At 36.4% G+C, this 72089-nt stretch overlaps 1 protein-coding gene across 1 annotated transcript; it reads left to right on the top strand.

The window, feature by feature from the left end:
• The first annotated feature begins 15301 nt into the window (after nucleotides 1-15301).
• On the top strand, nucleotides 15302-55669 carry LOC136330945 (guanylate-binding protein 6-like). Its single transcript, XM_066268593.1, is given in 13 exon segments — nucleotides 15302-15491; nucleotides 21116-21194; nucleotides 21196-21240; nucleotides 22247-22357; nucleotides 22545-22741; nucleotides 41334-41396; nucleotides 41399-41578; nucleotides 42282-42562; nucleotides 51891-52103; nucleotides 52516-52522; nucleotides 53383-53478; nucleotides 54261-54454; nucleotides 55448-55669. Coding segments are annotated over 13 exon segments (1878 nt in total).
• The last annotated feature ends 16420 nt before the right edge of the window (nucleotides 55670-72089 follow it).

Below are 72089 nucleotides of genomic sequence, written 5' to 3'. Positions count from 1 at the left end.
TCCTGCTCCCAGGCCTTAGGCACAGAAACTGCTGAACTGGGGGCAGACTTTCTTTCTAGACACGCTCAGTATCAATTCCTTCTTCCTTCTTTATAATTATCTTTATGCCTAGTCGTATCCAAAGTATTCATTCTGTTGTTTATGAACTTTATGTCACAGTAACTCTTGTCTCTTTTTACTGTTCATCAGTTCAAAGCCCATGAATCTTGATTCTGAAAAGCATTTGTTCCTCTTTCTCCAGATTTACGTCAGCTGAGGAATTTCACTAAAAATATTTCTGACAGGAATGTGCTTAAAGCGTGGTTCAGGAACCCCATGCAGATCTGGCTATCATCAGGTTTGCGCTTGTTCTGCTTATGTTGCAGGGTGTTAAAATGGGACTTGTCCCGTCTGGGAATATTTACTAAGTACCCAAAGCTGAGCACACAAGGTGCCAAATAACTTAGTCCTGAGCAAAGTGCTCAATCACCTTGTTCAGGGTGAGAAATTTATTAAAGTTGTGGGGCATGAAAGACTGTTATTCCTATTCAAAGAAATGCATTACTTACTAACTTCCATCAGTTTAGGGAAACCTTCTCTGATTGTAATCCTTCCCTTACCAATATACCAATGCAGTTCTCTGTAATTAGACTTATTGCCTATCGTATTTAAAAATGAGAAAGGAGTTTGATTCATAAATTGAGTTGGGGGCCGAGTGAACACACACATGGGCGCAATAAAAACCTAGTGAGATGACCAACCATTCCAATTTGAGTTCATTTTTACTCTTATTAATAGGAAAAAAAAATTATTAATTACTGCATGTTCAGTACTGGAAAGATGTTACTTATTTGTTCTCATAACAGGGCTGCAAGGTTGGTCATATGATTACCATTTTATAGATGAGAAAACTAAGAAGGAAGATAGATAAATGCCTCAGGATCACAAGGTCAGGAAGTGTAGAAACACAATTTAAAAACATAAATTTGGTTCCAAATTAATGCTATTATGGAGTATAATTGCATTGTTTCTTTATGGTCATTATATCCTACACAGTATTTTAGTATACTATGATTCTATTTCAAAAGGTGTAGCAATCTCTGGTTGCCTCCCTCATTAAAAAAATAAAAAAAGTTTGCTCTGCCTTTTTTTTTCTTAGCTCATGGTTACAAATATGAAGTATTTATTTCTTATATTGCATCCAGGTATGTCCTTGTGTATAAATTTTCACAATGAAATATGAGCACACATTGGTTATCCATCATAAAACATTGAATAAGTATTGTATCATAAAATATTGAATAAGTATTGTGGCATTCTCTCTTTTCCCATGTCATGGTCTGGACTCCAGATACATGTCTTTAGAAGCCTAGAAAATTTGGTCTTTAATGTTAAATAATAATTCATATTTTAAAGCATTATATTTTTGAGTCCTTTATAAAGCAATAGAGATATAACTGTTACTGGTATAAAAGAAGCAAAATGAATTGGAATCTTTAAATTTCCTGCAGGAAATGTCAGGGAGGGGAGAAGGTGTGAGAAAGAAAGAGGAGAGAGAGAGAGAGAGAGAGAGAGAGAGAGAGAGAAGAGACTCTGAATTGAAATTTTAAAGGTATCGGCCTGACCTGTGGTGGCGCAGTGGATAAAGCGTCGACCTGGAATGCTGAGGTCGCAGGTTCAAAACCCTGGGCTTGCCTGTTCAAGGCACATATGAGAGTTGATGCTTCCTGCTCCTCCCCCTGTTCTCTCTCTATCTCTCCCTCTTTTTCTCTCCCCTTCTCTCTAATAAAAATGAATAAATAAAATCTAAAAAAAAAAAGAAATTTTAAAGGAATCAGGAAGAATTTATTTTAGGGAGGGAATAAAAACTGGTAGTTTAATAAAAAGTTATAATAATGAATAAAGATTTTAAGTGAGTATAAATTCTAGCAATAATGCTCATGTTTACTCACTCCAACTATAGGAGTCACATAAACTCATGAGGATGATTCCACCTATGTCAACACTAGTGACATTTGATATTTATCTGGTGTGAACTCTGCACTATGGACCTGCTTACCTTTCTGTTCAAGGTAATGTGAAGGCAATTTATGCTTATTCCCACAATTACTGAAATTTGGAGAAAGAAAAGACTTCAAATCCCAATTCCCACTGTACACCTATCTTAGGATACACTTCCCTCAAAGAGAAATTGATAACTAAATCCACATTTGCAACCAGAAACTATAAACTCTCCCTAGTGTGTTCATCATTCCTTACTTCACATAGTGAACCAGCTTATTTCCATGTGTTCTTAACTGACATATCACCTCCACAGAAAAATCCTGTCCAACCATGCTTCTCGAGTTTCCCCAGTTGTTCTCCAAAAGGTTAGTCTTATTTGAATGTGAATGTATCCTACCAAGTGCAGAAGCAGATGGAGGTATGTGAGCAGTGGAGGAGAAAAAAGTGTGCTATAACAGTTCACACATTAACCAGCAAATTATGACTGTTCTCAACATCAGAAATTTTTAACTTCGTAAAATCTACTAGCTGTGTGGTGATAATTCGTTGGGACATAGATGTGTGTTTTCTTTACCAGAAATATGATTGAGTGCCTTTTCATATGTTTGTTTGCTATTTTGTTTCCCTGTGAAATCCCTGCAGCTGTCTTTTTTCTATTGTGTTGTTAGCCTTTTTCATCTTGATTTGTAGGAGTTTTTTTTTTAAATATGTATTTTGGAGTCTTTTGGTGGTTAGGTGATTTACAAATGTTATGTTTTCTATGATTGCCTTTTTATCCTTTCAATGGTGTTTTCCATGAAAGATGTACTTAGTTTTGATGTAGTCAAACTTACGAAATTTTTAGTTTAGGGATGTGGTGGTGGAATGTGTGTGTGTGTGTGTGTGTGTTCTACAAGAATTGTTTTTCTCATTCAAGATCATTGCATTGTGTGTGTGTAGTGTGTAAACTGTTATAGCAACTTTGAAATGCTGTTTAACCTTATCTAGAAAGACTGAAGATACACATATCCTATGATTCAGAAATTCTACTAGTGATATATTCCACAAAGATTTACATACATGTGTACAAGTATATTACACACACACACACACACACACACACACGGTAATTTTTTTTCTATTCTTATAATTAAATTGTAAGAGAATTAATACCCTCCATTAAAAATTTATTTTGGATCCATATTCCACCTCACATAAAAAATAATTTCTCAGTGGATTATAGACTTAATAAAGATGAACAATAAAATGATAAATATTTTAGAAAATAACAGATAAATAACACAATGACCTTGGATGAGAAAAAGAATTTACAGATCATACACATTACCGTCACCACCATAATAATTTAAAAATAACGACAGTTTAATTTCATTATTTCCAATTTTTAGATATTCCCCCTCATTTTATATTACACTGCAATTTTGAAAACATCTTAAACTATGAAAAACAATGAAAAATAGATGTAATAGAAGGTGGATTTATTGTCTTCTTCCTAGTCACAAAAGAATGATTTAACCTCTTAATATGTTTGCTATATTTTGTGTAGGCATTTTTTCTTTTTTTTATTATATTAAAGGAGCTTCCTTTTATACCCCGTTTGATGAAATTTTATACCAAAATTGGATAAGATTTATCACACTTTTATTTTGCATCTATTAAGATGATCATATAATTTATTTCCCTTAATCATATCATTTAATATCAGTGATTATTTAAAAGTTTACACTAACAATGAACTGTCAGAAAGAGAAATTAAGGAATTAATCCCCTTTACCATTGCAACCAAAAAAATAAAGTACCTAGGAATAAATTTAACCAGGGAGATTAAAGACTTGGACTCGGAAAATTATAAAACATTGATAAAAGAAATCAGGGAAGAAACAAACAAGTGGAAGCATATACCGTGTTCATGGTTAGGAAGAATAAACATCATTAAAATGTCTATGTTATCCAAAGCATTTTATAAATTCAATGCAATACCAATTAAAATACCAATGACTTACTTCAAAGATATAGAACACATATTCCAAAAATTTATATAGAACCAAAAGAGATCACGAATAGCCTCGGCAATCTTAAAAAGGAAGAATAAAGTGGGAGGTATCACACTTCCAGATATCAAGTTATGCTACAAGGCCATTGTACTCAAAACAGCCTGGTATTGACCTAAGAACAGGCATATAGATCAATGGAACAGAACTGAGAACCCAGAAATAAACCCACACTTTTAGGGACAACTGATATTTGACAAAGGAGATAAGAACATCCATTAGAGTAAAGACAGCCTCTTCAACAAATGGTGTTGGGAAAATTGGACAGCTACTTGCAAAAAAATGAAACTAGACCACCAACTTATACCACTCACAAAAATAAACTCAAAATGGACAAAAGACTTGAATGTAAGCCGTAAAACCATAAGCATCTTAGAAGAAAACATAGGCGGTAAGCTCTCTGACATCTCTCGCAGCAATATATTTGCCGATTTGTCTCCACAGGCAAGTGAAATAAAAGACAGGATAAACAAATGGGACTTTATCAAACTAAAAAGCTTCTGCACAGCTAAAGACAATAAGAACAGAATAAAAAGACAAACTACACAATGGGAGAATATATTTGACAATGTATCTAATAAGGGGTTAATAACCAAAATTTATAAAGAACTTGTAAAAATACCAGGAAGACAAACAATCCAATCCAAAAATGGGCAAAAGAGATGAATAGACACTTCTCCAAAGAGGATATACAGATGGCCAATAGGCATATGAAAAAGTGCTCAACACCACTAATCATTAGAGAAATGCAAATTAAAACCACAATGAGTTATCACCTCACACCAGTCAGAATGGTGCTCATCATAAAACAACACAGAATAAGTGCTGGTGAGGATGTGGAGAAAAGGGAACCCTCCTGCACTGCTGGTGGGAATGCAGACTGGTGCAGCCACTGTGGAAAACAGTATGGAGATTCCTCAAGAAATTAAAAATCGAACTGCCTTTTGACCCAGCTATCCCACTGTTAGGAATATACCCCAAGAACACCATAGCACTGTTTGAAAAGAAGAAATGCACCCCCATGTTTATGGCAGCGTTGTTCACAATAGTGAAGATCTGGAAACAGCCCAAGTGTCCGTCAGTGGACGAGTGGATTAAAAAGCTTTAGTACATATATACTATGGAATACTACTCAGCCATAAGAAATAATGACATCAGATCATTTATAACAACATGGATGGACCTTAATAACATTATACTGAGCAAAATAAGTAAATCAGAAAAAACTAAGAACTATATGATTCCATACATAGGTGGGACATAAAAATGAGACTCAGAGGCATGGACAAGAGTGCAGGGGTTACAGGGTGGGGGGAGGAGAGGGAGGGGGTTGGGGGAGGAGAGGGGCATGAAGAAAATCAATTAGAAGGTGAGGGAAGACAATTGGACTTTGGGCGATGGGAATGCAGCATAATGAAATGTCAAAATAACCTAGAGATGTTTTCTCTGAACATATGTACCCTGGTTTACAAATGTCACCCCATTAAAATTAATTTAAAAAAATGAAAAATAGTTGTAATAAAAGGTGGTTTTGTTGTCTTCTTCCTAGTCACAAAAGAATGATTTAACCTCTTAATATGTTTGCTATAATTTGTGTATTTTTTCTTTTTTTAAATTATATTAAAGGAGCTTCCTTTTATACCCCGTTTGATGAAATTTTATACCAAAATTGGATAAGATTTATCACACTTTTATTTTGCATCTATTAAGATCATATAATTTACTTCCCTTTAATCGTATCATTTAATATCAGTGATTATTTAAAAATTCAATTAAAGTAGACTTTTAAGGATGAATCAAACTAAATCATAATGTTTTAACCTTGCTGTACACAACTAAATTTTGATTTAGAATTTTTGCTTCTATATTTATAAATAATATAGTTTTCTTATCTTTTGTGCACATTTTGGTATAAAAGATCTTCAATCAAAGTAATGAACTGATTAATGAATATTTTTTGTGATCTGAAAGTTTGTATATAAAAATGAGATTATTTTTACTTGAAATTTTGTAGAAATCACAATGGAAACATCTAGCTCTTGTGATTTCTTTATAGAAAGATTCTTTCTCATGGATCCCATTTTGATAGTAGTCATTAGAATTTTCCAGGTGTATATTTCTTCCTTGTGTCAATGTGGTAATTTATATTTCACAGAATTTTTTTATTTTACTCAACTTTTAAACTACTTACATAGCATTATTCATATTATATTTACTATTTGGATGGTTTGTGATGATAAGTAGTCTCCACTTTAGTTCCTAATATAGATTTATTTATGAATTCTGTTTTATTCATATTTACTGACACGTTTATCATTTTAAGTATTTCTCATTTTTTTAAGAATGAGAACCTTTTAAATTTTTATAAAAAGTCTACTTACAATAAATTCAGTCAGCTTTTCTTTGAGAAAGTGTTGGTTTTGTATTTTTTTAAAAAAGAATCTTTTTTGGGTTTTTTTGCTTGACTGTGGTGGCACAATAGATAAAGCATCAACCTGGAATGCTGAGATCGCCAGTTCAAAAATTCCAGGCTTGCCCGGTCAAGGCACATATGGGAGTTGATTCTTCCTGCTTCTCCCTGCCCATCTCTTCACTAAAATAAATAAGTAAATAAAAATCTTGCTTTTATAAACACAAGCACTTTATCTGTAACATTTTAACACCCATCTCTTCTGCCTTTATTTTTATTTACCACCTTCAAGGTATAGATCATCCAAAAGTGAGAACTTTGCTTCATTCATCTTTAAATGTACAACAGCAGTGGGCCTCACAATTGTATTACCTGTACCAGTGAAATGTACCACCACATGTAGCAAGAAAACTACTCCCTTTATCATTATGTAGTGGCCTTCTTTATCTCTTACTATATCCTTTGTTTTAAAGTCCTATTTGTCTGATATAAATATTTGTACCCTTGCTTTTTTTTCATTTCTGTTTGCATGAAATGTCTTTTTCCATCCTTTTACCTTCAATCTATGTGTGTCTTTTGTTCTTAGGTGTGTCTCTTGTAGACAACATATGTATGGGTCCTGTTTTCTTATCCTCGCAGCTACTTTATGTCTTTTGATTTACATTTAAGGTTATTATTGATAAGTAGTTGTTTATTGACATTTTCTTCTTTAAAGGTGTATTCCTTTTTTGCTGTATTCTTTTCCCACTTTGAGCTGTTTATAACAGGCCCCTTAACATTTCCTGTAGCATTGGTTTGGTTGTAATGAATTCCTTGAGTTGTTTTTTGTCTGGGAAGCTTTTTATTTCTCCTTCAATTTTAAACAATAGCCTTGCTGGATAAAGTAGTCTTGGTTGTAGGTTCTTGTTCTGCATTACTTTGAATATTTCTTGGCATTCCCTTCTGGCCTCAAGTGTTTCTGTTGAGAAGTCAGATGTCATCCTTATGGGGGCTCCTTTGTAGGTGATAACTTTTTTTTCTCTTGCAGCTTTTAATATTTTCTCTTTATTGCTTAGCTTTGGTATTTTAATTATGATGTGTCTTGGTGTAGGTTTCTTTGGGTTTCTCTTTAATGGAGTTCTCTGTGCTTCTTGGACTTGTGAGAGTTTCTCTTGCATTAATTTAGGGAAGTTTTCAGCTATGATATGATTGAACAACATCTCTATTCCTTATTCTTTTTCTTCATCTTCAGGAACCCCTATGATGCGGATGTTATTTCTCTTCATGTTGTCACAGAGCTCTCTAAGGGTTTCCTCTGACTTTTTGAGTTTCTTTTCTCTTTTCTTCTCTGTTTTCATGCTTTCATTCCAGTTGTCCTCTAATTCGCTGATTCGATCCTCTGCTCTATCTATCCTGCTTTTAATTCCTTCCATTGTGGTCTTTATTTCTGATATTGTATTTGTCATCTCCGACTGATTCTTTTTTATACTTGTTATTTATTTATTTAGGTGTTCATAGTGACCATCCATTGTTGTTCTAAGATCCCTAAGCATCCTTACAATCATTATTTTGAACTCTGCATCTGGAAGTTTGATTATTTCCATATCACTCAGTTCATCTCCTGAGGGTGTCACTTGTGGTTTCATTTGGATTGCACTTTTTCGTCTTCTCATGGTGTTTTTTTTTTTTGTAGAGTTGGTTGAGTCTAGGCTTGGTGTTGTCTGCCTCCAGTTTTCAGTTGTGTTATTTCTAGGTCTTCTTGGGTTGGTGTCAGCTGTTATCTGTAATCCACTTTCGGATTTGGGCAGCTTTGAAGTCTTGATTTGTTTGTTTTCTTAACAGGTGATAGTCTTGTTTACTGATCTCTGCAGGGGGCTTCCTTGAAACTGTATCCAGGAATGTGATGGGTGTAACCTGAGACTCTGAAGGCTTCTTTAGCCACCTAATCTCACTGGGGGCAGGGTGTTTTCTCAGCTTCAGTAGGGGGAGGTGTATCTCAGATCTCCATGGAGACCTGAGTTACTGCCCCTCCTCCCCACTTCTTGTTTTCAGCTGTTTCTTGTTGCACTGATTGGAGCTGTATGGATGTCTGGAGATCTCTGATCCAGAAGCAATTCAGCTCTGTTTTGTGAAAGGTTCAGTCCCTCCCCCAGCTATGGCCACCTCCAACATGGATGAGTCAGCTTTTTTAGTTCGTTTCCTGCATTCCTTAGCCCCTCACAGTCCTCTCCCTGTCCTTTCTACTTGGGAGATAAGCTGGTCTTTTCAACACACCTCGCTCCCTGGTCGCCAGGTAAGTGGCTGTGAGCAGTAGTTTCTGCTTTTTTCCCTATGTGAGATCCTCTCTGGGCTCTCAGCCTCACCCCCCCCCTCCATTCCTGTAAGCAGAGGAGATTCAGGCGCTCCCTACCAGGATTGTGGTTTCTTCTTTGCTCCTTGGTTTTTGAGAGCTGTTCTTGCAGTTCAGAGTTGGTTTTTCATGCTAATTTTTCCTAAATTGATTTGTATTCCAGTTTGGTGGTGAGAGCTGGGCGTCTGTGCGTCCGCCTACTCCGCTGCCATCTTCCTTCCCTATTTTTCTTTTTTACAAAATTTATTTTTTTAAAAACCTGAGTTAAAACAATATACTGTTTTAGACATTTACCCTAAATCCAAAGACACAAAAGGTCTGAAAGTAAAGTGGTGGAAAACTATATTTAAAAAAATAGTAACAGAAAGAGAGCCTCAGTGGCTATATGAATATCAGACTTGTCTTTAAAATTAAAAAAAATTATCAGACTTTTCTTTAAAATAAAAAAAAAATGACCCTGGCTTGTGACTCTGTGGATAGATTGTTGTTTTGGAGCATGTACAAGAAGTAATCAATGAATGCATAACTAAATGGAACAATGATTTGATGCTTCTCTCTCTCTCCCCTTTCTCCTTCTCTTCCTCACTCTCCCAAGTTAATGGAAAAATTAAAGTAAAAAGTTATAAAAGGCATAGAATGACATTATATATTAATTAGAAGTTTAATATACCAAAGTATAATAATTATAAGCATTTAAGCACTTAATAACAGACCTTCAAAACATATAAAGTAAAAATTGAAATTGAAATGAAAATGAACATTTCTACAATAATAGTTGGAGACTTCAATATCCCACTCTAGTATTGGATAGAAAAATCAAGCAGAGAATTAATTAAGAAATAGAGGAGTTGAACAATGCAGTAAACTAACTAGATCTGACAGAACCCTCTACAAACACCAGCAGAATACACATTCTTCTCCAGTGCATGAAATACTTTCCAAAATAGAACATGTTAACCATAAAGCAGGTTTTAATAAATATAAAAAGATAGATATCATGCAAAGTACCTTTCCTGACCAAAATGGATGTAATTATATACAAATCAATTACAGAAGTAAAACTAGAGATTTAACAAATTTATGGAAGTTAAACAACACATTCTTTTTTTTTTTTTTTTTTTCATTTTTCTGAAGCTGGAAACAGGGAGAGACAGTCAGACAGACTTCCGCATGCGCCCGACTGGGATCCACCCGGCACGCCCACCAGGGGCGACGCTCTGCCCACCAGGGGGCGTTGCTCTGCCCATCCTGGGCGTCGCCATGTTGCGACCAGAGCCACTCTAGCGCCTGGGGCAGAGGCCACAGAGCCATCCCCAGCGCCCGGACCATCTTTGCTCCAATGGAGCCTTGGCTGCGGGAGGGGAAGAGAGAGACAGAGAGGGAAAGCGCGGCGGAGGGGTGGAGAAGCAAATGGGCGCTTCTCCTGTGTGCCCTGGCCGGGAATCGAACCCGGGTCCTCCGCACGCTAGGCCGACGCTCTACCGCTGAGCCAACCGGCCAGGGCAAACAACACATTCTTAATCAATAGATCAAAGAAGAAGTCACAAGAGAAATTGAAAAATACTTGAGACAAATGATAATGATAACAAAGCACAACAAAACTTATGGGATGCATGAAAGCAGTGCTAAGTGGGAAATTCAAAGGGTATAAATGTTTACATAAATAAAAAAGGAAAAGCCTTGGCTGGATTGCTCAGTTGTTTAGAGTATTGTCCCAATTCGTCAAGGTTGGGGTTTCACTTCCTTGTCAGGGCACATACAAGAATCAATCACTGAATGTATAAATAAGTGAACAACAAATTGACATTTCTTTCTCTCTCTTTCTTTGTGTCTCTTTCCTTCCTCTCTCTCTAAAATTAATAAATTTTTAAAAATTGAAAAAACCAAATATTTCAAATAAGAAATATAACTTTTCTCTAATTTAAAGAACTATAAAAAGAGAAAGCTAAACATAAAAGTAACTGAAGAAAGTAAATATAAATTCGAGTAGAGATAAAATAGAAAATAGAAAAACAGTAGAAAAAATCAATGAAACAAAAAGTTGGTTATTCAAAATTATTAACCAATTGACAAACCTTTAGCTAGATTAGTTAAGAAAAAAAATATTGAAATCAGAATGGAAGGTCACTCACATAGATACTTTTCTCAGGATAGTTTTAGAAAGGGATTAATTTTGTAGAAAAAAAGGAATAATAAGAAGATACTATGAACAATTGCACATTAACAAATTAAATAACTTAGATGAAATAAACAAATTTCTAGAAAGACAAAATCTACCAAGACTAAATCACAAAGAAAATCATTATTGACCCACAATTGGTAAGGATATTTAATTAGTAGTTAAAAATTTCTTGACAGTAAAAATAACTTGATGGCTTTACTGGTGAGTTCTACCAAACATTTGATTAATTAACTTCAATTCTTAAACTTTTTAAAACAGCTTAAGAGGAAGAGATTTTTCATGGCTCATTCTATGAGACTAGTATTATGCTGATCCCCAAAACACACAAAAATACTACAAGGAAAACTGCAGCCCAACATCCCTGATGAATATCGATTCAAAAATCCTCAGCAAAACACTAGCAAACTGCATTTAGCAACACATTAAGAGAACCATACTCCATAACCCATAACCAAGTGAGGTTTATTCTTGGAATACAGGGATGTTACAACATACAAAAATGATCAATGTAGTACACTAAATTAATAGAATGAAAGGGGAAAAGCACACAATTATCTTTACTTATGCAGAGAACAGATTTAACAAAATTCAACACTTTTCAAGGTAAAAATACTCAATGAACTAGGAATAGAAGGAAACTCTCAACCCAATAGAATTTATATATGAGAAACCCAAAACACACATTTAATGGTGAAAGATAGAAGGCTTTTTCTCTAGATTCAGGAACAAGACAAGTATGCCTGTTTTCACCACTTTTAGTATAACACAGTACTGAAAATTCTAGCCAGAGCAATTTGGAAAAAGAAAAAAAGCCACTTAAATTGGAAAGGAAGAGGTAAAATGATCACTATTCACAGATAACATGATTTATGTGTACAAATCTTTAGTAATCAATTATGTGTTATGTAGTATTGATGTAAAGACAAGCATATAGACCAATGGAGTAGAACATCGAATCCAGAAATAAACCCTTGCATGTTTACCTTCAAATGATTTTCAACAAGTGTATCAAGACCAATCAGTGGAGAGGACAGTCTTTTTGTTTTCTTTTTCTTTCTTTTTTTCTTTTTTCTTTTGGTATTTTTCCAAAGTTAGAAGCAGGGAGGCAGTTAGACTCCCGCATGCGCCCGACTGGGATCCACCCATTATGCCCACCAGGGGGCGGTGCTCTGCCCATCTTGGGTGTTGTTTTGTTGTGGCCAGAGCCATTCTAGTGCCTGAGGCAGAGGCCATGGAGCCATCCTCAGCTCCTGGGTCAACTTTGCTCCAATGGAGCCTTGGCTGCAGGAGGGGAAGAGAAAGAGAGAGAGCAAAGAGAATGGGAAGGGTGGAGAAGATGAGCACTTCTCTTGTGTGCCCTACTGGAAATCGAACCAGAGACTTACACAAGCTGGGCTGACATTAGAAGTAAAGTCTTTTTAACAAACAGTGCTAGGAAAACTGTATATCCACATGCAAAAGATTGAAGTTGGACCTTACCTAATGCCATATACCATATACGAAAATTAATTCAAAATTTTTCCAAAGCCTAAATATAAGACCTAAAATTATGAAACTCCCAGAAGAAATCATAGGGTAAAAGTTTCACAATATTAGATTTAGCAAGAATTTCTTGGATATGACACCAAAGCATTAGATACAAAAGATAGTATAGACAAACTAGACTTTATGAAATTAAATAAAAATTGTGTCAAGGGCACTATCACCAGAGTAAAAATGCAACTCAGATAGTGGGAGAAAGTATTTAAAAGTTATATATCTGAATAGGGATTAATATTCAGTAATAAAGAGAACTCTATAAATCAACAACAATTCAATTATTGCATATTAAACTTTTATTTTGAAAAATAGTTCTGAGATACAGAGAAAGTTTAAGATTACAAAGAAATATCATATACCTTTCACTTAGATTTACCCTGGTGATATTTTGTGATATTTGCATTTTCTCTTTTTATTTTGTAATTTTATATATTTATATTTAAAGTCTTTATTTTATTGGTCTGCATTTTTAGTATGAAATACCAATCACTGATTGCCCTAAAATATAGGCTGATTTTGAAGAGTCTTCTACTATCAGTCTATAAATGTTAACTACAAAATTCACAGTTCTTAAAATATACTAAGATGATGATAAGGATGATGATTTCTAAGATACTGTAATATCCATGATCTGAGAAAAGTCTAGTGGCTATGAATGGTCACTAAACACATATCTGAACCACCCTGGAATATCTTTGGAGAGAAAAATATTGTTCCCTTTAACGCTGTTCTGAAGAGGATCCTCTCAATACATTTTCTCTTTTTAAATAAATGTATTCTTTTCTTTATTTACATTCTTATTCTGATTTTTTTTTGTGGGTGGGGAATAAATAGCAGAGACCCTGACCCTTCACCACTTCATACCTCAGCATATATCTCCTGAGACCCGGACACACTCCTCCAATCTTTCCCTCTTGGAAGGGAACCTGCCTTCTCTGGATCTCCCTCCTTCCCTCATGGACACCTCTTCCTTCAGCTCAGGTTCCACCACTTTAGTAAGTCTGTGCTCAGGAGGGGTGTCCTTGACCTCCCTGCTGAAATCTGCAGTGAACGATCTGGCTCTTTATCATTGCTGATCTCTCACCTCTCTGGATGCTCATCCTGTCGACCTGGCCTCTGAAACCCCAACTCTCCTAGGATGATCATGCCTTAGACTGCCTCAGATTTTTTTTTTTTTTTTTTACTATTCTTAAGGCTGAATTGCCATCTCAACACATGATTCAATTACTGTCTATACATAGCTTTCTCTGAAACACATGTCACTCACATAGACCCTTTGCTTCAGAATATTTTCACCTTAACAGACATTGACTGAGTCCATTCTGTGTGCCCAGCATGGAGAGTAAGCAGAGAGCAAGCTTAGACTTTAGTGGAGATTATTAAAGGTGGAGAGGGAGCTGTGATCAGTGTTGTATTAACTGTCTGTATCTATTTTGAGATAGTTGCCAGCAAACAATGGTAGCTTTTCTCCACATCTATTTTTTCCATCTTTTATACTATTAGAACACTTGCTCATTTGTTGTGTATATATTTTTTCCAGACTACTCATGATTATTTCAGTTTGCCTTGTGGATATGGTAATGTGATAACTTAAAGTTTATTATTTTTTGTTTTAAGTAAAAGGGCTGAACTCTTATTTAAGTGAAAGCCTATGCTAGTTTCCCTTCTCCTGTCTGCTCTTACTATAAGTATGATGGCATGCCTTCTTAGACCTTGGGTTGCCTCACACTTGGCTGAGCATATGATATAAGGAAGGTTTCTGGGCACCAATCCTTTATGAAATAAATTTACCCTGCAAGTTCTGGACTACTAATCCTGGAATTTATGTAAGAGAGTAGTATAATTCTTTATGAACCATTTTTTTTGTTTCTCATAGCTAAACTTAATACTACCTGATACAGCTACTGTAGTATAATTTTGTGGGCAGAAACCATAGTTTATAAATAATTTTATCCCAGGAAACAAGCACAATTTCAGGTGCATAATAGGTGCTCATTCAGTGTATTTAAATAAAGACAAGGAGTGAAAACATGAGGTCATACTATTCAAAACATACTAGGTGACCTGGAGCCCTTGATGAAAAACGGATCAAGCAAGGTAAGAGCCTGGTCCAGAAACTGCTGGGTGGTATGTGGAATGAGGGCCTAACTCTGCAGAAATACAAGGAAACCCATCTCACACACTAATAAATTAGAGAATGTATTGTTGGTATAGGGTAGTCAATAGAAGCTCCTATACATTACTAATCTAGGAGTATGTGGAATAATCAGTGTTGCTGAGGAATATTATTCTGCCAGATAAATTATTGCAAAGCATGGCATGGTGACACAGATTTCCCTGGTTTCAACTCTAAGATCTACCACTTATTCACATATAAATTTGAGCATATCCCTCAGTCGTTCTGGGGCTCATCAACTCCATATGCAAAGTGAGTATAATAAGCCTGAACTTGAAAGGTTCTTATAAATACCAGTGAGGTTAGCTTTATAATGCATGTGTTACAGAGCTCAGCACAATGAAGACTCTCACTGGATGAAAAACATTGCTTGGATTTTATTTTTATTATAAAAGTAACTTTGGAGGCTGGAAATATCTGCTGTTTGATCTCTATCATCATAGGAGATTATGGTGGAGGAAGCCCTTTCCTCTGTGGTCTGCTAATGCTAACTTACATTCTGTGCCATAGGGAAGAACAGAAGTCCCACAGGCCCTCTGCTGATGTACACATACTTTGATTAACCTTGAGGAAAAGAATGAGTTTGTTATCTTATTGCTACAGACAGACTCTTTTGGGGTTACAGGTTGCCATGGCATCTGGACCCCTCATGTCGGTTCCCATGTGTTTAGTGAAAAACAAGAATGAGAAGATGTTGGTGAACAAGAAAGCATTAAAGATCCTTTACAAGATTTCTCAACAAGTGGTGGTTGTGGCCATCATTGGGCTGTACCGAACAGGAAAATCCTATTTGATGAACTGTCTTGCAAGAGAAAAGAAGGGTGAGTGAAGTCCTGTGATAGAGGCGATTTGTTAACTCCAGCTGAATCTCAACTTCTCACCACTTGTCTATGGTCACATGAAAGGAGATTCTAAATTTCTTATTAAATACATTAATAAATCTAATTCTCACCAATAAACTTGAAACTTGATTTTTGTTCTTGCTTCTAATTCTCATTTCTATTGTTTTCACTTTTCATAAAAGGAAAATCTCCCATACTAGTGTTCTCAGAGCCATCTTTTCTAACCCACCAGGTATTACACTTTTGAAATTATGTCTCCCTCATGAAATTTTGTTTTCTGTACTGTAATATTCTTATTTACTAACCAACATACTTGAATATCTATCAAGTTAAATATTCTCCCTGGACCCCATATCTCATTATGACTATCACCCCATTTATTTTATTATTCTTCAAGCTAAAATATTTTGTTTTAATTTCCTTTTTTCACTTCTTCTCTTTGAAACTCTTTCTGACTGCTCTCTGGTTCTAACCCTAACAGTCCACTGAATGCTCTTTTATATTTACCATTAACCTCCATTTTGTATGATTTAATAGCTGTATCTTTGGGCCCATGTTACTTCCCTGTTTGACATCATATTTTATAGTTGAGTTCTTTCTTCTCCTTGAAATTCTTTTCTTCCTCGGCTTCAAAAGGACCACACTCTCTGGGGGGGTTCCTTCCACCTCTGCATTCAGTTCTCTTCAGCGTTTTTACCAGCAACTTTTCATCCAATCATCTTGGTACTTGGATCTTTTCTCTCTTTTCTTCATACCTTCCCAATGTGGTCTCCTTCAATCTTTGGAATTAAATGTCACTTTTATTCCCATACCTCTGTACTGTAATTGATATTCCTTGCCTTAATATGTCTTTTGACATTCAGACATATTAATCATTTTGATATTATTAATCAAATAACCTCTTAATTTTTTCTTTTGACATTCAGACATATTAATCATTTTGACATTATTAATCAAATAACCTCTTAATTTTTTCTTTTTGAAAGTTGTCGACATTAAAATCATCATGTTCACAATAAAAGTCTAGATCAATCTTTACTTTGAGAAAAAAAATTCAATGAACTAAATAAACTAAACAAACAGAAACATACTCATAAATGTAGAACAGACTGACAGCTGTCAGAAATGAGATGTGTTGCAGGGCTGGGTGAGAAAGGTAAAGGGATTAAGAAAATAAACAATTCATAAACATAGACAATAGTATGGTGATTAACAGAGGGAAAGGGGGTGGGGCCTGTAGAAGAAGGTATAGGAGGATAAATTGGTAATAGAAGGAAACTTGACTTGGGATGTTGAATACACAGTACAATATATAGATGATGTATTATAGAACTATACACCTGAAATCTATATAATTTTATTAACCAGTGTCACCCCAATAAATTCAATAAAAATGAAAAACAAGATACAATACTGAAAAAAAATTGAAACAAATTAAAACAAAGCAAAATAACAACATACTTACTACTTTTTCAGTCATTTTTTTCCTAGTTGGGTACCAATCTTCTAGTCTCAAACTGCAAACCTTATATTCCTCACTTTTATCACACACATCCAACTCATACATATGTCCTCTTGTTAGTCTTACTAAACATTTCTTCAATTGTTGTAAAGTACCCAATCCACAATTCCATGGGTTTTCATAGACACACCAAGTCCAGATGAATTTTGAAGAGTTTTATTAAAGGAGGAAATTTATTAAATATGCCGGCTGCATATAGCTTACACGAGGCAGCAGTCCCAAATTGTGTGTGATTAGTATTCTAAGGGCTGGTTATATACCCTTAATTATACATGGGAGGGGAAAAAAGCCTGACATCACAGCATAAGCTTATAACCTTTGTTTTCACCTATACAGGTTTGGGAAAAGGATGAAGGGGGGATGGGACACAATTCATTAGCAAGTTTATAACATTTGTCTGTAGGATTCATAAAAAATGTTTTGACACATTAAAACTTACAAGGTAACACAATAGTAAAAATGTCACTCTACATATTAAAAGATATTCCTATATTTTCTAGTGTTCACCTACCATTTCTTTGTTCAGAGATATTTACATTAACTACACGCTTTCAGGAGGGGAGAGGTAGTTTCCATGGGGACAAATGCCTGTAAATGGCCCATCAATATCGCACCTGGCTAGCTATTCACTCACTTTCTCACAGGTGTGGGGGAAGGTCAGAGAATCCAAACCTCCTTCCCCTCTGCATTTACAATACAATGCTATCTGCCATCCTGGTTTTGATGCTAATCACACAAGTACAAAGATCATTTTCAAAATTTCTCTACACGCTTAGCCCAAATTAATAAAATGTTCTTTAAGCTTCCTAAAATATTAATATTAATTCTGTAGCTTTTGGTACCTTACAACAAAATCAATCTCTTTTTCTTCTTTCTTTACAATTTTATTTTACTATTTTTATTTATGAGGCTAAGTCAGTGTCATCTTTGCCTGAAATACTTTTTTTCTTAAATATCTTCCTTACTTCCATTTCTACCCTAATAAATTCTCTTTAAAACAACCAAGCAAAGTTTAATCTAGTTGTTTTTAATACTTTCCTTAACCTGGCATTATTCTTACACAAAATCCATACTCCTCATTGGCCCACTATAACTTAGTTTTCCCTATTTCTACAAACACATCTTTAATATTTTTTTCTACCACTGGTTATGCTATAGCCATACTAGCCACCTTTTTGCCCTTGCAAATTGAAAGCCCTTCTGTCTGAAAGGCTTTTTGTATGTCATTGCACTTGTGTTTCACTCTGCCTGCAATGCTTGCTGTTCCTCCACCCAGATAGATTCTTTTAGTCAAGGCTTTGCACAAAAGTCAATTCTGAAAGAAGTCTTCCCTGACCATCCAGTCTCAAGCTTCCACTCCACTTAAATTTACCACAATATCAACATAGTTTATATATTTATATATTTACTTGTTTATTTTTCTCCTATATTAAAATTAAAATCAGTAGAGTAAAAACCCTTACCTGGAGTCTTTGCTGACAAATTTGCAGCAATAAGGATAATGTGTAGAACATAATAAGCACACAATAAATGCTTCTTTCATGGAATAAAAAAAAAATAAATTAGAATGTGCCATGAACCAGCATGGCTAGTAATTTCAGGTCCTGAGTGGGAATGGCACGGAATTAAGAAAATATACTTAAAGAATAAAAGGATGGACTCAGGAGGCCTCTGCAATGCTGATGGCAAGAACAGAGTGCCCTCCAAATCTGCTTCATGCTTTATTTATAGGGCAAAGTGGGCCATTAGCAAATCAAAGAGATTGCTGATCACATTTCCAAGGCAACCCAAGAATTTTACCAAGTGCAGAAAACCCCAACCATACATAACATCTTAACTTCATAAAACAAAGGATAAAAGAAACTTGCTTCCAGTCTTTCCAGGGGACATGGAGGGGGGGGGGCGGTTAAGATGAGTATAAACAATCCAGCACCACAGCTTAATAGCCTTTAGTAACTTCATAGAACAAGTGAGGTGGGGCATTGTGCAGACTGTCAGTTTACTGGGAGTTCCCCACACCTTTGTCCCACAAAAATCTAAACTGCAAAGACCATGTTAGCTTTCGGTCCCCAACAAGAATATTTATCTTCTAGCTCAATGTTATTTTTATGTGGATTTGGCTAACCTTCATGAAAATTCTGATTGAAACACAGTACCTTGGTGTTGCAGAATATCTTTTAGGTAAACATATCCAAATTATACAAAGCCCATGAGTATAGTTTGATGTAAAGAGAATCTGACACAGAATATAAAATAAGTCATGAGAAAAATAAAAGACAACATACTGAATTTCATAGGCAGAAAATGAGAATATAGGGCAACATCAACTACACACATCAACACTTTTTCTATTTTGATTCTCTGCAGGGCTCTGAGAAGTTCTGTTTTCTCCCAACATAGAAAAAAATCAGAATAAATGTGATGTAATAATATTTCTCTTAGAGAATGTTTTTATTGTTGTTGGGATCCCTTAAATTAGTTGTGATTCACAACATCTTTAAAATAAGTAAGAGGTGAGATGTAGCCACAATCTTTAGAAGGCTTATAAAAGTTTACTTATTTATTTATTTTATTTACCCATTCCTGTCTCTCCATAGTCCCATCCATTAAGACCAGATTTTACCTGGATAGACCATAAACTGGTTGTAAATTAGCAAGGTCTTAGCACTCATTGGTTATAAGACTACAAAGGGAAGGTATTTCTGTCTATTTTAGCTAATATAATAGGGAATTATAATATAATTTACTAATAGAATTAGTAAATTTATTAATTTATCTCCAGGACCTTGAACATATACCCATTGCCTAGAATATAAAAGGTGCTTAAATAATTACTGAATAAATTGTCTTGTTCATTCTTCAGACTAATGAAAAGTCTTGATCTAATTATAATACATTCAACTAGCTTAACTTCTTTAGGGAGTAATGTTCATCAAACAGTTAAAAATAAATCAAATTGGTGTGTGTGTGTGTGTGTGTGTGTGTGTGCCCTTTCTCTCATCTAATAATTGGTAGGATACATAGACATGAGCAGAAATATTTTTACACTGGAAAATGAAACTAGCAGTCTGAATAAACCAAACTTACGTGAAAGAATATGACCACTAAATGTATGAGGAGTTAGTTGACAAAAATTTTGACATTCTTGAAATAGAGAAAGCACTATGTTGTATCCTAGGGGATTTTTAAGCCTTTAAGTCTAATTGCATAGCCCATGGGCTTCTTGGACTGTCTGTTGTCGCTTTGTGGTAAGGTACCATAGAATTAAAAAATTAATATTGATATTTTGGGAGAGTCAGGTTTCTTGTCTTCTCCTTTCTGTAGGGAATGAGAGAAAAGGAATGTGGACATTTCCTGGCTTGCAGAGACATACTGTGTAGAAAACCCCCTTTTACTAGGAAGCTTAAAGGACATTTTATAATTTAGGATAAGAATACAGAGAGATTTTATAAATATGATTTTTATACTTGTGTGTGATTAACACCAGGTCAGGATGGCTGATGGCATTGTATTGTAGATGAAAAGGGGAAAGGGAGGATTAGGCAGGCCTTTCTTTTTCCTCTCCTTTCTTTAATGGGTCATTCACAGACGCTTATCCCCTGGGAGCCATGTAGGCTTCCCGTCCCATCCTAAAGGCATATAGTTAATGTATAATTATATATACCTCTAAACAAAGGAATAGCAGATAAATACTGAAAGATTTAGAGATGTCTTTAATATAAAAAGCAACATTTTTCACTATTGTAATGCCTTATAAGTTTTAACATGTAAATTTGTTTTTTATAAATCCTATAGAGGAATGTTATAAGCTTGCTAATGAATTATGTCATCTTGTCCTCCTCCTCCTTTTCCCCGCCAACCTGTGTGATCAAAGGTATATAACCTGCCTCAGGGTTATAGTCTGGACAAGACAATTTGGGTCAGCTATGCCCCATGTTTTTCATATGTGGCCGGCATATTAATAAATCTCCTCCTTTAATAAAACTTCTTAAAAATTCATTTGGACTTTGTGTCTCTACGTAAAAACCCGGGGGAACATTACTTTACAACAACTTTATGTTGCTTTTCCCGTCTCTTTTAGGTTTCCCTCTGGGCTCTACAGTGCAGTCTGAAACCAAGGGCATCTGGATGTGGTGTGTACCGCACCCGTCCAAACCGAACCACTCTGGTTCTTCTGGACACCAAGGGCCTGGGTGATGTGGAAAAGGTAAGACAAAAGGTCACAAACAGATCATTTTGATTCTAGATTTTCTCCTTATCTCTTCATGATCCTTTGTAATTTAACTATTGTGATCTATTCTTGAAATGTTGAAATCCAACTATATTGAATGAGACAGCAGACTTTGGCCCTTTTGAAACTCATATTTAAGTTAGATTTTTTTTAAATGTGGTATATTAGGTAAGATATTTTTGAGCACTGAAGTGAATAATTTTATGCATCTTCTCTACCTGCCTTCTGCTCTGTGTCAGTCAGAACAAATAACTATTTATTGCAGTCTACTCTCATTTTGTTTCTGCAGGTTTTTCTACTTGCGTGCTTCTCTCATTTCTTCATGTCCACATTCTACAAATCCTTTAACATTCAAAACAAAATGTTTTTCTAACTCCAGTATGTGCTGCTCCCCTTTGACTGATTCATTATTTTTATTTGACATAATGACTGTTGTTTTCAGTAAGATTCACTATTAATATATAACTTTTTAATTATATTGTCATCTTTATTGTATTTATTTTTCAAATGTTTGTAAATACCATGAGATAGTCATCTCAAGTGTAACAATTATATTCATTTTTGTTTCCCTATAACTAAGAAAAATATGTAACATTTAGTAATAGTTTATGAATTCTTAATTGGTTTTATTTTGAGAGTTCATTTGTGATTAACATAATAGATATTGTAGTTTAATTTTTCTTAAATGTGCAGTGTCACTTATGAATAACTAATTGTTCAAAATATTTTATTTAATCCCATTCAAATAAAAAGGATACTTTGAGGAAAGTATTAGACTTCTTTTATACTTGAGGAAACTAAGCTCATAAGAAATGTCAATGTAATTGCTAAAGCTGAGATTTGCCTTTAATTCTGATTTTAAAGATTTTTTTTGTACCAAATACACAATGATCTGAAATAAAAAATGAAAAAATAATTAAACAAATAACTGAATGAATTTCTGAGGAGAAGACTTCTAAGTGTTTTTCAACATGTTTTCTTGGGCAATCCTAAGAATGACTCATGGATCTTCGCCCTGGCTGTACTTCTGAGTAGCTGCTTTGTCTACAACAGCATGAGCACCATCAACCATGATGCCTTGGAGAAACTACAGTATCCTCCCAGTTTTACTGAGAAATTGATGGGAATGGAAATCAAGTTAAGTTCCCCTTGCCTGTGATTGAGTGGCCTTTGGTGGCACAGAGGGAACCCAGGGCAAATAATAATGTTTATAATAATTTTTTTGATGGAAATGTAGGAAGGGTGGGTAGGAAATTATTTTTCCTTAGCCAGGTCCTAGTTATGTGACAGAGCTCACAGAACTCATCAGGGCAAAGTCCTCCCCCACCCAGCGTGAAGTAAAAGATTCCATAGATTTTGTGAGTTTCTTCCCAGACTTTATCTGGACTGTACGGGATTTCACCCAGGAGCTGAAGTTAAATGGTCAACCTATCACAGAAGATCAGTACCTGGAGAATGCCTTGAAGCTGATTCCAGGTAACAGAGAATGGCTCAGCAGTGGATGGTCCAATAGAGGGTGGGAAGGAATAAACACTGTTTATTATCTCTAGGAGTTGCATATCTTAAGACTAGATCGAGCCCTAGGTTACTGGGACCTAGGTTGTTATTCACTGGTAAATTCTAATGACTATAGTTAAGCTCACCCAAGAATCCTGGGGCTTAATTTGTAGTAAAATTATTCACAATTAAAATTTACTTAAATAAAATGGATGCTAAAACTTTCCAAAGACAAGAAACCTGTGTTTTTCGTTTTGTTTCTCCCTTTTTGTGTTGATGAAAACAATGAACTATACAGTTGTTAGACACAAAATCACAAGTACATATTTCCCTCAGTTCTTACCCTTCTCAAGTAGGAATATGGATTTCTAGTGCATGGATAGTTGTATCTTCTACAGAATGAATTTATATTCAATCAGTATATGTTTCCTTTCTTCCTTCTTTCCTTCTCTTTCTCTTTCCTTCCTACCTTCCCTCCTTTTCTTATTTCTTTCTTTGTCTTTCTTTTCTTTCTTTGTCTTTCTTTCTTTCTTTCTTTCTTTCTTTCTTTCTTTCTTTCTTTCTTTCTTTCTTTGTCTTTCTTTTCTTTCTTTCTCTTTCTTTCTTTCTTTCTTTCTCTTTCTCTTTCTCTCTCTCTTTTTCTTTCTTTACTTTGTAAGTTGGGTATAATTGACATACAACTTGGATAGAACTTCCGCTGGCACTATCTCAGGGTGGTCACTGGCTCCTTCATTGCTGATAGGTTCCCTCAGATATTGGGCAGGAATTTCCTCATACAATTCTCCTATCTTCTCTGCATGGTCACTCTCTCTTCTTTGTTGTGAAGAAGCTGTTCGGTTGTCTCTCAGTTATTTCTCAGGAAGAATTGCTCTAAATATAAGTGCACATTTAGTGTGTTCATAGACCTACATCTTTTTTTAGTTTCTTGAGGTATAAAGTTAGGTTGTTTATTTGAGATTTTTCTTGTTTATTGCGAGAAACATTTACCACTATAAATTTTCCTGTCAGAACAGCTTTTGATGTATCCCATATTTTGGTATGTTGTATTTCCATTTTCATTTGTCTCAAGAAACTTTTTAATTTCCTTTGATTTTTTCACTGACCCAGTCATTGGTGGTGCAGTAGCGTATTGATTAATATCCCTCTGCTTGTGAAATTTTCAGTTTTCTTTTTGTAATTGATATTTTGTTGTTGTTGCTTTCTACCATTGTGGTAAAAAAGATGCTCGATATGAACTCAATCTTTCTAAATTTATTAGGATTTGTATTGTGACCTAACCTATGATAGATCCTAGAGAATTCATGTGTGCTTGAAAAGAACATGTGTTCTGACACTTTTGTGTAAAATGTTTTGTATAGATCTATTAAGTTCATCTGATCTAATGTGTCATTTAAGGTGCTTGTTTCTCTATCAATTTTCTGTCTACATGATATAAATGGAATATTCACATCATCACTATTATTGTATTGCTGCCTTCTTGGCTGAAAAATTTCTTCCCTTTAGGTCTGTTCACAATTGCTTTATATAATTAAAAGCATGAATAACTACAAATTTATATTTCTTTGTTGGGTTGACCCCATTATATTGCCTGTCTTTTTTGGTCTCTTATTATAGTCTTTGTCTGAAGTCTATTTTATCTAAGTATTGCTACCTCAGATTGTTTTTGGTTTTGGTTTTCAGTTGCGTGAAATAACTTTTAATCAACCTTCCACTTTCAGTCTTTGGTGCCCTTATATCTGAATTACATCTGAAGTAAGTCTCTTGTAGGCAGCATATAAATAGGTCTTGCTTTTTTATTCACTTAGCAACTCTGTTTCTTTTCACTGAAGAATTAGTCCATTTACATTTAAAGTAATTATTGACAGATATTTACTCATTGCCATTTTGTTTCCTTCCTTTTTTCTTTTCTTTCTTCCTTCCTTTGTGGTTTGATGACTTTCTTTAGAGGTATGATTAGATTCATTTCTCATTATCTTTTCTGTATCTATTATAAGTTTTTGTTGTGTGATTGCCATAAGGTTGACCTATAAGAATATATTTATAACTACTTATTTTAAGCTGATAACAATTTCCATTTGAACACATTCTAAACTCTACATTATTAGTTCACCTTACTCCCACTATGTTTTATGTTTTTGATATCACATTTTAAATCTTTTTATCTTGGGTATTTCTTATTAATTATTATTGTTAAAGTAATTATTACACTGGGGAAGAATTTTTATTTTATTTTCTGTTGCATGAGGTTTTAGAACTTTTTCTATATATATTTGCATCACTGATTCCAAATCTGAAATCTGTTTTTTTGGTGCATGCTCTAGTTTTTATGCAATTTTAATTTCTTTTTGTTACAGTTAATGGCATGCATTGGTTCTTAAATTGGCGTTAAAGGGCAGTGACTCTTGGATTGAACATAACCACAAGGCAGTTAATGTTTTACAAACATCACTTTTACATAATTGCAGTTGTTTTTAAATATAAAAAATTATTATCTGATAAAAACACCCTCTTATTTTGTTTTAAAATTGAATCATGGCTTCTTCGAATAGGCTTAAATGTAAGAATAGTCCTCACACCTTCTGCTATATATGTGACTGTTACACACTTCAATATAAAGGCGCAATATTTCATCATTTGTGACACGTGCATATATTGCCTATTTTCAAGTTCCCCTTGGTGATCAAGACAAGAATTGGCCTCCTCATATTGTGTGTCATAATTGTGAGAAAATGCTTCATGACTGGACAAAAGGAAAACGGAGAGGAATGCCTTTTGGTATTCCCATGGTTTGGCGTAAACCTAAGGACCACAGCAGTGACTGTTATTTCTGTCTGATCCATACAAAGGGCATCAGCAAGAAAAAATGGCATAATATCACATATCCTAATATTCCTTAAGCAAGACAACCTATCCCACACTCTGAGACACTCCCGGTTCCAGTTTTCAATGGTTTTATTTCTTCTAAGGACAAAGAAAGTGAACATGGTGATCAAGTGTATTTTGATAAGATGCATGAGGAAATGGTTGCGGAATCTGAAGGGTCTTCTTCTGATGCCAAGCAGTCATTAACCCCTCAGCAGTTTAGCTAACCTGAAGTGATTGACTTAGTAAGAGCTTTGGGCCTATCAAAGAAAGCAGCTGAGTTATTATCCTCCAGACTCCAAGAAAGGAATGTATTTCACTGGTCAGCTAAAGTATCCCATTTCAAGAAGCATGAACAAATTTTTGTGGACTTTTTTTCAGAAGACAAACACTTTGTTTAATGTCATGATATCAATAGTCTTTTCAGCCAGCTAGGTGTTACCACACACAGTCCAATAGAATGGCGGCTATTTCTTGACAGCTCTAAATGATGGCAGACTACTGCTGAAGCATCAATGAGATTGTCCTCAACAAGTACACAAACGCAAGAGCTACAAATGCAAATTTTTGCCTGAATAGAATTTAAATAAGCTTTGCGCAAATTTTATGATAAAAATAAGTGTTTTAATATGTTCTATTTTGAAATTGTAGACAAATTCTGATGCAATCATATCTTTTAGTGTATTAGTGTATTTACTGCATTATATAAATTATTATATTTTCACAAAGATGATGCCCAAGAAGACATTCTATTTCATTATATTAAACTAACTGTTGAAAATTTTACAATAAGATGAAAACCTAAATTCTTGAATTGCAAAAAAACTGTAGATTACAGAGAAAAACTAATGTCAGATTTGAAATCAGCACACTCAAATTAAGTAAGAACAAGTGTTTCTGTGGATGCAACAAAAATAACACTGGGGAAAATGTTCCCCAGTATTATTTGTTTCTTTAACTTTCATACCTGCTTTGTAAATAATTAAGTAACTACTTCTACTATATAGTTACGTTTACCAGTAATATTTATACTTTCATGTTTTCTTGTTACTTATTAATGCATTTTCTTCTCAGCTTAAAGAATTTTATTTAACATTTCTTTTAAGGATAGTTTAATGGTGATGAACTCCTTTAGCTTTTGCTTACCTGCAAAACTCTATTTCTCCATTATTTCTGAATTTGCTGGCTAGAGTATTCTTGGTTGTACGTTGTTGTCTTTCAGCTCTTTGAATATATCTTGATCCTGCCTTCTGAGCTACAAAACTTCTTCTAAATAAATCTGCTTACAGTTTTACAGGGGTTTGCCTGTACATAACAAGTTGCTTTTTTCCAGCTGCTTTAAAAATTCTCTCCTTGTCATTATCTTTAGACACTTTAATTATAACATATCTTAGTTTAGGTCTCTTTGGGTTCACTTTAATTGAAACGTGCTTCTTCGATCTGGAAATTTGTTTTCTTCCTCAGGTTAGGAAAGTTTCCAACCATTTTTCTTCAAATTAATTTTCTGTTCTTTTTTCTCCATCTGAGATCTTATATTGCAAATTTCAGTCAACTTAATGTTGTCCCATAAATCTCTTAAATTAACTTAATATATTTTTATTCTTTTTTTATTTAAAATATTATTTATATTTGTTTCTTAAGTGTAGTTGACACACAATATTATAGTACTTTCAGGTATGCAACATGATGATATTATATTTATATATGCCTATGTGATCACTAAGATACATCTGTCTCTGTACAAAGTTATTACAATATTATTGACTATGTTTCCTGTGCTGTCCATTATACTCCATGACTTATTAATTTATATATGGAAATTTGTTTCTTTTATTTCTCTTTACCTCTTTCACCTATCATCTATCGCCATCCTCTCTGTCAACATTCGTTTTTTCTTTATATCAATTAATCTGTTTCTGTTATGTTTGTTGCTTTTTTTTTTTTTTTTTTTTTTAGAATCTACATATAAGTGAAATAATATGGTATATGACTTCCACTGTCTGACTTATTTCACTTGGCATAATATCCTCTAGGTCCCTCTATAATTTTAGAAATGGCAAGATTTTATTCTTATTTTTTCTCTTTTTTAAAATTTTTATTTACAGAGACAGAGAGAGTCAGAGAGAGGGATAGATAAGGACAGACAGGAATGGAGAGATGAGAAGCATTAATCATTAGTTTTTTGTTGCGACAACTTAGTTGTTCATTGATGCAAGATTTTATTCTTAAATAATATTCCATTATATATATTATATGGAGAATTATACTACATTACATATATTACACAATATATGTAATGGAATGTATATCTCTTTTCCCAAGTGCCATGCAATTTTTATATAAATTTGCCAAGATGTTGTGTCTTGTGTTTGTCTTGTTTTTGTTGGAGTCACTTTCTGTTTCCAGCTCGGTCTGATTATGGTATTTTGTTGTGTTCTCTTCTGTTTTTATAGCAAGGTGGGGTGGGTTTAGGGGGTAGTTGATGTTGAGGGAGGTTTTTAACAGTACTGTGGTCTCTAACTTTTATGTGAAATAATAAACTGCATTGCCTGATATATATCTTCTTTATCCATTTATCTATTAATGGACAACTAAATTATTTCAACATCTTGGCTTTTGTTAATAATGCTACAAAAAACATATATATTTTTGTTTTCTTTGTATAAATTCCCAGAAGTGAAGTCATGTGTCCTATTTTATTTTTAATTTTTGAGGAACAACCGTACTGTTTTTTATAATGACTGCAACATTTTACACTCCCACTAACAGTGCACAAGAGTTCTCATTTCCACATTCTCTCTAACACTTGTTGTTTATTGCCTTTTAATAACCACTCTGATAGATATGAGGTAATATCTCATTGTGTTTTTGATTTGCATTTTCCTGCTGATTAGTGATGTTGAGCATCTTTTCATGTATCTCTTGACTTCCATCTATGTCTTTCTTAGAAAAATGTCTATTTTGGTCCTCTGCCCATTTTTTATCAGACTGTTAGTTTTTTTATGTTAAGTTTTATTGATTATTTCTATATTTTGGATATTAATCTGTTGTTGGATATGTCATTTGAAATATCTTCTCCCATTCAGAAGGCTGTTTTTTCATTTTGTTGATGATTTCTTTTGCTATACAAAGGATTTTAGTTTGATGTAGGCCCATTTTTATTTATTTTTGCCTTTGTTTCCTTTGTTTTTGGTCCAATCTGAAAAATCATTGCACCATGAACAACAGGCCAATGTCATGGAGTTTACTAACTCTATTTACTTCCAGGAGATTTACGGTTTCAGATCTCTCATTTGAGTCAGTGCATTTTTAGTTTATTGTTGTATATGTTGTAAGAAATTGTCAAGATATTTTTTATCATGTATCTAGCCAGTTTCCCCAACACCAATTATTGAAGAGACTGTTATTTCCCCATTGAATATTCCTGCTTCCCTGTTATAGATTAATTGAACAGTAGGTTTTTAGCATTTAAATTTTAGGGAGTCAAAAGTTATACATGGATTTTTGAGAACACAATGTTCAGCACCACTAACCTCCACCTTGTTTGTGTTCCCGTCATCCAAAGTCAAATCACTCTTTGTCACCACATACTTGTTCCTCCTTACTCCCCTCCTCCTACTCCTTTTCCCACAACCTCCCCCACCTTGGTAACCACTTCACTTTTATCTATGTCCATGAATCTCAGTTTTTATATCCCGCCTGTGTGTGAAATCATATGGTTCTTAGCTTTTTCTGATTTACTTATTTCACTCAATATAATGTTCTCAAGGTCCATCCATGTTGTTGTTGTAAATAGCAATATGTCATCATTTCTTATGGCTGAGTAGTATTCCATTGTATATATGTACCAAAGCTTCTTTATCTGATCCTCAATTGAAGAATACTTTGGTTGTTTCCATGTCTTGGCCACTGTGAATAATGCGGCAATAAATGGGGGTGCATGTGTCTTTATGCATTAATGTTTTCAAGTTTTTTTGGGGTAGCTACCCAATAGAGGGATTACCAGGTCATATGGTAGTTCTATTCTTAATTTTTTGAGGAACCACCACACATTCTTCTACAACATCTGTACCAGTTTGTATTCCCACCAGCAGTGAATGAGAGTTCTTTTTTCACTACAGCCTCTCTGCCACTTGTAAGTTCCTATCTTCTTCTTTTTTTTTTTTTTTTTCATTTTTCTGAAGCTAGAAACAGGGAGAGACAGTCAGACAGACTCCCGCATGCGCCCGACCGGGATCCACCCGGCACGCCCACCAGGGGCGATGCTCTGCCCACCAGGGGGTGATGCTCTGCCCATCCTGGGGGTCGCCATGTTGCGACCAGAGCCACTCTAGCGCCTGGGGCAGAGGCCACAGAGCCATCCCCAGCGCCCGGGCCATCTTTGCTCCAATGGAGCCTTGGCTGTGGGAGGGGAAGAGAGAGACAGAGAGGGAAAGCGCGCGGCGGAGGGGTGGAGAAGCAAATGGGCGCTTCTCCTATGTGCCCTGGCCGGGAATCAAACCCGGGTCCTCTGCACACTAGGCCGACGAGTTCCTATCTTCTTAATAGTAAATTTAATAGGTGTGAGGTGGTATCTTATTACACTTTTGATTTGCATTTCTTTAATAGCTAGTGAAGATGAGTATTTTTTCATATATCTGTTGGTCATTTGTATATCTTCTTGGAAGAAGTGTCTATTCATTTCCTCTTCCCATTTTTTAATTTGGTTGTTTGCTTGTTTGTTGCTGATCTTTGTGAGTTCCTTGTATAATTTAAATGTTAATCCCTTATTGGAGCTGTTGTTTGCAAATACCCTCTCTCATTTGGTTGGCTGCCTTTTTGTTTTGTTGTTGATTTCTTTTGCTATGCAGAAGCTTTTTAGTTTGATATAGTTCTATTTATTTATTGTTGCCTTTACTTCCCTTGCCTTTGGGGTCAAATTCATAAGTTATTCTCTGTGGGCAAGGTCCATAAGTTTAGCACCTGTTTTCTTCTGTGTAATCTCTTGTTTCATATCTTATGTTTAGGTCTTTATTTCATTTTGAATTAATTTTTGTGCATGGTAACTAAGTGTAGTTAAGTTTCATTCTTTTGCGTGTGCCTTTCTCCCATTATTGAGAGGCTTTATTTTCTCTATTATGTGCTTTTGGCTCCTTTGTCAAAAATTATTTGCTCATGTACATGTGGTTTTATTTTTGGGCTCTTGATTCTGTTCCATTGGTCTGTATGTCTGTTTTTCTGTCAAACAATATATAAAAAAAATACATGAATTTGAACTAAATTGAACTTGAACAATAAGGGTCACAAAGAATGGTTACAGGAATGACTGAATCATGTACTCAGGGTGGAATAAGATGTCCTTCTGCAGTTTCCCTAGAAACCAGGGTGGATATTCTTATTACTTAATTGCTGGCTTAGTTAATTATTCCAGAATGTGGTGACCTTTCTTTATTCCTAGACAACATGCTGTGAAGAGCCCTTGTGCAATAGCCTCCAGCCAAGATTTTCCCATAAAAAAGGTTAGGGTCTCAGAGCACCACTGAAGCTCTAGAGAACTCTTCCTTGTTGATGTGCAAGGTGGGTGGCCGACTTTGGCGTCATCCAGGCTGACACTTCCCAGTCTGGTGGTGTGTTTCTCCATGATTTGGTGAGATTTGTACCTACTCATAATTCTCTTTTTTAAGTCTATTTTTTTAATTAGCTATTATTCTAGAACCCAGGCTGATGTTCTTTGGTCTGGTGATGTATAGCTCATTGTTGCATTGATTCTTTTTTTTTATTCTACTTTAGGTTACATAAGTTTAAACCCCTTTTTATTTTGCTTTATTTTTCATTGTTATTAATCATAGTACATTTTCCCCTAACATCCGTCTGTAATTGCAACACTATACTGTCCCTCTTGCACATCACAATACCATGCTGTTTTGATTATCATGGCCCAATAGTATAATTGAGTCAGGTAGTATGATACCTTCAGCTTCTTTCTTTCTCCTCAGAATAACTTTGGCTATTCGGGTATTTTCCATACAAACCAGGTGATTTTTTGTTCTATTTCTTTAAAAAATGACATTAGTATTTTAATGGGGATTGCATTGTATTTGTACATTGCTTTGGGTAATGTGGCCATTTGTGTTGGTTTTCCAATCATGAACATAGAATATTTTTTCTATTTTATTGTGTCTTTTTCAATTTTTTTAGCTAATACTTTGTAGTTTTCAGTATATTGGTCTTTCATATCTTTTGTTAATTTTTTTTCTTAGGTATTTTTTTATTATTTTTTGCAATTGTAAAGTGTAAAACCAGTAGCTGCGGCCACCATCACAGCCTCCTGGCCAACACAGGTTCAGGTTTGATTCAGACAGACGGTAATGAAACAAGAGAGCCAAGAACTGGTGGGCCATTACCTTTAATCCTAGCTTGCACCAAGTGGGTGAGAAAATGCACACAGTGGGGAAAACACTTCTCTTTCCATTCAGGGCTCTCAAAGCCACTGACTCATCCGAGTATTCCTAGAGTCAAAGGTTTCTACCTCACCAGCCTTATTCACCTCTGTTTCCCATCTCCTTATCTCTGCACAAACTCTGCACAAATTGGCTTCTCCTTTAGCACTCTGTCATCTTGGCTGCCTCTCCTCTGAAATGCTAATTTCAGGAACTGAGAGAGAGAGCCCCCCTGGTCTCTCTTACTTTATAGTGTAGAAATTAAAGCCTTTAAGCCAATAAGAAAGTCTCTGATACAAAGCCACTTATCTGAGGCTTAAATGGGATTCCTAATAAGAGTGCACCACCCCACATTATGCAACAGTCAAGGGTGTGGGGAAAAGCTTAGTGTTGAGAAGATTTTAGTATCAGAAGGGTGAGAAAGGCTTAGTCATAAAACTAAGCCTTAGGCTATAAGGACCCTGCCAGCTTACAGCCTGTCCTTGACACCCAATGCAAACTATAAGCAAGAAAACATATACATTATATTTGCAAACATATTTGACCCATATAAAGTAATTGTTTTGTGGTGTGTTTTTTTAGTTCATATTCTGAAGTTTTATTGTTGGCATATAGGAAAACAATAGACTTTTGTATATTGAGTTTGTATCCTACAACTTTACTGTATTGGTTTACTGTGTCTAATGGTTTTTTTGTGAAGTGTTTGGGTTTTCTATGTACAGGCTCATGTCATCTTCAAAAAGTGAGACCTTTACTTCTTCCTAATATGAATACCTTTTATTTCTTTTTCTTGTGTAATTGCTCTGGCTAAAACTTCCAGAACTATGTTGAATAAGAGTGAGTGGAAAGAGTGGGCAGCCTTGTCTTGTTTCTAGTTTTAAAAGAAAAGCCTTCAGTTTTTCACTATTTAGTATGATATTAGCTGGTTGGCTACCTTTCTTCTATACCCATTCTAATGAGTGTTTTAAATCTAAATGGGTGTTGTTCATGGGATTCTTATATAATTATTTTCATTTCTTTGGTGTCAGTTGTAATTTCTTCTGTTTCATCTCTACTTTGATTTATTTGGGCCATCTTTCCTTCTTTTTTTTTTTTTTTTATGAGTCTGGTTTATGGTTTATCAATTTTGTTTATCTCTTCAAAGAACCAGTTTTTATTTCATTGATCTTTTATATTCTTTTTTGTTTGTTACCACTCTGATCTTTATTATTTCTTTCCTTTTACCAACCTTGAGTTTTGTTTGTTCTTCTTTTTCTAATTTCTTTAAGTGTGGAGTTAGATAAGTTATTGTGAATTTTTCTTGTTTCTTGAGGTAGGCTTGCATAGCTATGAACTTCTCTCATAGAACTGCTTTTATCACATCTTATAGATTTTGGAGAGTTGTATTTTTATTTTATTTTTATTTTTTATTTATTTACTTTTTTTTTTCCTGAAGTTGGAAACAGAGAGACAGTCAGACTCCCGCATGCGCCTTACCGGGATCCACTCGGCATGCCCACCAGGGGGCGATGTTCTGCTCATCTGAGGCGTTGCTCTGTCGCAGCATGCCCACCAGGGGGTGATGCTCTGCCCATCTGGGGTGTTGTTCTGTCACAACCAGAGCCATTCTAGCACCTGAGGCAGAGGCCATGGAGCTATCCTCAGTGCCTGGGCCAACATTGCTCCAATGGAGCCTTGGCTGCAGGAGGGGAAGAGAGAGACAGAGAAGGAGAGGGGGAGGGGTGGAGAAGCAGATGGGCACTTCTCCTGTGTGCCCTGGCCAGGATCAAACCCGAGACTTCTGCACCCCAGGCCAATGCTCTACCACTGAGCCAACCGGCCAGGGCCGTATTTTTATTTTTATTTGTCTCAAGATAGTTTTTATTTTCTGCTTAAATTTTTTGTTAATTTAGTGGCCTAACATGAAATCTATCTTGAAGAATGTTCCATATGCACCTGAAAGAATGTTAATTATACATGCTTTAGATAAAATCTTATGCAAATAACTATTACGTCCATCTGGTTAATTTTTTTGTTTGTTTGTTTAAGAACAATGTTTCCTTATTGATTTTCTGTATCTATTCATTGATTTAAGTGAGTTATTAAAATCTTCTTTTATTATTGTTATGCTGACAATTGCTTCTTTTGTGTCTGTTAATATTTTCTGACTATATTAATGTGCTTCTATGTTGGATGTGTAAATATTAGTGAATATTTTATATTCTTGGATTGACCCCTTTATCATTTTGTACTGCCCTTTTTGTATCCTTTTATAGTCTTTGTTTTAAAGTTTATTTTGTTTTTATGAATTTTGCTACACCAGCATTCTTCATTTTTACTTGCATGGAATACCATTTTTCATCCTTCCCTTATAGTCTGTATGTGTCTTTCCATCCTAAGTGAGTCTCTTGTGGGCAGCATTACATGGGTCTTAGTTTTTTATTCATTCAGCCATCCTATGCCCCTTTATTGGAGTATTTAGTCCACTTATATTTAAAGTCATTATTGATAGGTATGTATTTATTACAATTTTTTTCATTTTTTTTGGTGGTTTTTGTAGTTTTTTCCTGTTCCTTTCATCATTTTTTGGTTTCTTTTCCTGTGATTTGTTGCTTTCCTTTACTGTTATGTTGGGTTCCTTTCTCTTTATTTTGCATGTTTTGTAGGTTCTTTTACTTGTTATCAATGACATTCATATATATACATTTATATATATACGCAACTCATCAACATATATACATACATATATTTTATTTATGTATGTATATAGGTAGCAGCCTATTGTAAGCTGATAGGCATTTAAGTTGGAACATATTCTTAAAATAATACATTTTTATTCACCCTCCACACTTTGTTTTCAACATGATGTTTCAAATCTTTTTGTTCTGTATATTTCCTAACTACTTATATTTACATTTCATTTTGCTTTGACTTTTAACCTTCATACTAGCTTTTTAAGTGTCTGATCTACAGCCTTTACTATATATTTGCCTGTATTTATGTATCTTTTTATTTCCTGTAATTTTAAAATTTCTGATTATGGCCTTAAATTTTCCACATAAAGCAATTTAGGGATGATGAACTGTTTCAGTTTTTGCTTTTTTGGGAAACTCGTTCTCTTCCAATTCTGAATGTTAACCTTGCCAGTATTCTGTGTTGTAAGCTCTTTCCATTCAGTAATTTAAATATATACTGTCTTCGACAGACCATATGGTAGCAGAGTAGATAGAGTAGTGGCCTGTGATGCTGAGGACACAGGATTGAAATCTTGAGGTCTCCGGCTTGAGTGAGGGCTCATCTGGCTTGAGTATAGGCTCAGCAGCTTGAGCACAGGGTAGCTGACTTGAGTGTGGTATAATGGACATGACCCCATGGTCACTGGCTTGAGCCCAAAGGTTGCTGGTTTTAAGCCCAAAATCCTTAGCTTGAGCAAGGCATCATTGTCTCAACTGGAGCTTCCCAGTCAAAGCACATATGAAAAAGCAATCAATGAACAACTAAGGTGCCGCAACAAAGAATTGATGCTTCTCATCTTTCGCCTTTCCTATTTGTCTGTACCTGTCTGTCTATCTCTCTCACACACATAAATAAATAGATAAATAAATAAATAAATAAACAAATAAATAAATCCTGTCTCTGACTTTATGGCCTATAAAGTTTCTGTTGAAAAATTGCCAGATAACCTTATGGATTTCCCTTGTATGTTACTAGTTGTTTCCTTCTGCTGTTTTCAAGCGTTTCTCCTAACTTTTGCAATGTATGCAATATGTCTTGGTGTAAATATTTCTTGATTTATCTTATTTGGAACTCTTTATGTTTCCTGGACCTAGTTCTCTATTTCCTTTCCCAGATTATTGGAAAGTTTTCAGCCATTTTTTTTTTTTAAAGAATTTCCTGTTCTTTTCTATTCTTCTGGAAATCCTATAAAGTGAATATTAATGCATCTGACATTTTCCCAGAGGTTCCATTAACTATCCTTATTTTACAGAACATTTTTTTTGTTTTGTTTTATTGGGTGACATCCACTATTCCTTCTTCTGAATCACTAATCGGTTATTTTTTATTAAATTTATTGGGTGACATTAGTTAATAAGATCTTATAAGGTTTTGTTGTTTTTTTGTGACAGAGATAAAAAGAGAGTGAGAGAGAGACAGAGAGAGGGACAGATAAGGACAGACAGACAGGAAGGGAGAGAGATGAGAAGCATCAATTCTTCATTGCGGCACCTTAGTTGTTCATTGATTGATTTCTCATATGTGCCTTGACTAGGGGTTGCGGCAGACCAAGGGACCCCTTGCTCAAGCCAATGACCTTGGGCTCAAGCTGGTGAACCTTGCTCAAACCAGATGAGCCTGCACTCAAGCTGGCAACTTTGGGGTTTCGAACCTGAGTCCTCTGCATCCCAATCCGACGCTCTATCCACTGTGCCACTGCCTGGTCAGGCGGATCTTATAGGTTTTAAGTGTACATTTCTATGATGCTTGACCTATGTATTGAATTGTGTGCTCACCATTCAAAGTCAAATCATATTCAGTCACCATATATTTGGCCCCATTTACCCCTTACTACCTCTTCCCTTCCCTCTGGTAACCACCATATTGTCATCTGTGTCTATGCGTTTTACTTTTATATATAACATATGAGTGAAGTGATATGGTTCCTATCATTTTCTGATTGACTCATTTAGCTTAGTATAATATTTTCAAGGCCCACCCATGTTGTCACAAATAGCATTATTTCATTTTTTCTTATGGTTGAATATCATTTCAATTTATATACTGTATATCACATCTCTTTTTATCAAATCATCTAGTGAAGGACACTTTAGTTGTCTCTTTGTTTTGGTTATCATGAATAATGCTGCAATGAACAAAGGGGTACATACATCTTTATGAATAAATATCTTTGAAGTTTTCGGGTAAATAGAAGAGAAATTGCTCTGTCCTATGGTAACTCTATTTTTAATTTTTTGGTGAACCTCCATGCTGTTTTCCATACTCACTGCACCAGTTTACATTTCCACTGGCAGTGATTGAGGGTTTCTTTTTGTTCATAACCTCTCCAACACTTATTACCTGTCCTTTTGATAATAGCCTTTCTAACAGATATGAGGTGGTATCTCGTTGTAGTTTAGATTTGCATTTCTCTAATAGCTAGTGAAGTTGAGAATCTTTTCATATATCTGTTGTTCATTTGTATATCTTTTTGGAAAAAGGTATCTGTCTGATCTCTTGCCATTTTTTTAATTGGATCTGTTTGTTTGGTATTAAGTCGTATGAGTTCTTTATATATTTTTTATATTAACCCCTTACAGTACTGTTGTTTGCAAATATCTTCATCCATTCAGTGGGTTGCCTTTCTGTTTTGTTAAAGGCTTTTTATTTTGTTTTGTTTTGTTTGGCTGTGCAGAAGCTTTTAAGTTTGTTGTAGGCCCATTCATTTATTTTTGCCTTTACTTCCCTTACCTTTGAGGTCAAATTCATAAAATATTCCCTGCTACCAAAATCAATAAGTTTTCTTCTATGTACTAATTTATTATTTCAGATCATATATGTAAGCTCTTTGATTTTCATTTTGAGTTAATTCTTGGTGTGGGACAAATAGTAGTTTTATTTATTATCTTTTTGCATGTCATTTTCCAGTTTTCCCAACATCATGTATTAAAAATGCTTTTTTTTCTATTGTATGTTTTTGGTTCCTTTGTCAAATATTATTTGCTTACATATGTGTAGTTTTATTTTGGGGTTCTCAATTCTGTTCCATTGGTCTGTGTATTTGTTTTTCTGTCAATATCATGCTGTTTTGATTATTGTAGCTCTGCAGTATAATTTGAAGTCAGGGAGTGTGACCCTTACTTTGGTCTTTTATCTTAGAATTGCTTTGGTTATTCAGGTTCTTTTGTGGTTCCATACAAAAATGATGATATTTTGTTCTATTTCTTTAAAGAATTTGAGTGCTTTATCAGGCAAAATACTTATCTCTATTTTATTAGGGTGTTTTTTTTCTGTTTTTCTTTTTTTTGGGAACATATTTCCTTTGTCTTCTCCTTTTGCTTTTCTCTCTGTGTTTGCTTCTATGAGTTTGATAAAACAGCTATCTCTCCTGATTTCGAAGGAGTGACTTTGTGTAGGAGCGACTACACTGTAGATTGCATGAGTTGGGTGGTTTTGGATGGTCAACTGAGGTACATCTGTGCAGTAACTGGGTGTCTGGCTGACTGGTGCTCCATCAGGCTGAGGTTGTTCAAGGTGCTCCAGCAGGCTGAGGTTGTTCAAGGTACAGGGCTTGAGGGGTTCCCTGAGGTTACAGCAGATTCTGGCTGAGGCAGCCTGGGACATGATGCTCTTGAGTGCTTTGGGGAGCTAGTTAGCTGGAACTATAGTGGGTGTTGGCTGAGGTCACCAGAAAGTGGAATTGTTGGAAACTTTGAGGAGCCAACTGTCTGGGGCTGCAGTGGGCATTTCTTGAGATGACCCTGGCAACATGACTCTGGTTTGTCTTAGGGTGGTCACTGGTCAGGGCTACTCAGAGCTTGCATGGTGGCCCCAAGACCTACTGTATAGGCCTTACAGGCTCGCCAGAACCCATGTACTAAGTGAGCTTTTCTCCCATTATTTTAAGGAGGGGAAACATAAACAATGGTGTTTGCTGGCACCACTGATCTCAGAGAGTGCCCACAGATCCTGGAGAGTTCCTGCAGTTCCCCAAACATTAACAGGCACCTAGTCATTAATAAATGTTTTATTTTCTTTAAACGTACAGTCTAAGTGGTTTTTAAACTGCTGGGTTTTTTTTTTCTGTGCCCCAAAGTAAACAGGTCTGCCTGTTGGCCCCTCAGACATATTCGTCCTTATTGCAGGTCTCCTTCTCTGGATAGTGTTCATATGATTACCATGTTTCCATCTCTTCTACACTTCTCTGTATAGCCCCTTTTATTTTGTTGTGTAAAAGCTGTTCAATCAGCCCTCAGTTCTTCAGGAGAATTACTCTATAGGTAGGTGTATATTTGATGTATCCACTGTAGGATGTGAGTCTGAAGTCTTCCTATGCTGCCATCTTTTTTATTAATTTTTTATTCATTTTAATTTATTGTGTTAACATGGATTCAAGTGTCTCACTCAATAAAACTTGTCACCCTCACCCCCTTGCCCCTGATTATCCTGCCTTTGCCCCCCTCTATTTAACTCCCTCCCTCCTTCCCTTGGGATTTGCTGTCCTGTTATCTGTATCTATGTTATATATATATATATATATATATATATATATATATATATATATATATATATATATATAATTTCACTAATCCCTTCACCTTCTCTGATCGCATCCCTTCATCCCCCTTCCCTCTGACAGCTGTCCCTCTGCTCCCTGTGACCCTGCCTCTGCCTTTCTTCTGTTCCTCAGTTCACTTTGTTTATTAGATTCCACATATAAGTGAGATCATATGATATTTGTCTTTCTCTGCCTGGCTTATTTCACTTAGTATAATAATCTCCAGGTCCATCCATGCCATCACAAAAGATGAGATTTCCTTATTTTTCATGGTTGTGTTGTATTCCTTTCCAAGTGATACTGGTGCTCTGGAATGGGGCAAAGGAACAGCATGAATATAGTGCCTGTCCTAGAAGGGCTCTGGAAAAGATTACAGCGGACCCTTATATACTTAATTAGAAACCTGCCCCTCAGGTTGCAGATGTGAAGGTAAACCAATAGGTATCTTTCACAGAAAGACTGAGCTCCTATGTCTGCTTCCTTTGGCTCTGTCCGGTTGTAGTTGTTTAAGAACCCTTTCTCCCTTGGTTACAGTCCTTTGGAACCTGCAAGTATAAACCACACTGGGAAACAGAGCCAGGAGATGTAGAGGTGTCTCCTGACAGCAACCACAGAAATCAAGACACATGACAAGGTATAGAGTTTTTTTTCTGGAAGATACCAGTGAACTGGAATAAAATAAAGAAAGAGTATAAAAATTGTGCCCATTTCTCGAGACCACCTCAATAGTCCCCTGTAAGTGTGCCAAATCAGAAGCCTGCCCCTCAGGCTAAAGGTGTTAGAGAACAGGAAGATGGCACCCACGATCCTCCATCTCCAGAGTATCCCAGCAGCCCCCTGCCATTTAGACTAATACTTTAAAATTAGCAAATAATTCTTTTTCAAAGTGTTTTCTAAGATTTGTTTCTGCACTGAGTCCTGGAATGGATGAGTCTGCACGTGAGCCTTTTTAGAGCTCACCTTAGCCCCATGGGTCTAGTAGGGATAAGGCCTATTGATTTTCAAAGCCAGATGTTTTGGAGGCTCATCTCAGGTGCTGGTCTTAAAACTTGGGACACAAACACTTTATTCTTCAGAGAGAATCTCCAGGATTTGGGTTCTTCCCAGACTGTGAGTGGCTGTGCCTGGGGTGGGTTTTCAGGTGATACTGTGTCTCAGCTTCTCCTACCTACTTCAATGTGGTTTCCCTCTCATTTGCCAGATGTGAGGGGACTACTCCACCAGTTTTTAGGTTTTGTTTTTCACCTCAGAAGAAGTTGTTGCCATACGTAGCTGTAGATTCGGTGTGTCTTTGGGAAGTGAGTTGAGTATCTTCTTACATCGCCATCTTGAACTAGAACAACATTTTTATAATTTCTTACAATAGCCAGTTTTTTTATGTAACTTTCCTCATCATGTTCTCCTTTTAGATTAACATATTTATTCACTTTGTAATTATTTTATGTTAGTAAATTATTTCAAATAATTGCATTTAGGTAAGTTAGTGATTGGCAAAACCAATGTATTTCTGGATCAGTGAGGACTTTTTCAAATTACATTTAGGTAATGTGTAGTTTTCAGAGTTTCTACAAAAAACAAATAGCAAGTCTTATTTGTACTATGCAAATTCAGTCAATGAAGTTTTTCTTAACTGAACAAGGTGTCCTATGTCCTATGTTAATCATTCCTCCATTATCTTTGTAGCTTCTCTTCATTTTGTTCCTACAGTTTACTACTTCCAACATGGGTTGAAGTATACCAGAAATTGATATTTGATCATCACTCATTAAATCATTCATTTGATAAACATCTAATAGATCAGTTACTATGTTTGGTTTTGAGGATATCAGCCATAATTTTACCCTCAGGCAGATGTGTCCTAAAATTTCTCTCCAATAATTTGTCATTCATATGATTTTTTTTTATAATTTGTAAGATTATGTTAAAGAAATTCAATGAGTATAAAAGTCCCCAAAGATCAACAATCCTCATTCATAAAAATCTTTAGTTGCTTTGTACTAGGAGCATGCTGACTTTAACTGTTTTTCATTTTCCTCAGGTCTAAATCTCAAAGCTAAAAGTTTCAACATACTTAGGGAGTGTATCAGGCATTTTTTTCCAAAATGAAGTGTTTTGTTTTTGACCGGCCAACAAAAGAAACAGAGCTCCTAGCCCATATTGATAATATTTTGGAAAGTCAACTGGATCCTAAGTTCCGGAAACAATCGGAAAACTTTTGTAATTACATCTTCACCCATGCAAGGACTAAGACCCTCAGGGAAGAAGTCCAAGTTACTGGCAACCGTGAGTGTCCTTTTACAAAACCATATTTCTGAGTGGTTATGGTTAACTATTTAAATTGTTTTTAGTGGTTTTATTTTACATAAAAATGTGTATTTATAATATTCAAAATCCAAAGAGAAATGTGTATGTGTCTCTTGCTATGGGATTAACAAATCCCTTTCAAAAACCCCAAATATTATCACTGATATACCCTGGAGTCCCCACATTTAAGAAGAATGCCACCACTGATAATAAAACCAACTAGGAATAAAAACTAGGAATAAAAACAAAGTACATTGTATTTTCAGGAGAATTTCTATACATTAAGTGTTTTTCTCAAAGACACTTCTTAGGACATTAAATTAGTCCAAAATACATATCTGAATATTTGCAAATCTATTGAAAACTTAAGAATTAGGAATGATTATTATCTAAACTATCCTTTTTCTTTATCTATGTAGTTTATTTTTCCTTTATCTGTGTAATGTGTAATAATTATTCACAGACACTTCTGATTATGTTAGATGAGGGTAGGAATTTAACATTTGTTTAATGTGATGGCCTGGAGAACACAGGAATAATGAGTAAATGTGCAAATTAAAGTGATGATAGAAATAAGTAGGTGAGTGTGGATGTGTGTGTGTAGTTTCAGAATTGTAATCTCAGAATCTTGGATCTCACTCAGTATGAATTGGCATTGAACCCTATTCTCTGTTTCTTACAGGGTTGGGGACTCTGGTGGTGACTTACGTGGATACCATCAACAAAGGATCAGTACCTTGTTTGGAGAACGCTGTGACAGCTCTGGCCCAGATTGAGAACTCAGCGGCCGTGCAGAAGGCAGCCGAGCACTACAGCCAGCAGATGGCGCAGCGAGTGAGCTTCCCCACAGACACGCTCCAAGAGCTGCTGGATGTGCACATGGCCTGTGAGAGGGAAGCCATTGCAATCTTCATGGAGAACTCCTTCAAGGATGACCAGAGGGAGTTCCAGAAGAAGTTTATGGCACTTTGTCTTAGCATTTGTCCTCCTTATTCTCGCCCTTCTCGGATGATGCCTGCCGGTCTACATATTTATTTCATAGCTCATCTCCTATTCAGACTAAAGTAGCCTGAATTCTCCTGAGAGGGAGAATTCTGGAGAACTATATTTACTTCTTTTTCCTCGAACTTGGGAAAGTTATTCAAGATCTCTCAAGCAAAATCAGCATCAGTGTCTTCTTTAGTGAAGTGTGGCATGATTTCATAATTCCCGAAAGTCATTCCCGAGCTGGCTGCTCTCTGGTTATATGCACTCCTACTCCTAGACACTGTTTCCTTAGACAGACTATCTTCACATGTAATTATTTATAGTATTTCTGGTTGTATGATTGTTATTGAAGATAAAAATCACAGAATGGTACAGTTGCTGGGAACCACAAAGTATATATATGCAATCTCAACATTTCACAGAGGAAGCTGAGGCCCAGGAAGGTTAAGAAGCTTTAGCAGGATCTTGCAGAGAGTTTTCAGAGTTAGAAATAAATCTCTTGGAGACAAGATGGCGCTGGAGTAGGCGGACGTACCAGCATCTACCTCCCAGAACCAAAGTGGATTACAAACTAATTTTATGAACTATCATCTGGAAAAACCAACTTTGGACTAAACTAAAAGGACTCTTCAACCAAGGAACGCTGAAGAAGCCACACAGAGACAGGTAGGAAAAGCGGAAACGCGGAAACGCGGAGAGGGCTGCCCAGCTCCTCGGAGTGAATGGCAGCAGGGAGAGACTCGCGTGGCGGAAAGTGAGTTTAGCAGAGGGGAAAGGGTCCTGAGCCCCAGGAACAAAGCCCCAACCTGCAGCCCCAGAAGAGGTGTAAGGACAGTATTTAGCTGGAAACAAGTCAGGATACTGTTTGTGAGAGAGAATCTGATTTCTCAGACCCAGGATCCTTCTTAAAGGGACCGCGCAGAACATCTCTCTCAAAAACAATCACCTGGGGCTCCTGGGGATGGGGGGAGAGAGGAGAAAACCACAGTAACAGGAAGAGAATGCAATCTAGGAGGCATAGGGAGAAACATTTTGGGAGATAGCCACCCTAACCCCTGGGACGAGTCACTCCCCAAAGCTGAAGTGAATATTTTCCCCGGAAACAGCAATACCAGCAAAGGGAAGCAGGAGAGCAGCCAAACAAGCTCCCCCGCAGCATTCAGAGGTGAGTCGCATAGAAGGAGGGAGCTTTCGGGTTTACAGTAGTGAGTCCTAGGGTCCGAGCTGCAACGCCCCCACCCACGCGGCTGAGGGCGCACCGGAGAGCGGGCGGCAGCGGGAGACAAAAGCGCGGTTCTGCTGGAAGGGGCGGAAGCCGGCTGGCCACCACTGGGCTCAGGTGTGAGCTCAATCTTGCCCGGCTGGGGAGAAGGGGGCGTGCAAAAGCGGTCAAGCTCAGCTGCCGGCAGCCTGTAATCCAGCCTCCGGGAGAAGGGCGGGAACCCTGGAAAGGGTAGAAACCAGCCCCGGAGCAAGGGCAGAGGAGCACAGCCCTGCCCCGCCCGTGCAACCCAGACTTGCAGTCTGACTTGGTAGCCGGCTCCTCCCGCGGGGGTGGAGCCAAAAGCCCAGAAGAGGCGGAGTTCCGCTACGAAGTTGAGCTTGGGCACGCAGCCCTGCCCAGCAGTAGAGCCAAGGCTAGCAGCTGTTCCTTGAGTGGGATCATCCTGCAAAGGCAGGGTGAAAGCTTGGAAACAGGCGGAGACCCGCAGCTGAGCAAAGGTGCTTGCCAGTGCCCTCAGGACCGAGCATAACGTCACAAACAGGGGCAGGGCAAAGGCCAAGGCCACCAACCCTTGTGCACCCGAGCACATGATCACAGCCACTCCCTGAAGAGAAAATGTGGAGGCAGAGAAATACAACACAAATAAACCAAGAGAAATCCCCAGAAAAGGACCTAAGTGAATCAGATATAACCAAATTACCAGATACAGAGTTTAAAATAATGATTGTTAGGATGCTCAAAGATATTAGAACAACCATAGATGGCCATTACGAAAACCTAAATAAAGAGATAACATATATAAAAAAGGACATTGAAATAATAAAAAAGACTCAGACAGAAATGACAAATTCAATATCTGAAATAAAGAATACAATGGAAGGAATTAAAAGCAGGATGGATGAAGCAGAGAATCAAATCAGTGAGTTAGAGGACACAATAAATAAAGGCACAGAAGCAGAGCAGAAAAAAGAAAAGAGACTCAAAAAGTCTGAGGAAACTCTAAGAGAGCTCTGTGACAACATGAAGAGAAATAACATCCTCATCATAGGGGTTCCTGAAGAAAAAGAGAAAGAACAAGGGATAGAGACTTTGTTCAAACATATTATAGCGGAAAACTTCCCCTAATTAAGACAGGAAAACATTTCACATGTTCAGGAAGCACAGAGAACTCCATTAAGGAGAAACCCAAAGAAACCTACACCAAGACACATCATAATTAAATTACCAAAGCTAAATGATAAAGAGAAAATATTAAAAGCTGCTAGAGAAAAAAAGACTATCACCTACAAAGAAGCCCCCATAAGGATGACTTCTGACTTCTCAACAGAAACACTTGAGGCCAAAAGGGAATGGCAAGAAATATTCAAAGTAATGCAGAACAAGAACCTACAACCAAGACTACTTTATCCAGCAAGGCTATCATTTAAAATTGAAGGAGAAATAAAAAGCTTTACAGACAAAAAAAAACTCAAGGATTTCACTGCAACCAAACCAAGGCTGCAAGAAATGCTAAGGGACCTGTTGTAAACAGATAAAAAAAAAAAAAAAGAATATAGCAAAAGAGAGAAACAGTTTTAAAGAAAAAAAATGACAATAAACAATTACATATCAGTAATAACCTTAAATGTTAATGGATTAAATGATCCGATCAAGAGACATAGGGTAGCTGCGTGGATAAGAAAACAGGACCCATACATATGCTGTCTACAAGAGACACACCTTAAATCAAAAGATGCACACAGACTGAAGATAAAAGGATGGAAAAAAAATATTTCACGCAAATGGAAATGAAAAAAAAAAGCTGGGGTAGCAATACTTATATCAGACAAAATGGACTTTAAAACAAAAACGATAGTTAGAGATAAAGAAGGTCACTACATAATGATAAAGGGAGCAATCCAAAAGGAAGATATAACCATTATAAATATCTACGCACCTAATATAGGAGCACCTAAATATATAAAGCAGACTTTGATAGACTTAAAGGGCGAGATCAACAGCAATACTATAATAGTAGGGGATTTCAATACCCCATTAACATCATTAGATAGATCCTCAAGAAAGAAAATTAACAAAGAAACAGCAGACTTAAAGGACATATTAGATCAACTCGATTTAATAGATATCTTCAGAACCTTTCACCCTAAAACAGCAGAATATACATTCTTTTCAAGTGCTCATGGTACATTCTCTAGAATAGACCACATGTTAGGGCACAAAAGCGGGTTCAACAAATTTAAGAAGATTGAAATCATATCAAGCAATTTCTCTGATCACAATGGCATTAAACTAGAAATCAACTACAATAGAAAAATTGAAAAACATTCAAACACTTGGAAACTAAATAGCATGTTATTAAACAATGAATGGGTTAACATTGAGATCAAAGAAGAAATTAAAAAATTCCTAGAAACAAACGATAATGAGCATACATCAACTCAAAATTTATGGGACACAGCAAAAGCAGTCCTGAGAGGGAAGTTTATAGCATTACAGGCATACCTCAAGAAGCTAGAAAAAGCTCAAATAAACAACTTAACCCTGCATCTAAAAGAACTAGAAAAAGAACAGCAAGTAAAGCCCAGAGCTAGTAAAAGGAAGGAAATAATAAAGATCAGAGCAGAAATAAATGACATAGAGGCTAAAGAAACAATGCAGAGGATCAATGAAACCAGGAGCTGGTTCTTTGAAAAGGTAAACAAGATCGATGAACCTTTAACAAGACTCACCAAGAAAAAAAGAGAGAGGACTCAAATAAATAAAATTAGAAACGAGAGTGGAGAAATAACAACTGACACAACAGAAATACAAAATATTGTAAGAAAATACTATGAAGAACTGTATGCCAAAAAACTAGACAACATAGTTGAAATGGACAAATTCCTTGAATCATATAATCTTCCAAAAATCAATCTGGAAGAATCAGAAAACCTAAACAGACCAATTACAACAAATGAGATTGAAACAGCTATCAAGAAACTCCCAAAGAAGAAAAGTCCTGGGCCTGATGGCTTCACAAGTGAATTCTACCAAATATTCAAAGAAGAACTAACTCCTATCCTTCTCAAGCTATTTCAAAAAATTCAAGAGGAAGGAAGACTTCCAAACTCCTTTTATGAGATGAGCATAATTCTGATTCCTAAACCAAGCAAAGACAACACGCAAAAAGAAAATTATAGGCCAATATCCCTGATGAACTTAGATGCAAAAATCCTCAACAAAATATTAGCAAACCGGATCCAGCAATATATGGAAAAAATCATACACCATGATCAAGTAGGATTTATTCTTGGGAGGCAAGGCTGGTACAATATTCACAAATTAATCAATGTGATTCATCACATAAACAAAAGAAAGGAGAAAAACCACATGATAATTTCAATAGATGCAGAAAAAGCATTTGATAAAGTCCAGCACCCATTCATGATCAAAACTCTCAGCAAAGTGGGAATACAGGGAACATACCTCAACATGATAAAGGCCATCTATGACAAACCCACAGCCAACATCATACTCAATGGGCAAAAATTAAAAGCAATCCCCTTAAGATCAGGAACAAGGCAGGGGTGCCTCCTTTCACCACTCTTATTCAACATAGTTCTGGAAGTCCTCGCCACAGCAATCAGACAAGAAAAAAAAATAAAAGGCATCCAAATTGGAAAAGAAGAAGTAAAACTATCATTATTTTCAGATGACATGATATTGTATATAGAAAACCCTAAAGTCTCAGTCAAAAAACTACTAGACCTGATAAATGAATTTGGCAATGTGGCAGGATATAAAGTCAATACTCAAAAATCAGAGGCATTTTGATACACTAATAATGAACTGTCAGAAAGAGAAATCAGGGAATCAATCCCCTTTACCATTGCAACCAAAAAAATAAAGTACCTAGGAATAAATCTAACCAAGGAGATTAAAGACTTGTACTTGGAAAATTATAAAACATTGATAAAAGAAATCAGGGAAGATACGAATAAGTGGAGGCATGTACCGTGCTCATGGTTAGGGAGAATAAACATCATTAAAATGTCTATATTACCCAAAGCAATTTATAAATTCAATGCAATACCGATTAAAATACCAATGACTTACTTCAAAGACATAGAACACATATTCCAAAAATTTATATGGAACCAAAAAAGAACACAAATAGCCTCAGCAATCCTGAAAAGGAAGAAAAAAGCGGGAGGTATCACACTTCCAGATATCAAGTTATATTATAAGGCCATTGTACTCAAAACAGCATGGTACTGGCATAAGAACAGGCACATAGACCAATGGAACAGAACAGAGAACTCAGAAATAAACCCACAGCTCTATGGACAACTGATATTTGACAAAGGAGGTAAGACAATACAATGGAGTAAAGACAGCCTCTTCAACAAATGGTGTTGGGAAAACTGGACAGCTACCTGCAAAAAAGTGAAACTAGATCACCAGCTTACACCACTCACAAAAATAAACTCAAAATGGATAAAAGTCTTGAATGTAAGCCGTGAAACCATAAGCATCTTATAAGAAAACATAGGCAGTAAGCTCTCGGACATCTCTCAGAGCAATATATTTGCTGATTTGTCTCCACAGGCAAGTGAAATAAAAGACAGGATCAACAAATGGGACTTTATCAAACTAAAAAGCTTCTGCACAGCTAAAGACAATAAGAACAGAATAAAAAGACAAACTACACAATGGGAGTACATATTTGACATAGCGTCTGATAAGAGGTTAATAACCAAAATTTATAAAGAACTTGTAAAACTTAATACCAGGAAGATAAACAATCCAATCCAAAAATGGGCAAAAGAAATGAATAGACACTTCTCCAAAGAGGACACACAGATGGCCAACAGGCATATGAAAAAATGTTCACCATCACTAATGATTAGAGAAATGCAAATTAAAACCACAATGAGGTATCACCTCACACCAGTCAGAATGGCACTCATCAATAAAACAACACAGAATAAGTGCTGGCGAGGATGTGGAGAAAAGGGAACTCTCCTGCACTGCTGGTGGGAATGCAGACTGGTGCAGCCATTGTGGAAAACAGTATGGAGATTCCTCAAGAAATTAAAAATCGAACTGCCTTTTGACCCAGCTATCCCACTTTTAGGAATATACCCCAAGAACACCATAGCACTGTTTGAAAAGAAGAAATGCACCCCCATGTTTATGGCAGCATTGTTCACAATAGCAAAGATTTGGAAACAGCCCAAGTGTCCATCAGAGGACGAGTGGATTAAAAAGCTTTGGTATATATATACTATGGAATACTACTCAGCCATAAGAAATGATGACATAGGATCTTTTACAACAACATGGATGGGCCTTGATAACATTATACTGAGTGAAAGAAGTAAATCAGAAAAAACTAAGAACTATATGATTCCATACATAGGTGGGACATAAAGATGAGACTCAGAGACATGAACAACAGTGTTGGGGTTACAGGGTGGGGGGAGGAGAGGGAGGGGGTTGGGGGAGGGGAGGGGCACAAAGATCATGGCTTTTCAGCATTGGCCATATTCCCCCCTTAATCTATAGACAGACAGCAAATATTTACTTATGGTGTTCCCACTATGAACACTGCTGTCTTAGGGACAAATGCTGATAAACCATTTCAGCAGTTCCTCCTTCTTCAAAGACTTATATGTCAACATAGAGCTCCATGTTTCATAGGACATACTCAAGCTCACTCCATGCTCCCTGGAGCTTTAGCACAAGGGAATGCCCCCCCCCTTTTTTTAGTATTTTTTCTTTTATTTATTTATTTTTTGTATTTTTCTGAGGGTGGGGATGGGGAGGCCGTCAGACAGACTCCTGCATGCGCCTGACTGGCATGCCTACTAGGGGGAAATGCTCTGCCCATCTGGGGTGTTGCTCTGTTACAACCAGAGCCATTCTAGCTACTGGGGTAGAAGCCATGGGGCCATCCTTAGTGCCCAGGGTGGCTTTGCTCTGGTGGAGCCTTGGCTGCGGGCGGGAGGAGAGAGACGAAGAGGAAGGAGAGGGGTAGGGGTGGAGAGGTAGATGGGCGCTTTTCCTGTGTGCTCTGGCCAGGAATCGAACCCGGGAATCCTGCACACCAGGCCAATGACTCCGACGGGTCTACCATATCATGATTTTTACTTAAAAAAGAAAAAAAATTACATTTCTTTTGAATGCAGATAAACAGGAGACACCAAATCTTTTTCTCCTGCAAACTACTACCTTCTTTATTAGATCTAGTTAATAACACTGTTCTGTCTTTTTTCCAAATAGCTCCAGATATATGGAAAAGATTTATATAGGTGGATGGGGATCCTCAAACCCCTCAGCGAGATCTTCTGAGAATGGCTTTTAAGATACCTAGAGGCAGAAAAAGCCCAATAGAGATCAGGGGAACTACCAGCTTTTAGGATACACCCTTAAAGGCTCCAACGCCCCAAAGGGGTCTCATAGGATGCCATCTGGGTCCTGCTTCAATAGTGGAAAGGAAGGTCATTGAGCTAAAGCCTGCCAGACTTACATGCCTCTGCTGTGAGGAAACAGGGACACTGGAAGGTGGGCTTCCCCCTCGCTCCTCTAAGGGAGGGTTCAGTCTCTTCCAGCCCTGCTCCAGCCACATATGACCTAACCTTGCCCAGAAAGCTGGGGTTTGCCACTGAAGGCTGAAGGTGCCCAGGGCCATCGGCCCCATCTACGACACTGTGGACGAGCCTAGGTTATTTCTTCCAAGAAGCAGGTAAACTGATCTCATTCGCACAAGGGCCACTTAACTATGTTTTGCCTGAATAGTCAGGTTTTTTATTCTTCCCTCAAAGATCTCTGTTGTGGGTGTTGATAGTCCTATTTTCTGCTGCTTTGCTTAATATATAGTGTTTCCTTTATCCCTCCTACCTCAATGCCCCACTCATATTTCAGGCTGGGACCTACTCCTAATTTAGAGCTCTCTTTCCTCCTTTTGCCAACTTGTATTATGAATCTACCTTTGCCACCCAGCTTAGTGTATCCCAAGGTTCTCTTTACCAGGCCACAGTCACAGAGCTCCAGGGAAAAGCAACCTGGTCTCAACTCTCCAGGCAGAGGAGAACAGAAGCTCCATATCCACGCATGCTTCAAATGGCTTTTTCCAGTCTACTTGAATCATTACCAGCTAGAAGCAGCGGTCACTGGGACTTGGACATGAGCAGCAAAGTATAGAATGGTGACAACAATTCCAGTGTCATGTGGACTTTTCCTGTGGGGAACTTTCCTGGACTCCTGCTCCCTGTGACAGCTCCTAACAGACTGAACTGTGGTTGGGTTGCATTTTTCAGGGATTTGGCATGGTGATGGGGCCAACTTGGACTTGGTGAACATGTTAAGGACACTACTCTTTTAGGGATTCTTGCTGTATTGGCCAAGAGTTTGCTTAAAGGCTTTTAATCACTGTAAAAAAAATAGAGGACTGGATGAAGAAGATGGGGCACATATACGCCATGGTATACTATTCAGCTAGGAGAAATGATGACATCGGATCACTTGCAGCAGAATGGTGGAGTCTTGGTAGCATTGTGTGGGGTGAAGTGGGCGAATCAGAAAAAAACAGGAACTGCAGGATTCCATACATTGGTGGGACATAGAAGCGAGACTAAGAAGCATGGACGGGAGTGTGGTGGTTATGGGGGGTGGGGGGAGGAAAGGAGGGAGAGAGGGAGGGAGAGGGGTACAGAGAGAACTGGATGGAGGGTGGTGGAGGACGATCTGTCTTTGGGTGATGGGTATGCAACAGAACTAAATGACAAGATAACCTGGAAATGTTTTCTTTGAATGTATGTACCCTGATTTATTGATGTCACCCCATTAAAATAAAAATAAAAAAAAGAAATAAATCTCTTGATTATTGCTACATTGGTTGTGCTGCTCGACTTAGAATGTTTTTCCTTTGTTTCTTTTTTTTTATTTTTATTTAGAAAATTAAATTTAACAGGGTGACATTGATCAATAAGAGTACATTCTTAAGAGGACCACAGAGTATCTAACAAATAGAATCTTCAGAATTTGATCTCTTCTGTTTCATTTGACTAATGATTCTTGTTTACATTTCTCTTGCAGGAAATCATAAAGAATAAAAAAGAGAGTTTCTTGCAGAAGAATGAAGAGGCTTCTGTTAAATACTGCCAGAATACACTGGATCAGCTTTCAATGTAACTAGTGAATGATATTTTGGAGGGAAATTTCTCTGTTCCCGGAGGGCACGAGAACTACAGGAGAGCAAAGGAAAGGATTGAACGGTGCTATTGGGAAGTACCCAGGAAAGGAGTGAAGGTGAGGAAGGAGGGGAGCATGGGGATCCCACAGATGAAGGTCAAGAGGCACGCCTGAAAATCTGAGAGCACAGTAGCCTTGTGGGTAATATGAGATCATGGGGATAGCATGACTGTTTGGCTTTAAAGATGACTGTTTGCTCTTTCTCACTGAAGAGAGAAGAAATGTCCATTCTAAAAGCTGAGTATGGATTTGTGAGATCCACAAGATACAGAAGAGAAATAATCATTTCTCCATCTAACAACATGACATTTAGTGTACTGTGTTGAAGATTTGTGATGGAATGTCAGAATTTTGTACTCAAAGCTGATCAACGTGAGAAAGATTCAACTTAATAGACAATTACATAGACTCTGTGAGTGATAACACTTACAAACCTGTGACCCTGGTGTGCACTGGTAATGGTAATAAGTGTAATAGTAAAAATACAATTAACATATTGAACTGCAACTCCCTGTAGGCAGAGTGTTAATCTCTTTTTCTTAAAATTTTATTTTAGTCTTCCACAAAATGTTGTGTAACATTTACTTTTATTACCCACATTTTAAGATGTGAATTAGTAAGCATAAGCGGGTTATTTAACTTCCTTCAAGTCACACATCAAGCAAGTGGCTAGAGAGAACAGCAGTATAGATTAGAGTCTGCATTTCACATTAGACATATAGTCTATAAAACCTGCCAGAAGAGGATAGGGATATAAATTTTGAAGTATGTGTACATGTTGTCCAGGTTGAGAAGTTATCCAAAGGGAAGTACCCCAAGTAAACATGCAAATACGTAAAAGCACCAAGAGATTATGGGTTTGTTTGTTTTTTAAAATTTTTTTATTTATTCATTTTTTAGAGAGGAGAGGGAGAGACAGAGGGAGAGAGAGAGAGAGGAGAGACAGAGAGAGAGAAGGGGGGAGGAGCTGGAAGCATCAACTCCCATATGTGCCTTGACCAGGTAAGCCCAGGGTTTCGAACCGGCGACCTCAGCATTTTCAGGTCGACGCTTTATCCACTGCGCCACCACAGGTCAGGCGAGATTATGGGTTTGTACAGCTGCACATAATTCTGACTGGCTGAAAGGTAGGGCATGTGGAGACAACTACTGTTGGAAGAGGGGCTGGAAGAAGATATGCAAAGTCTCTGTCCACAGTAAGGGGCTTGGACACTTTGTAGGGGTTCCTGGAGCATTTTAAATAAAAAGTAAAAATGACATGAATAGACTTGTTTGCACAAAACAAATCTCAGTGGAATTCCAAGTTCTTCATTTCTTCTTGGTTCCTCAGGAAAAGAAGTCTTCCAAGACTTCCTGAAGTCACAGATGCCAATAGAGAAATCCATCCTGCAGGCAGATAGAACCCTGACCCAAGGGCAGAAGGCCAAAGAAGGTATGGGGCACAACCCAACTCTCAGTAGGGTGGGGGGGGTAGGTCCCTGCAGTGCCCTCTGACAGATCACATGAAGATTTTTCCAAAACACCAAAGTTGCCCTTCTTCTGCCAAATTTAAAAATAACAAGCAGAACATATACACTATGGAATACTACTCAGCCATAAGAAATGATGACATCGGAACATTTACAGCAAAATGGTGGGATCTTGATAACATGATACGAAGCAAAATAAGTAAATCAGAAAAAAACAGGAACTGTATTATTCCATACGTAGGTGGGACATAATAGTGAAACTAAGAGACATTGATAAGAGTGTAGTGGTTACGGGAGGGAGGGGGGAATGGGAGAGGGAAAGGGGGAGGGGGAGGGGCACAAAGAAAACAAGATAGAAGGTGACAGAGGACAATCTGACTTTGGGTGGTGGGTATGCAACATAATTGAACGACAAGATAACCTGGACTTGTTATCTTTGAATATATGTATCCTGATTTATTGATGTCACCCCATTAAAAAAATAAAATTATTAAATAAATAAATAAATAAATATTAATAGTAAAAAAAAAAAAATAACAAGCAGAGTTGTGGTTATACATCAGGCAGATCCGAAGACCTTTCCCATCACATTCTCAAAGCAGCTCTTGATGGTGTAGCCGTAATCAGGTGAAATCTGAGATTCCTCATCCTCTCTTTCAAATCTGATTTGCTCTCTGATCTCAAGATGGTAGAGTTCAGGCCTGATCTTTTACTTTCTTCTCTTTCTAACACCTCCCTGGGGCAGAGGAGCGGGCCAGGAAGGAGGCAGCTGAGATGGAGAAGGAGTGGCTGAGACAGAAACACTGGGAGCAGCAGCAGCAGATGGAGGCACAAAATAGAAGCCTTCAGGAAAACATGGTCCAACTGAGAGAGAAGCTGGAGTGGGAAAGAGACGAGGCTCTGAGAGAACAGACGAAGACACTGGAACACAAGCTGAAGGTAAGGCCGGCCCTGGCCTCAGTAGTTGCTGATGGTCATCGCCCTGGTTAATAAGAATGGAATGGGTGAAAATTAAAGGAAAATTTAAAAGAGAACCACTGCTGCTATTTAGTGCATTTGATTCACCAGAAGTACTGAATCCTGGCTTTCCTAAAGGCCTCTGAGTTTTGCTCCACACTGAGACTCTCAGGAGTCCAAGGTGACCTTGGCTCCTCCAAGTCCTTGACGAATATAAATCGCCTCTGCAATGTTTGAGTTGCTACAGTAGTTCGTTTCTAGGATGATCTCATGGAGCCCTAATTAAACAAGGTTTTTTAGATTATCAAGTAGATATTCCAACCTGGTGTTTTTAATATAAGCACCAGCAGGGTACTTTATCAAGATCGCTGTCAATTATCAAGAAGCTACTACCAGCAAAAACCCTGATTTGGATTCATGCTTGCCTAAAACTATCAGATATGTCCAGACTTAGAAATACGGGGAACCCACACCTTCTAAACCAGCTTCAGTTGGCTCCAGCTATGGATAGTTTGCCTAAGTCATCACATAGCATTGGGGGAATTTTCTTTCTTCTCATCTAGAGGTGTTTACATCAGATTTCTTGATCAGCTATATGTTCCTATTGTTGCCACAAATGAGGGACCAGGCCATTCAAAGCAGACTGAAAATTTGTGCAAGTGGACTGATGTCTCCCTCCTAATCAATACTTTTGTGGAACATATTATTGCATTTGCCTCAAGCCTGGCTTAGTATCCGAGCAAGACCCTAATGGTGCGTGATTATTAATAAGGTTGAAAACTATCCTTCCTCTCACTATTCAGGTCTAACCCAGAAGATAGTGTCTGCTTCAAATATTATCCTCTGATGATCTAATAAGAGAGAATACTTTTATGTATAAAATAAAGAAAATTTAATAACATAGAAAATCTTACTCTTGAGAAATAACAATTTTCAAAAGTTTCCTTTTCTGTCTCTTCACACCCTTTGTTTTAGACCCAAGAGGAATTTCTTAATAATGGATTTAAGAAGAAAGCTGATGAAATGAAGGCAGAAATAAATCATCTGAGAAATATGATTGAAAATACTAAAAAGAGTAAAACTCCTTTTAAATCACAGACCCTGGACACATTTGCCGATCAAGCCACTGCACTCCTATCTATTCCTGCTAATCTAATTGGGATGAGTCTGAAGGCTCTGAGTTCACTGTTTAAGTAGGATTAGCTTTTCTTTAAATGAAATTGTAGAATGAACATACGTGCTCTGTTTTATTTTTGGTGTGTATGTTTTTAAGTTTCATTCACAAAAGTTTTAAATATAAAAAGTGCCTACTAAGATATCAGTGTCTGACACACTTTAGATACGTTGAGTCGATTTTATTCATTTAAATAGAAAAACAAGAAACTATTTATAACAGAAGTTGGCAAACTTTGGCTAAATCCATCCAGCTGCCTGTTATTGTAAATAAAGTTTTATGGGAACACCACTACGCCCATTTCCTTACATATCGTCTGTAACTGCATTCATGCCACAACAACAGAGTGAAGTAGTTGCAACAATCACTGTATGACTTACCAAACCTAAAATATTTCCTTTTGAGCACTTTCTGGAACAGATTGCCACCCACTGGTTTAGGGGATAGAAAGATACCAAATTTACAGTAGAGGCAAAAATTAACTGTGAAAAAAACTTATTAAGAATGCTACTGAAAGTTACAAAAGAGAAATATATATTCAAATCTGTTCTTCCCTAATCAATTTGTATATTTAATGTATTCTGAGGTTTAAAAAATGTTTTTTATAAAGACAGGGTAGGTGAGATGAGTGAAGGGAGTCAATAGGAACAAACTTTCAGTTGTAAAATAAGTATTACAAGTATGTAATATACATGTTTGAAAGTTGCTAAGATACAGCTTTAAAAAATTCTCATTGCAAAAAAAAAAAAAAATTCTGTAATTTTGTAGGGTGACCAATGTTACCTAGACTCATTTTGGTGAGAATTTTACAATATAAACAGATACTGAATTACTGTGTTGTAGATATAAAATTAATGTAAGGTTGTATGTCAATTGTACCTCAATTAAAAAAGGTAGGTTTCTACCTTAAGACAAGTTTATATAAAAATATTTCAAATGCTTTAATAATTGTCAGGATGATACAGTAAAGAATAGAGAAGAGAAATCACATCTCTCCACATGAAAACCTGTTTTAGAGCTGCATTAATCAGACCAGCGCAGCCCTAACCCTAAAAAAACAGATGAAGCTATAGAACGTTTTACATGTTCTATAGATAGAAGCAGATACTTTTAAGAAGCATTTATCTGAAAGGTTTTATTACAATTCAATAAAAAATAATTAACTGTTGAATCAATTGTCAAAAATAACTTGGAGGATGACGTCAGAGTAATGGCGGGGTAGGAAGCGATACCGATAAATCTCCCCCAAAACTCAACAAGATTTTCAACCAGAAACAGAAAAACCTATACTTGGAGCTTCCAGATGCTTCGCAATACACCCAAAGGTATGATTGAGTGAAAAATTGGCTAAATATATAACCAAACCCCGAAGGAAATAGGGAGTAAGAAATGCTCCTCCTTCCTCACTAACCTAAACAGGGCGGCTTTCTCTGGTAACTGTGAATATAGAAACTGAGGCGGGCAAAGGGGGTGAATAGATCCAGGCCGCCGCAGCACAAATGGCTGAACCAGGCTGTGGCACAGAGATCCAAGCCGAGGAAAATCTGATCCTGTGGCAACCCGGGCAATACAAGCTAACACTCGCGCCAAACCCAAACAAAGAAAGAAAAGCAGAGCGGCCATTTTACCCGGTCTCCTGGTTGGTGCGCAGTTAGTGGGCGAGAGATTTCTTCCTGGGAAAGCCACGCACGGGACGGAGTGAGAACTAATTCCAACGGTGGAGATTTTCCGTGCTGGAGGGTGTTTCACTCAGAGGGAACCTCGGCCGGCCTCATATCCTGGTTTGCGCGCGCAGATAAGGAGTGAGCGATTCCTCCGAGTGCCTCGGCAGTGCGCGCCCGTGTTATCGCACAGAGGGGCAGAGTCAGGGGCCTTTGTGTGGGCCAAAGCGGAATCTCGAGCCGCCCCAGCGCCTTGCAAAAGCCGCGCACGGGGACGGAGCGAGATTCAATTCCAACGGTGGAGATTTTCCGTGCTGGAGGGCGTTTCACTCAGAGGGAACCGCGGCCGGCCTCATATCCTGGTTTGCGTGCGCAGATAAGTAGTGAGCGATTCCTCCGAGTGCCTCGGCAGTGCGCGCCCGTGTTATCGCACAGAGGGGCAGAGTCAGGGGCCTTTGTGTGGGCCAAAGCGGAATCTCGAGCCGCCCCAGCGCCTTGCAAAAGCCGCGCACGGGGACGGAGTGAGACTCAATTCCAACGCTACAACTTTTCCCTGCGGTTGGGGGTTTCACTCAGAGCGTGAGACTGCTGGCCGGATATCCTGGTCGAAGACAGTGAGTGAGAGTTTCCTCCAAGCGCCCCAGAAGTGGGCGCCCGCTTGTGTTACCGGACAGAGTGGCAGAGCCAGAGGTCTTTGAGTGGGCGGAAAGCCCGCCTGATTATGCTAGCAGCTCTGACTGACTGAGCCTTACCCAGAGCCCTGTGCTGAGTGGAAATAGAGTGGGGAGTTGCCAGCTCTTTGAGCCTCTTACTATCCAGGCAGAGGCAGCAGCAACCCCATAGCTGGATTATCAGGCTACTAATTGAGGAAGGAAAGACTAGGAGAAAGGCTCCAGGAACACGGACTCTCTCACTGTCAGAGCCTATAAATACTAATGAGCCTCGACTGCCAACGAGACTAAAGCACAATACATGACATTGCCATAGAGACTTATCAACTGCAAACCTCTACCTGAGCATGCCAAAGGGGCAGAACCCGGGGTACAGAGTCACCGACCAGGAAGAGGGAGAGAAAAGAAAAAGCAAGAAGATAACCTCTCAAAATCAAGAATAATCTGCAGACTTTATAACCTATCCCATTTTATTATATTTGTTCGTTTGTTTCTCTTATCTTCATTCTTGATACTTTTTTTTCCTCCTCCAATTTGGCCGATTGACTCTCTACCGGTCTTACTCTCTCCTCTCCTTGAACTACACTACCCATAAGTGTTACATCTCCCATTATCTTTTCTCTTCTCTTCCTTTCTCTCTATGAGGGTTGCACTCCAAAACCCTTAACTCTCTCTCTCTCTCTCTCCTTTCTTTTTTCTTCTTTTAGTAGTTACCTCTTTTTTTCTCTCTCTTTCTTTTCTCCCTCTTTATTAGTTTCTTCCTTTCTCCTTTACATCTCCTCTCATTCAAACCTCAATAACAAACAAATTATCTTATCTGGGACTCAAACCTATGTCTGTGGCATTTTGGGGGGTTTTTACTTCACCTTTTTAAGTCACTAGCAGTGCTCTCATCCCTGGCTCTCCATATTATCTAGTTCCTGTTCCACTAAATACAATAGTAATTTTTTAATTTGTCCCCCCATTTTTCTGTTTTCCTTTATTCCTCTCATCATAACTCTTAGACAACCAACACCTAAAAGCAAATCATTTCATTCTTGACCCAAATTTTTTTCTTATTTGCTTTTTGTGGGTCCATACGCTCTTTTTTTTTCCTTTTTCTTTCCTTTTTTTTTTTTTCCCCCTTTATTACTTTTCCCCAATTCAGGCCCTCCATCACAGGCATTGTTTGTTATAATTCACAGTCCATCACAAGATTTTCTCAAAAAAGAGGGGAGAGGAGAGGAGAGGAAAAAAGGAGGGGGGGAATAATTTCCTCTTTTTTAATTTTTATTTTATTTTTCTTTATTTCATTATTAATTTTTTTAAAAAAAAAAACTCTTCGATTTGTTATTTTTTTTATTGTTATTTTTTTAACTTTATATTCTTTATTAAATCTCATTAATACTATCAACAAAACCACCCTCAGATGCCATTAAGGAAGAGAAAATCGAATATCATGGATACAAAAGAAAGAGAGGTAACACAGCTAGATGAGGAAAAATCTATGGAGAAAAAATTTAATATATTGGAAACCTTGCAGCTAAATGACAGAGAATTCAAGATAGAAATACTAAAAATCCTCCAAGATATACAAGAAAACACAGAAAGGCAATTTAGGGAGCTCAGAAAACAACTCAATGAACACAAAGAATATATGTCCAAGGAAATTGAAACTATAAAAACAAATGAAACAGAGATGAAAAACTCAATTCACGAGCTGAAAAAAGAAATAACAAGCTTAGCTAATAGAACAGGTCAGATAGAAGAGAGGATTAGTGAAATAGAAGACAAGCAACTTGAGGCACAACAGAGAGAAAAAGAAAGAGACTCAAAAATTAAAAAAAATGAGATAGCCCTACAAGAATTATCTGACTCCATCAAAAAGAATAACATAAGAATAATAGGTATATCAGAGGGAGAAGAGAGAGAAAATGGAATGGAGAACATACTCAAACAAATAATAGATGAGAACTTCTCAAGCCTGTGGAAAGAACTAAAGCCTCAAGTTCAAGAAGCAAACAGAACTCCGAGTTTTCTTAACCCCAACAAACCTACTCCAAGGCATATCATAATGAAATTGACACAAACAAACAGCAAAGAAAAAATTCTCAAGGCAGCCAGGGAAAAGAAGAATACAACATATAAAGGAAGGCCCATTAGATTATCATCATATTTCTCAGCAGAAACTCTACAAGCTAGAAGAGAGTGGACCCCAATATTTAAAGTCCTGAAAGAGAGGAACTTTCAGCCACAAATACTATACCCATCAAAGCTATCCTTCAAATACGAAGGAGAAATAAAAACATTCACAGATACAGAAAAGATGAGGGAATTTATCATCAGAAAACACCCACTCCAGGAATTACTAAAGGGGGTTCTCCAATCAGATACAAAGAACAAAAAAAAACAGAGCCACAAGTAAAAGCTCCAAGAAGAACACAATAAAACCAAATTTAAACTGTGACAACAACAAAAAGAAAGAGGGGGAGAAGATGGAGATTAACAGTAGCAAAGGACGATGGAGTGCAAAAGTACTCACAAAATAGTTCGCTACAATGAACAGGGTAGGGACCCTTTTCATTACTCAAAGGTAACCACCATTGAAAAAACCACCACAGAAGCACATGAGATAAAAAAGATAGCAACAGAGGAAAGATGTATGGAATACAACCAAATAAAAACAAAAGATAGAAAAACAAAAGAGAAGGATCAAACAAGACACAAAACTAACAGAAAGCAAGATATAAAATGGCAATAGGAAACTCACAAGTATCAATAATTACACTAAATGTAAACGGATTAAACTCACCAATAAAAAGGCACAGAGTAGCAGAATGGATTAAAAAAGAAAATCCAACTGTATGCTGCCTACAGGAAACTCATCTAAGTAACAAGGATAAAAACAAATTCAAAGTGAAAGGCTGGAAAACAATACTCCAAGCAAATAACATCCAAAAAAAAGCAGGTGTAGCAATACTCATATCGGATAATGCTGACTACAAGACAGGAAAAGTACTCAGAGACAAAAATGGCCATTTCATAATGGCTAAGGGGACACTGAATCAAGAAGACATAACAATTCTTAATATATATGCACCAAACCAAGGAGCACCAAAATATATAAGACAGCTACTTATTGATCTTAAAACAAAAACTGACAAAAATACAATCATACTTGGAGACCTCAATACACCGCTGACGGCTCTAGATCGGTCATCCAAACAGAGAATCAACAAAGACATAGTGGCCTTAAACAAAACACTAGAGCACCTGGATATGATAGACATCTACAGGACATTTCATCCCAAAGTGACTGAGTATACATTTTTCTCCAGTGTACATGGATCATTCTCAAGAATTGACCATATGTTGGGCCACAAAAACAACATCAGCAAATTCAGAAAAATTGAAGTTGTACCAAGCATATTTTCTGATCATAAAGCCTTGAAACTAGAATTCAACTACAAAAAAGAGGAAAAAAATCCCACAAAAATGTGGAAACTAAACAACATACTTTTAAAAAATGAATGGGTCAAAGAAGAAATAAGTGCAGAGATCAAAAGATATATACAGACTAATGAAAATGACAATACGACATATCAGAATCTATGGGATGCAGCAAAAGCAGTGATAAGAGGGAAGTTCATATCGCTTCAGGCATATATGAACAAAGAAGAGAGAGCCCAAGTGAACCACTTAACTTCTCACCTTAAGGAACTAGAAAAAGAAGAACAAAGACAACCCAAAACCAGCCAAAGAAAGGAGATAATAAAAATCAGAGCAGAAATAAATGAATTAGAGAACAGAAAAACTATAGAAAAAATTAATAGAAGAAGGAGCTGGTTCTTTGAAAAGATCAACAAAATTGACAATCCCTTGGCAAGACTTACCAAGGAAAAAAGAGAAAGAACTCATATAAACAAAATCCAAAATGAATGAGGAGAAATCACCACGGACACCGTAGATATACAAAGAATTATTGTAGAATACTATGAAAAACTTTATGCCACTAAATTCAACAACCTAGAAGAAATGGATAAATTCCTAGAACAATACAACCTTCCTAGACTGAGTCAAGAAGAAGCAGAAAGCCTAAACAGACCTATCAGTAGAGAAGAAATAGAAAAAAACATTAAAAACCTCCCCAAAAATAAAAGTCCAGGCCCTGACGGCTATACCAGCGAATTTTATCAAACATTCAAAGAAGACTTGGTTCCTATTCTACTCAAAGTCTTCCAAAAAATTGAAGAAGAAGCAATACTTCCAAACACATTTTATGAGGCCAACATAACCCTCATACCAAAACCAGGCAAGGATGGCACAAAAAAAGAAAACTACAGACCAATATCTCTAATGAATACAGATGCTAAAATACTAAACAAAATACTAGCAAATCGAATACAACAACATATTAAAAAAATAATACATCATGATCAAGTGGGATTCATCCCAGAATCTCAAGGATGGTTCAACATACGTAAAACGGTTAATGTAATACACCATATCAACAAAACAAAGAACAAAAACCACATGATCTTATCAATAGATGCAGAAAAGGCTTTCGATAAAATACAACACAATTTTATGTTTAAGACTCTCAACAAAATGGGTATAGAAGGAAAATATCTCAACATGATAAAGGCCATATATGATAAACCATCAGCTAACATCATATTAAATGGCACTAAACTGAAGGCTTTCCCACTTAAATCAGGAACAAGACAGGGTTGTCCACTCTCTCCACTCTTATTTAATGTGGTACTAGAGGTTCTCGCCATAGCAATCAGACAAGACAAAGAAATAAAAGGCATCCATATCAGAAAAGAAGAAGTAAAGGTATCACTTTTTGCAGATGATATGATCCTATACATCGAAAACCCCAAAGAATCCACAAAAAGACTACTAGAAACAATAAGCCAATACAGTAAGGTCGCAGGATACAAAATTAACATACAGAAGTCAATAGCCTTTCTATATGCCAACAATGAAACAACTGAGAAGGAACTCAAAAGAATAATCCCCTTCACGATTGCAACAAAAAAAATTAAATACTTAGGAATAAACATAACAAAGAATGTAAAGGACTTATATAATGAAAACTATAAACCATTGTTAAGGGAAATTGAAAAACATATAATGAGATGGAAGAATATACCTTGTTCTTGGCTAGGAAGAATAAATATAATCAAGATGGCTATATTACCCAAAGCAATATACAAATTTAATGCAATTCCCATCAAACTTCCAATGACATTTTTTAAAGAAATAGAGCAAAAAATCATCAGACTTATATGGAACTATAAAAATCCCCGAATAGCCAAAGCAATCCTAAAGAAAAAGAATGAAGCTGGGAGCATAACAATACCTGACTTCAAACTCTATTATAGGGCCATGACAATCAAAACAGCATGGTATTGGCAGAAAAATAGACACTCAGACCAATGGAACAGAATAGAAAGTCCAGAAATAAAACCACACATATATAGTCAAATAATTTTTGATAAAGGGGCCAACAACACACAATGGAGAAAAGAAAGCCTCTTCAATAAATGGTGCTGGGAAAACTGGAAAGCCACATGCAAAAGAATGAAACTGGACTACAGTCTCTTCCCCTGTACAAAAATTAACTCAAAATGGATCAAAGATGTAAACATAAGACCTGAAACAATTAAGTACATAGAAGAAGACATAGGTACTCAACTCATGGACCTGGGTTTTAAAGAGCATTTTATGAATTTGACTCCAATGGCAAGAGAAGTGAAGGCAAAAATTAATGAATGGGACTACATCAGACTAAGAAGTTTTTGCTCAGCAAGAGAAACTGATAACAAAATAAACAGACAGCCAACTAAATGGGAAATGATATTTTCCAAACAACAGCTCAGATAAGGGCTTAATATCCAAAATATACAAAGAACTCATAAAACTCAACAACAAACAAACAAACAATCCAATAAAAAAATAGGAAGAGGATATGAATAGACACTTCTCCCAGGAAGAAATACAAATGGCCAACAGATATATGAAAAGATGCTCATCTTCTTTAGCTATTAGAGAAATGCAAATCAAAACGGCAATGAGATACCACCTCACACCTGTTCGATTAGCTGTTATTAGCAAGTCAGGTAATAGCAAATGTTGGAGAGGCTGTGGAGAAAAAGGAACCCTCATACACTGTTGGTGGGAATGTAAAGTAGTACAACCATTATGGAAGAAAGTATGGTGGTTCCTCAAAAAACTGAAAATAGAACTACCTTATGACCCAGCAATTCCTCTACTGGGTATATATCCCCAAAACTCAGAAACATTGATACGTAAAGACACATGCAGCCCCATGTTTATTGCAGCATTGTTCACAGTGGCCAGGACATGGAAACAACCAAAAAGCCCATCAATAGATGACTGGATAAAGAAGATGTGGCACATATACACTATGGAATACTACTCAGCCTTAAGAAATGATGACATCGGAACATTTACAGCAAAATGGTGGGATCTTGATAACATGATACGAAGCGAAATAAGTAAATCAGAAAAAAACAGGAACTGTATTATTCCATCCGTAGGTGGGACATAATAGTGAAACTAAGAGACATTGATAAGAGTGTGGTGGTTACGGGTGGGAGGGGGGAATGGGAGAGGGAAAGGGGGAGGGGGAGGGGCACAGAGAGAACAAGATAGAGGGTGACGGAGGACAATCTGACTTTGGGTGGTGGGTATGCAACATAATTGAACGACAAGATAACCTGGACTTTTTATCTTTGAATATATGTATCCTGATTTATTGATGTCACCCCATTAAAAAAATAAAATTATAAAAAAAAAAAAAGAAAAAGAATGTCAAACAGAATTCCCTCCCCAGTAAAAATGTTTCCAAAAAAATACAAACTGGTCAAATAGCTCGGTTGCTAGAGCATTGTTCCAATATGAGAAGGTTGCTGGTTCAATTCCTGGGTAGGACACCTATAAGAACAGATTGATGTTCCTGTCTCTCTCTCTCCTTTCCTCCCTCTCTAAAATAAATAAATAAAATTTAAAAACAAGATTATTTTTAAAAATACAAAATACTTTCTCATAGTAAAACTGATTGAATTTATTGTAAGCAGACTTTTATTAAAAATTGATAAAGAAGGTTGTTCTCCTTCTTATAAAAAATGAGAAATGCTTAAAATGATAAACAAGTAAATATAAATTAAACAGAATGCATAAATAAATTTATATTAGGAATTAGAAAAGAGACAGTTTATCATCACAAACCCTCCAAATAGTCAAAATAATATGAATAATGTTATGTAAATAATTTAAAAGTTGAGTAAAATTAAAAAAAAATCCAGTGAAATGTAAAGTACCACACTGACACAAGGAAGAGATACGCACCTGGAAAATTCTAGTGACTATTATCAAAATGGAATCCATGAGAAAGAAGTCTTTCTATAAAGAAATCACAAGGCCTGGATGTTTCCATTGTGATTTCTACAGAACTTCAAGTAAAAATAATCTCATTTTTTATATATATCCTTTCAGATCACAAAAAATATAGAATACGGCCCTGGCCGGTTGGTTCAGCGGTAGAGCGTTGGCCTGGCATGCGGAGGATCCGCGTTCGATTCCCGGCCAGGGCACATAGGAGAAGCGCCCATTTGCTTCTCCACCCCCTCCTCCTTCCTCTCTGTCTCTCCCTTCCCCTCCTGCAGCCAAGGCTCCATTGGAGCAAAGATGGCCTGGGCGCTGAGGATGGCTCCTTGGCCTCTGCCCCAGGTGCTAGAGCGACGCCCCAGAGGGGCAGAGCATCGCCCCTGGTGGGTGTATTGGGTGGATCCCGGTCGGGCGCATGCGAGAGTCTGTCTGACTGTCTCTCCTCGTTTCCAGCTTCAGAAAAATTCAAAAAAATAAATAAAAAATAAAAAAATATATAGAATACATTAACCAATTTATTATTTGTATTGAAGATCCTTTATATCAAACTGTGACTAAGCAGTACACACAAAAAATAAGAAAGCTGTATTACTTATAAATATAGAAGCAAACATTCTAAATCAAAATTCAGTGTATACATCAAGGATAAAACGTCATGACTTAGATTCATCCTTAAAAGGCTACTGTAATTAAACTTTTAAATAATCACTGACATTAAATGATATGATTAAAAGGAAGTAAATTATATGATCATTTTAATAGATGCAAAATAAAAGTGTGATAAATCTTATCCAATTTTGGTATAAAATTCCATCAAATTGGGTATAAAAGGAAGCTCCCTTAACCTAATAAAAAAAAAAAAGAAAAGATACCTACACAAATTATAGAAAACCTATTTAGAGGTTAAATCCTTCTTTTGTGACTAGGAAAAAGATAGCAAAATCATCTTTTATTACATCTGTTTTATACAGAATAGTAAATTGCAGTGTACTATAAAGTGAGGGGAAAATCTAAAAATTGGAAATGATGAAATTAAATTGTCATTATTTGTAAATTATTAAGGTGGTGATGATGGTGATATGTTTAAACTTTAAATTTTTTTTCGCACCCAAGTTCATTGTATTATTTATCTGTTATTTTATAAAATATTTATCATTTTACTGTTCACCTTTAAGTCTATAATCCACTAAGAATTTTTTTATGTGATGTAAAATATGGATCCAAAATAAAAATTTAAAGGTGGATATCAATTCTCTCAATATAACTTAATCATAGGAATGAGGAAAAGGTTACCTTGTGTGTGTGTGTAATAAATATATGATACTTCTACACATGTATGTAAGATCCTTTGTGTAAGTATCTCTAAAATTCCTGAGTCATAGGATATGTATTTCTTCAGTCTTTCTAGATAAAGTTAAACAGCATTTCAAAGTTTCTATAACAGTTTGCACATTACACATACATGCATGCAAACACACACATATAATTTATTAAGGTGACCAATCATCCTCCTTTAGGGAGGACAGTCCTTCTTTAATAAGTTTCATCCTCCCTTGAAAAGTGTCCTCTTACATGTCCTCCTTTTTGATATTGGAAGACTAATCTGTAAATGTAGTATTTGATTGATGCAGAGTCAATCCATTGCATGTGATGTGACATATTTGTATTAGACATGACGATTTGTCAAGGATCACTACAGTGTGGCGAGATGTGATTATAAAATGCATGTGCTCTGCACAGGAGACCTTGAGAGAGCATGTGATATACCGAGCACGCAAATGGCTTTGTGTACTTCTTACTTAAACAGGACACGGCACATATGACAATGTAGACTCACGATTATTTCTTTCTCAGTGAATATTTAATCATAGACAGGTAAGCACAATTCACATTTTATTAACTCATTATCTATTTAATAATTTCTAAATATAAATAATATTATTTACAAGTATTTTCCCAAAATTTGAGTTTTAAAGTGGAAATCTAACCTCAAACCATATCTATTAATAATGAATTTTGATTAAATAGTTGCATAAAACAGATGTTTTTTAATTACAAAATGAAAAATACACCCGAATATCACTCCGAATTAGTGGTTTTGTTTGATATTTAGTTTTGTTAATTTAGTTTCCAGAAAATTCACCTACTATGATGTAACATTTTCAGTTCCTAATATGCTTGCATCATTCCTGTAGCTCTATATTTTATTTTTAATTTTAAATTTTATTTAAGAAGTGAAAAAAATGAAAAAGAGAAAATGCCATTTCAATGATAAATTGAAAGAGAAATTTCCATTTCTCATATTAAACAATGATACCATTGTTTTCTGCAATATTTGCAGTGGGGAATTTTGTATTGCAGTTGGGGGCAGAGCAGCGATAACAAAACACTTTACCACCAACTAACATAAGCAATCGTTAGATGCATCAGCTTCCGGTTGTAAAGTAACAAGTTTTTTTAAAACTTCAAATTATTCTGAAGATGAAAAACAGTTGGCTGCAATGGAGGGAACATTTGAATTTCATACTATAATTCACAATCAAAGTTTTCATAGTATGAATTGTACAACTAAATTATTGAAAAAGTTTCACAATGTAAAAATCTCTCATGCCAGGACAAAATGTGAGGCTATTTTGAAATCAAAATTTAAAAATTAGTGTGACAAAATACAGAGGACCTGGAAACTGCAACATTTGTAATGATTTTAGCTGATGCATCAAATCATAATGAAATTAAGTTGTATCCAATAACAGTAAGATATTTTAATGTTCCCAAGGGCATTTTTAAATTTAGAATTTACTGAGGGTGAAATTTCTAAAATTTTCTTAAACACCTATACAGAGTAATAAATAAAAACAATTTGAAATTCAAAGTTGCACTGACGGCTGATAATACAAATACAAATTTTGGTGGATGAAGATGCAAAGGGGTGAATAATGTGTATGTAAAATTATAAGAGTTACTCCAAAAGAAAATACTAGGAATAGGTTGTAATGCACATATTTTGTCAAATGCAATGAACACAGTGTCATGTGCCATGCCAATTGATGTAGAAGTAATAATAACTATAATTTATTTGCATTTTAGTCTTTTACCATTCATGTTGCTACTTTAAAACAATTTTGTGAAGAAGCAAATGTTGAATACAAAATCTTAGGATATTCAAAAGTTATATGGTGCCTGACCAGGGGGTGGTGCAGTGGATAGAGCATCGGACTAGGATGCCAATGACCCAGGTTCGAGACCCCGAGGTTGCCAGGTTGAGCACAGGCTCATCTGGTTTGAGCAAGGCTCACCAGCTTGAGCCCGAGATCACTGGCTCTAGCAAGGGGTCACTTGGTCTGCTGTAGGCCTCTGGTTAAGGCACATATGAGAAATCCATCAATGAACAACTAAGGAACCACAACGAAGAATTGATGTTTCTCATCTCTCTCCCTTCCTGTCTGTCTATCCTTGTCTGTCCCTCTCTCTGACTCTCTCTGTCTCTGACACACACACACACACACACACACACACACACTAAATGGCTTGCTCTAACATCTGCTATAGAGCGTGTTCTACAAAGATTTGAGCCTCTCCGTTCATATTTTTTAAGTTTAGATAAATGTCCGAAAATCCTGGAATTGTTTATCAATAATAAACTATGAGATATTAATGTGCTTTGTACATAATCAAGCATCTATTTTTCACAAAACAATTCAAAAAATTGAAGGTGAACACATTTCAGCTACAGAAGTTAGTCTTAATTTTGAATGACTTTATCCTCCAATATAAATCTAATTTTGAAGAAAAGTTTTTTCCTTTAATTATAAAAATAAAATTGTCAGACTTAGAGGAATCAAATCTGGGCATAACAGAAAAGTTTATAAAGAAGTGCAGAATATTTATCAGACAGGTTTTCAATATATCAAAGAATGGTCTGAAACAAACATCATGGAAAATAGCAGTTTTCAGTGGTGTTTTTTTTACTTCATCGCAAGTATATTGGGCAGATATTGAATCTTGTCTTGAGTTTTTATCTAGAGAAATGCCAGACATCAAAATAGATGACAATTGTCTCTTTGAAGAAATTAGAAGATTGAATGTATATTTAAATTCTGATAAATTAATACAATGGGAAAATGATCACATTGAAATTGATAAAAGATGGGTGGAAATATTCAGCCATTTCAAAAATGAACATATTCCATGTGAAAATTTATTTATTCTTGTTCAATTTACATTGTTCTGCCCTGGAACTAATGTAGCAGTTGAGTTTTTTAAATTGCTAATGATTTTTGGACAAGTGAGAAATCGAGATTGAATGTTGATACTCTACCTGCAGCACTTGCCGTAAAATTTAATATAAAAGATATTTCTTGTTCAGATATTTCCAATATATTGTTACAAGATGATACATTGACAAAAAATATTCAATGGAAAAGTACTCATTTAGATCTAAATGAGTACTTTTTTCTTACAACTATTATCAAAAGTTAATAGGCATGTGAGCATAATTACAATATAAAATATTACAAATGTTTTATTATGCATTTATCATATTATAGTATATTATTGTTGCAATGAATAAAATGTTTCTTTTATTTACAATATTGTTTTCTTCAATTTATTTTTGTCTTCCTTTTCATTGTAAAAAAGTTGGTCACCTTAATATAATGCAATGACATTGAATGAGAAATAATTATTTCAGAACATGAACACACACACACACACACACACACACACACACACACATGCACACACTCCACCACCACCTCCCTAATCTAAAAATTACATAAGTTTGACTACATCAGACTAAGTACATTTTTCTTGAAAAACCATTGAAAGGCAGTCACAGAACACATAACATTTGTAAATCATCTAACCACCAAAATACTCCAATATTCACTTTATATATATATAAAAATTCACATATATATATATATGACTCTCCTACAAATCAAGATGAAAAAGGTAGACAATGCAGTAGAAAAAAGACAGCTGCAGGAATTTCAAAGGGGAAAAAAAAGCAAACAAACATATGAAAGGCACTCAATCACATTTGTAGCAAAAATAAAAAAGTATATAAATTAATGTCCCAATGAGCTATCGCCACACAGATAGTAGATTTTAAGAAGTTAAAAATTTTTGATGAGGAGAACGGTCATAATTTGCTGGTTAATGTGTGAACTGTTATAGCACACTTTTTTCTCCTCCACTGCTCACATACCTCCATCTGCTTCTGCACTTGGTAGGATATATTCACATCTGAATAAGACTCTAGCCTTTTGGGGAACAATTGTGGAAACTCGAGAAGCATGGTTGGACAGGATTTTTCTGTGGAGGTGATATGTCAGCTAAGAACACATGGAAATAATCTGGTTCACTAGGTGAAGTAAGGAATGGTGAACACACTAGGCAGAGTTTACAGTTTCTGGTTGCAAATGTGGGTTTAGTTATTAATTTATCTTTGACGGAAATGCATCCTAAGATAGGTGTACAGTTGGAATTGGGATTTGAAGTCTTTTCTGTCTCGAAAATTTAGCAATTAAGGGAATAAACAAAATTTACCTTCACATAACCTTGAAGAGAAAGGTAGGCATGCCCACAGTGCAGAATTCACAACAGATAAATATTCACAACAGATAAGAATTCACAACACTATATCACTAGTGTTGACATAGGTGGATTCATCTTCATGAGTTTATGTGACTCCTGTAGTTGGAGTGAGTAAACATGAGCATTATTGCTAGAATTTATAGTCACACTATAAATTAAAATATTTGTTCATTATTATAACTTCTTATTAAACTACCAGTTTTTATTCCCTCCCCAAAATAAAGAAATTCTTCCTGATACCTTTAAAATTTCAATTCAGAGTTTTTCTTTTCTCTTTCTCTCTCTTTCTTTCTCACTTCCCCCGTCCCCAAATTTCCCATAGGAAATTTAAAGAGTCGTATTCACTTTGCTTGTCTTTTATACCAGTAATGGTTACATCTCTATTGCTTTGTAAAGAACTCCAAAATATAATGTTTTAAAATATGAAATAGCATTTAACATTAAAGACTAAATTTTCTAGGCTTCTAAGGCATGTATCTGGAGTCCAGACCATGACATGGGAAAAGAGAGAATCTCACAATACTTATTCAATGTTTTATGGCCTGGATTGAAATATGCATAACCCATGTGTGCTCATATTTCATTGTGAAAATTTATACACGAGGACATACCTGGATGCAACATAGGAAATAAAGACTTCATGTATGTAACCATGTGCTAAGAAAAGAAAGGCAGTCGTCTTTAAAATTTTTTTGATAGAAGAGGCAACCAGAGATTGCTACACCTTTTGAAATAGAGTATAGTATACTAAAATACTATGTAGGTATAATGACCACAAAGAAATAATGCAATTATACTTCATAATAGCATAAGTTTGGAACCAAATGCATGTTTTTTGGGGGTTTTTTTGTATTTTTCTGAAGCTGGAAACGGGGAGAGACAGTCAGACAGACTCCTGCATGCGCCTGACCGGGATCCACCCGGCACGCCCACGGGGGGGCGGGGAGGGCACTCTGACCACCAGGGGGCGATGCTCTGCCCCTCCGGGGCATCGCTCTATTGCAACCAGAGCCACTCTAGCGCCTGGGGCAGAGGCCAAGAAGCCATCCCCAGCGCCCGGGCCATCTTTGCTCCAATGGAGCCTCGCTGAGGGAGGGGAAGAGAGAGACAGAGAG

This window comes from Saccopteryx bilineata, chromosome 3 (genome assembly GCF_036850765.1).
Source record: "Saccopteryx bilineata isolate mSacBil1 chromosome 3, mSacBil1_pri_phased_curated, whole genome shotgun sequence".
Taxonomy (NCBI): Eukaryota; Metazoa; Chordata; class Mammalia; order Chiroptera; family Emballonuridae; genus Saccopteryx; species Saccopteryx bilineata.
The sequence above is the reverse complement of the archived record's forward strand: the minus strand, read 5'-3'. Positions and strand labels throughout refer to the sequence as shown.